Genomic DNA, 58,238 nt, shown 5'->3' with positions numbered 1-58,238 from the left:
GATTTAGGATAAGCCTTTGATTAAAGTGTCATCTGAACATTGTTTCAATGGAAAGACAGAATAAGGAACTCTGACCAAAGCAGTTCAATAACACTAATCATCTTTAGGTGAGGATATTTCAGCTTCTATTACAATTTTCATAATTAGGCTAAACACAGACTCAGATAACAGACTGTCGGCAGTTTGAAATGTTTGAAACTCAAAAGTCTTTGTATAAAACCAGTTCTCCAAAGTAGCTGGACCAGGAGCACTGCTGGAGTAAAAGCTTCCAAATGGTCACGAAGGGGTTGGTTGGTTTTTTGCATGTTGTTTGTGATCAAAGGCAAAAGTCTTACTTGCCAGGAGTGAGGATTGGAGTCTAGGAGGAGTACTGACCTGGCAAAAAAAAACCCCCCAAGGTGAATAGAAGTTCACAGGTGGAGAGTGGGAAGCAGCTGAGCCGTTTCCTCTGCAGAGAACAGAGAAGCTGACCAAGGCAGGAGAGAGTGGCTGATGGCGCTTACGGAGGCATGGCCACATTCAAGCAGGCTGGTTTCCAGGACAGGTTCCAAGAAAAGAACAAGAAGGTGAACAGAGTTATCGGACTAATAAAGACAAAGGCAACATATAGAGAGTCTGAACTGTGGCTTCCATCAGCCTTGAAATGATTAGTCCGTCCTCCACAGGACACAAACAAAAGGATAGGACAATAGGAGCAGCTTAACCGCTCCACCTGAGACTTAAAGGTTAAAAATATAAAGTAAAACCCAAATTTGGTGTGACCATGGTGGCTTTTTAAATTTTAAAAGTTTTTCTTTGGTTTGTTTCAGTGCACCAACCCCCTCCCACCCCCCCACCCCCCCCACCCCCTCGCGCGCAAAGAATGGCGGAGATTGAGCTACACAAAAATATCACAGAAGGATCACTGAGGACAACCTCTTCACGAAAGTAAACCAACAGCCAAAGCCCAAACTTGTCCTGTGGTCTACGCCAGCGCCATCCCACCTGCCTGCTGATGCGGAGGAGAACCCAGTTCATTAAATGAGAGCCAGTATGTGATAAACTGGGAGTGAGAAGGATTTTTCTCTTACATGTTGAAACAGTCTCATAATTTTAGATGCTTCATGTCGATGTGATGCAGACAAACACGCAGCTGTCGTTAGCACAATCAGAGAATCTGATTCGACAGTGAACAAAAAACACACTTTAATGTTCTTGAAGTTGCAGCAGCTGCAGACAATAGTTTCTGTGTTTGGCTGTAAATTAAATTTGGTAAGAATGTTTATTTAATTCACACACACACACACACACACACACACACACACACACACACACACACACACACACACACACACACACACACACACACAGAGTTTGTCCTCACCAGAGTGTTTGGTATTTGTCTTCCTCCACTCTGATCCTTATCTAGCAACATGCAGGTCAGCAGATCAGTTACATCCTGCTTTTAACCACACACACACACACACACACTGTTTGTGGAGGGGTTTTTGAGCTGCTTTCAGTGAGGGTTTAAGCCAAACAAAAGGTGAATTTACAGGGGACCTCAAAGCTAACGGGAGTTAATGGGGTCACAGATAAATACACACACACACACACACACACACACACACACACACACACACACACACACACACACACACACACACACACAGTCATGTGAAGCTTCTACCACTTAATGACAACCAACAATGAGCTTGAGTTTCCTCTCACCTTCTGCCTTTTACCTTTACATATCGTTTGGGGACCAACTCTGTCCCGTTTCCAGCCACAAAGCTTTTGCAGCAGAATCAGTTCTGCTTGTGGATTCTGCACAGTTGGAGTCTCTCTGTGGATATTTTGCATCTATTTGCTGGTTTGCACTTGGAGACTTGAATGCTGTTTTTTTTTGCCTTTGTGATCATTTTTGCTTCATACAAAATTCTGTTTTCTGTTTATTTTCTGCCAATTTACTCAAAGAACAAACTTAATAAATTAATTTACCTGAAGACAGAATGTTTCAGTCGGTTTTTTCGTGGTTGTACTGTAAATTTTGTTCATTGTGTGTCTGTCTGCCCCACTGAAGAGCATTTTGCATTTTGCATTTCATTTTAGTCCGTTTCAGTCTGTGATGGACAGGAGGACCTGTCCAGGTTTGCCACACCTTTCCAGGCTCCGGCAGCCCCACCCAACAGTGCACTGGATTAACAATGAAGAAAACAGAATGACCTCCATCAGCCTATCTGATCTTAGTTCTGGATCGTTTTTGTGTAAATGTTAACCGTACATGTTATTTGCAGTGCTATTCATGGTGTGCCTTATAAGTCGTTTCTCCTCAGTTTCCACTGTTTCTGCATCTAATTTTGTTAATTTTGTATATTTTTGTCTGGTTTCCCTCTGTCTGTTTGGATTTACATGAGTTCTGGTCTTATCATTACAATTGTTTTTTTTTTTTTCTTTTGCATCTGTTTTAGTGTGTCCTGCATCTGCTTCTAGCTTTGCTTCTCTTTTTGCTCATTTATGGACCTTTAAGTCCCTCTTGCTTGTCTCAGCAGCTGTTCTGTCTGTTGCATGTATTTTAATCTGTTTGTGTTCATTTTGTCTCTCTTCTCAGAGAGCACCCTCACACTATCATTGATGTGCACCTCTTTCTTGAAGTTTAGTTTGTTGTTAACTCATTTTGCCATCCTCAGGACCCCAAGCTTCATCTTTGGGACTAAAAATAATGTCAATCATTAAACTTTAGAGTGGAGGGTCTGGGGTTTTGTTTTTTTATTTTCAACCCAACCCAAGAGCGACATTTTTATCTACATCTTCAACATCAAAAATGAATGAAAGTGAACGTAGGAACACCAAAAGAAAAACACTAATAAGAACCAACTTCAACTACGAGTACAAAACTGAGTATACACAGGAAGACTGATGGTATAGAACTACTTAACCCCCTCCTCACACACACACACATAAATATTCTTCCATACAGGTGGTAGATTAATTGGAAGCAGACATATGCCTGTGTGTGTCTGCGAAAACATTCTCGTCTGCAGCTTCAAGAGGGAATGTGGTCTTGCTCTCTCTCTCTCACTCTCTCACACACACACATAGCAGACAGGCGGGTGATGCTGTTTGTTTAGGAGATAACCACATCTGACCAGCTGACCTCTGCCCTGCCTGGCTGAACTCCTGCTCAGGTTTGTGTCGCCTGAACAGACGACCTCCATCACTGAGGGTTAAATTACACTTAAATGTTTTATTTAGGATTTATTCTGTTTTTTTTAATATTTAGGCGTAATTCAGATATTTTGTTCTCCAGTACTGTCTTGCTATTCTGGAACCTGATGTTTGTGTCCCTTTCACTATTGCTAATGATTTCTTTAAATCACATTTTGAAGTCAGTTTTGTGCCTTTTAATTTAATTTTGCAGCAAGGACCACAGGATACTTACATTTCAAAGTGAGCCCGCAGTTTCTGCTATCACTTCATTCAGTTTCACCTGAGTTCTTAACCCCAATAAGAACTGATGGAGAAAGTAATCTGATCCTTTGAGTAAACACTCTAAACCACAGAACTATTTTTTCCCAAAGTGCATCTAATGATTTGTAATTATTGTAGCTTCTTTACCTTTCAAAATAAAACACCCTGAGATAACTCTTGTTGTGATTTGGTACTATATAAATTAAACAGAACTGAATCTGAAATGAAACGATCTCCTTATGATGTCAGTGAACTGGACGGTTGTTTGGAGATTTCACATCACTGCTGATTACTTTCAGCTTTTTAAAATCACTCATGTTGTTGGCTGTTCAGCAAATTACATGTTTTGCTTTTACACTTTAGTTACAACTTTATTAAAAAAAAAGTCAGTTGCTTTGTGCTTTGCTTTCATTTCGAGCAAACTAATCTGTGGATCCTATGTGTGACTATGAGTTCCATAAATTATCTCTGATATATGTTTCTGAACAGGACTCTCAGCTCTGTCATCTTGCATTTCTTTGATTTCATCAGTCATCCATCTTCCTCTCAGTCTTTCACTGGCAGGTGACAGCACTGATGGTTTTAGGCTTCGAATAGTCCCCCTCTGTCTGAGCCAAAGGAAAGCGATATGCTTGAACCTTCCTTGGCATAATTCTGTGTGTCTGCAGGATATTCTGAGGACATGCTGGAAAAACATTAAACTACAAGATTATTCTACTCTTTTTACTTTAAATTCTGAACTAAATAAAATTCAATTCTAAATTGACATGAACTGACTTTTTTTCAAAGCATTCAACTCCTCTCACTGATAAACAAACCTTTAAGTGCAAAGGAATGAGCGAAATGTGTTTGCCATGGCTTTCTGGAAATGTTTTGACCTCATGTGGCAGTGTGGTTGAAGATGAAACTCTCTGTAATTATATTTGGGAGAAGGCTGGAATGTGGGTTTGTCACATTAAGGACAGGCTTCTGGATTTTGAGCATTTACTTCATAGCTGGCGAACTCTTCAAGGATTGCTTTTCCAGGAGGTAATAAAACAATGTTGCATATTTCCAAATACATAAAACAAAGACTACTGTTCAAAGAGGGGGAAAGTCATCACTGTGTTCAGGCAGACTGCGCAGTAATAATACACTTTTAATAGCATGAACAATAAGCCTGTGTGTTATGGTTTATCTGTGTTTGTATTCTTGTGTCAGATATAGATCACTGTGATGAAGCTCGGGTATATATCCTGCAGCCAGTTATCTTCCCACTGGTATACAACAAAATTTCCAAGTGATTTAAGGTCCCACACTGCAGGTTGTGATGAAATGCAGACCAATGGGGGGGTAAGTGACAGAGAGGCAGTGTCATATTTCTCTGAAGGCACTCCAGAGTTGAGCTGAGTTTGCTCGGTACAGGGGAGAGCGTCTCTTTTGTGTTCAGTCTGGACTCATTTACATATGACCCTCCTCCTGCTCTTGGATTGGCTGGTGCCCTTCTAGCATGTGGAAACCCACTTCCAAGCTTTCTCAGTTGGAACCAAACTTTACAGAGTCAAGGAGGATGAAGTGAGAGGCTGGAAGCCAGCAGCTGTATGTGTGAGTAACAACAGCAGGCAGACGTGAGGGAAGAAAAGAGAGGATGATATCTTAATTGTAGGCTTCTATAATTGTATCCTGACCAGGTTGGATTTTTTTTTCTAGGTATTTGTGTTTGAAAACCATCAGTTTTTCTTAACTTTGTTGACTTGGTCGTGGTGGTTAGTTTGGGAGAAATGTGAATTTTATCATTTTATCTGACAGCAGAGAGAGTCACAAAATAATTTCACTTAACAGTCTTTCGATTTTAAAATATCTCTTATTTGTTTCTTTACAGGTCAGCGCATGGATTCTTAGAGATGTCTGTTTAATTAGTCTTTCACAGAAAAAAACAAACCTTTTTTTAGACAGCAGCTAACTATTACTTTATATCATCATGCTGCTCGCTCTGCTTCTCGTTGCGAGTCTTTGCTCCAAGACCCTCTCCTCACATTGCTCATCAACAACTATTCAGTACCAGGTTTCGGAGGAGCAGCCGGCGGGAACCCGGGTCAGCTGTCTGGCGGATGACCTGCGGCAGAGGGACGAAGGCGGATCTCTGGAGGATTTCCAGGTGGTGGAGCAGGGAAAAGCCCTTCCTTTTTCTGTCACCACTCGAGATGGGGTTGTCTCCACCCAGGGCCGATTGGACAGGGAGGAGTTGTGCCGAGGGACTGACCTGTGTGAGGTGGCGTTTAGTGTCCTCTACAGGAAACGAGGTGCTGTGAAGTGCCTGCGGGTTCACGTGAAAGTAATGGACTTAAATGACCACAGTCCCAGCTTCCCCAATACTTTGCAAGAAGTGGAGATCTCAGAAACTGCTAGCCTTGGGAAGCGAATCCCATTGGACTGGGCAGTGGATCCTGATGCAGGTTCCAACAGCCTCCAGACCTACTCACTGTCTGTCAACCAGCACTTTGATCTCGATGTGACAGTTGGTCCTGGTGGGACGAAACAGGCAGAGCTGGTGGTTGTCAAAGAATTAGACAGGGAAATTCAGGCTTCCTTTGATCTTACCCTTGTGGCGTGGGATAAAGGGAATCCACCCAGATCTGGGAGCACATTAGTCCGTGTTAGTATTCAGGACTCAAATGATAACAGCCCCACATTTGAGGACAGCAATCCAACTGTGTCATTACCAGAGGACACAGCACTCGGGACTACTGTGATCAAGCTCAAGGCCACTGATCCAGACCAGGGAGCCAATGGGGAGGTTGAGTACTCATTTAGTAAGCACACACATCCAGAAGTTCAAAGGCTCTTCTATGTGGACCCACAAACGGGAGAAGTGAGTATCAGGGCACCATTGGATTACGAGGCCCAGTCTTCTTACGAAGTAATTGTACAGGCCAGCGATCATGGGCCAAATGCGATCCCCTCTTACTGCAGATTGCACGTCAAACTCATAGATATTAATGATAATGCACCGAGGATACGCCTGACCTGGACCCCAGCCAGCTCGCAGGTTATAACTGTGCTGGAAGGAGCTCCAGAGGATACTCTCCTTGCTGTGGTGACGGTCTCTGATGCAGATTCAGGAAGAAATGGAAATGTGACTGCACAGATTCAACAAGGCTCAGGCCCTTTCCGACTTAAAAAGATGCACGGCAACGACTACATGATTGTCACCAGTGGCTCCCTGGATCGTGAGAAGGTTATGCAGTATAATATCACGCTCTTTGCCCGGGATAGCGGAAACCCCTTACTTTCTTATGTCGAACATCTACCTGTCTATGTTCTGGATGAGAATGACAATGCCCCAGTATTTTCGATCCCCATCTACAGAGCTTCGTTCAAGGAGAACAACATGACAGGCTACCACATTCTCAAAGTCGAAGCCCATGATGAAGACCTGGAGCTCAGCGGAAAAGTCTCCTACTCCATTGTTGAGGAAACTAAAACGCAGACTTTCTCAATTCACCCCAAAACTGGTGTCATAAGTGTCCAGCAACCTTTAGACTACGAGGCATTCAAGAACTACTCTTTCATTGTGGAAGCCGTTGATCATGGACATCCACCACTCACAAGCACAGCTAGAGTACATATTGACATAGAAGATGTAAATGACAACTTCCCGGTCATCAAGGAGCCAAAACCAAGAAAAGGTGTAGCATCTCTCAGTGTACCCGTTGATGCATACAGAGGTGAGATTGTGACAGAGTTGGGGAATGCCATCAAAGAGGAAGCCACCAATGTGGCAACTGATCACTCAGTCAGAGAGGGGCTTGGATTTCTCGCATCAACAATCAAAGCAGAAGACCAGGACACGGGACTCAATGGGAAACTCCAGTACCTCATTACTGATGGAAACCCGTCTGAGCTCTTTTGGCTGAATAACACCTCAGGCCAGCTGTTTGTTAATACCACTAATGCTACCGAACTCATTGGGAAAACCTTTAAGGTGGACATCACTGTTTCTGACATGGGCACTCCGAGGTTGGCTACTAAGGCAACTCTGGAGGTGACTTTCATAAACCTCAAGGACCATCTAAAGAACTCATCACCTGGAAACCGTGGACAGCTCAGCTTCACTATGATGATGGCAATCTGCCTCGGTGCTACATGCCTGCTTCTTCTATTGGCCATCGCTTTGGTGACAACATTTTGCCGCCCTGAGAAAAGGGACAACCGGGCCTACAACTGCAGACAGGCTGAATCGACCTACACCCGCCATCCTCGGCGCCCACAGAAGAACATCAGAAAATCTGACATCCAGTTAATTCCCGTAATCCGAGGAAGAAAGGAAGACCTCCCTGAGGACGATGGTGAAGCCCAGCCACTAACTCCACCTCCAGCCTCAGATGATCAGCAGATTGAGAGTCACTATAGCTTAATGCCATCAGTTATGAATGCAAGCTTCCATTCCCAAGGCTATCTAGAAGAGGATGTCACTCAGCCCAACACCCATCACTGCAGAACACTTAGGAAACCTGGAAACATTGAACTTGATGGAACCTTACCTTCATCTCCAGCAACATCATACCGGACTCTTCACAAATCCAGAAACACTTCATCCTCTTCCTCAGTCTCACATTCCAGCACCTTAAAGAGGCCGAAGAACTCTGAAGGAGAGGAAACGGTTTCACAATATTCATCAGCATCTGTGGCAACTCTCAGGAGGCCAAAGACCTCGGATGGACATGGAGCACGTGATGCAGCTCACCGGCAGATCCTTCGAAACCTGGTCCGTCTTTCCATGGCTGCTTTTGGAGACTCCATTGAGCTTTCTTCAGCTTCTCCAGAGGTGCAGGTGAGTTTTCTTCTTTTACTTATTCCATAATATTTAACAAGACTTAATCTTATTGTTGTTTGTTTCTTATCTCTAAGGTAATGATCAGTGGCATTAATCTACAATTTTGGCCACTTGAATGTATTTATTAATTCAAGTCTTTGAAAATAAAATAAGTTTGGGTGTCTTTAATCAAGTAAACTGTTTTGTGTTTAAAAAGCCTTTACTCACCGGTATATACAACTAAACCTGCATAAAAAGACGAATTAAGGTCTCATTTGTGGAGAGATCTCTAAGTAAAATGAAGTCACACATGACTGATTTCAAACATTAAAACTATTTAAATTTGCTGCAAGAATGAAACTCATTACAACAAGCCACGTTCATTCCAAAACACAACTTTCCTGCAGGTTGAATTGACATATTTATCCATTTATCTGGTGTTAATGATTTCACTAAATCTGCATGATGATTTTTTAATGCGCTCTTATTTACATTCTCTTCTATAGCTTAAACATTAAGGATAATGTGCTGCTGCTGGCTCTCATCTAAATGCCATTTACTTAGGTCGAAAATGTGTGATCACATTTATTTCAACATGTGCTTACAGTTAGTGTTGGAGTAATTAAGTGTTCTCCTTTGAGGCTTGGAGATTAATCTGAAGTGAAGTCCATTAGAGAGTAGAGATTAAAAGCACCCCACACCTCCTCCACCACCACCACCACCACAGCAGCACACATACACAGAGCAGCTTCCCTTACAGTTTCCCAGCAGTCTTTGTGCTTTTTCAGCCTTCTGTATGATGACTTACTCAGACTGCCTGAAGGCTGGAGTCAGCCGAGACGTGTGAGTGTAGGGGAGAATAACCTGCTGATGGATCACTCTGAAACCAAAAAGTAGCACATTTATTCATGTGCTCATGTGTCACAGCCAAAAATCCCCCACAAGAAACCCCGACAGACTTTTAAACTAAATCTCACATATCAGATTCATATTGGAGGAAGGGCCGCTCCATGCTCTGTAGGACGTGGGCCAGAAGAGGAGTGTGTGAGGGAGGCTGGCTAAAATAAGCTGTCATGTGTTTATAGTGTAAGCTAACACTACTCTGACACGCTGCTTTGTCACTTTCAAATGGCTTAAAAAAAAAAAAAAACTTACAGAGAGCCTGTCTGCACAGGCCTAAAATAACTCAACAAACAGGATTTATTTCATGCAATAGTTTTTCTTATTTAAAAACCCCCCATTATATCTCATGCTGTGATGTTCTAGGTTGTGATCCTGAAACCAACTGAACATTAATTCACCAGTGAAAAATAGTTCAGACTGTTCACTCTTTCTCCTGATGACTGGCCTTTGTATGGCGGGTAGTTTCAGGATTCCTTCTTCACCATCTCCCAAAGGAAATATCTGGTTCCTTGGCTCCTAAATACGCCACTAGCTTTGTTTCCTGTTATGTCTGTTGTTTGGTGCTGAGTGAATAGCATACAGTGGATTTTTACAGCTTACTTTCAGCAGTTCCTTGAACCTATCAGTGAACATAGACAAGCAATGATAATTGGAATTATAAATAAACATCAGTTATATGTGCTTAAAATGTTACTCAGGAAATGTGGAGTTTCATTTTAACACTTCACGTGACCACAAGGGGATAAATTCTTCAGTATTTGGAGTTACAAGCACATTTTGAAAGCTTCATTTAATTTGTCCTTATTTGATTTTGTAGAGAGGATGCCACCAATTAATGGTGATAAAAAGAAAAGCCAGTTTATATTTTAGAAATGCTTTACAAGCGTCATAGTCATGGTGAATTTAACTTTCAGCTGTGGAAATGCTGCACTGTTAAAACAGATCTGCATTATTGAGGGAAAAAGTCGCTGCCAACGCCCTGCAGACAGAGAACAAAGACCTTGGCCGGGCCCGACATCCTCACGTGAATCCCATTAGAAACGGGAAGAGGCCTTTTTGGGTTCTGCCCAGTTCCTTTCCTTAACCCTCCCAGCCGGCCCAGTTGGCACTCCTTGGACTTCAGATATTTCTCTCCCACCTCGAGGTCACAGAGGAAGAGGCCTGCTCGACGCCTTGGAGGAGGGGGATTTACTGTTCACCTCCACCTCACAAAGACACACACACACACACACACACACACACACACACACACACACACACACACACACACACACACACAAATGATCATCACTGTGCATACTTTGGAGTTCGTCCTGGAAGGAAACCAGCCAGAGAAGAATAGGCTTTTACGTAGAGACCATTTCCTGTCACTGTAGCAGAGTGCACGTGAAAAAACACACAAATGTCACGGCTAAAACAAAGTCATAAATTAGCATGCATGCACACACACACATTATTCACCTTGTACATGTGTGTGTGCTTCCTCCCTGGTGTGCAGTGTGTATCCGCTGTATAACAGAGTTGTCAGCAGAAAGCTCAGAGCAGTGAGACGGACTTGGCCGCTCAGTTCTCACACTGCAACACTAAAACAAAAATCACAAAGAGCACGAATTAATTTCCTTATGTCGCTCGTATCACGTGCACTTTTTGTTCAACCAGCAGAGAAACCCACTCACCTTAACAAGGCAGTTACATTGATTTATTATTGACTTCTTTCAAAGTTCAGCTGTTCATACATTTACTTATAAACTACTGAAGAGTAAAAACACTGGAGTGTCAGTTTAATCCTTTAAACATGAGCTGCTGCAACTCTGAAAGCAAAAGAAAAACCTTTTACTTAAAGTGATGTTTTGCATGTGATGGAGATACAGCGACTTATTAAATAATCCCACACGCACATGTTCCTTTCCCCTCAGTTACATCACAGTCTGTAGAAAATTTGTGAATCATATCGATTTGATTTGCAAACAAAATGTTTTCACTTTAGGAGTGAGATTATTCAGTGGACCTTCAGCAGGAAAAAAGCTCAGGAGATCCTCTGTGGATGCTTGTTCACTGTCATGGGTCTCTGAGTGTTAATCAGTTCAAAATGCCTGCAGTGAAAAGGGTCTGTTATCACTCGTTAGGCACTGATTTTTAACTCTGTGGTCAGTAAATGTGCAACAAAAAACAGCTTCAAGAATGCCATAAACCACAAACTTGCTGTGTGTGGCTGTGACTGCAGATGAGCTCGAATGTTTGAAAAAAATAAAAATCAATCAGAGTGAGCCAAAGCAGACAGAAAGAGATTTAATGCATGAAAACCAGCTTATGTAGCAATCAGCTCAGTGGCTCCACTCTGTCTACCTCCTACACAAAACCAGGAAGAAAACAAAGAAAACGCAGAGTGGGAGGGATCATCACGTGTGACCAAAAAAAAATCAATGAAATGGCTTTTTAGCAAATTAAAATAAATTAAAAATAACCGCACTGGCCTGCTGACTTCTGCCCATGAAACTGCTTTGCTTGGGTGGTGATTTAGAGCAGCGGTCCCCAACCTTTTTTGCGCCACGGACCAGTTTATGCCCGCCAATATTTTCCCGGACCGGCCTTTAAGGTGTCGCGGATAAATACAACAAAATAAAACTAGTACCGGTACCGAAAAAAAGAAGATTTATTCATAACACACGTGAAAAGGCCCAGGAAAACCGAGTTAACGATAAAAACGATAACAAAATAACGCTGAAAACCAATAAAACCCCTGAAAACCATACATTTCACACCTGAGCCTCAACTCTCGCGGCCTGGTACCAAATGACTCCGGTCCGTGGCCCGGGGGTTGGGGACCGCTGATTTAGAGGTTTTGAGGTTCTACACCTCCAAACATGTTTCATCTACCTGTAGAAACCAAATTACACCCCGCTCTTCCAAACAGGCCCGATGAATAACCCACCAGCTTTCTGAGATATATATATATAATATTAATGTCTGACCCTGCACAAATATGCGTGCAGCATGTGTGTATTGAAATATCATGTGGCCAGTGCCTGACTTCTGGTAGAAGTACTCACTGTGAAGGAGTAACTCTGGTTTGCTGTCAGGTGAACCTCAGGTGAAGCTGGATAAACTGAAATGTGATGTCTGAAAATGTGCGTTTAACCCTTTTTTTCTCCTCTTGTTTCTCACCTTCATCTCTCCTCTCCCTCCATCTTTTCCTCCTTACAGCAGATCTCCCAGCTCCTCTCTCTCCTCCATCAGGGTCAGCTGCAGCCCAGAACGAACTTCCGTGGAAACAAATACTCTCACCGCAATGGCAGGTCAGTCTGACTTCTCCTCTCCATCCTCCTCCTCTGGAGTACAGACGCAGCAAATCAAAGCAAGGTCACAAACCTGCTTCTATCTGGCACAAAACCACGTTATACTCAAAATTTGCTCCAAATAGAAATACATTCACATTCTGTACCTATATGAATTTAAACTGCTTTTAAACTTCTGGAGCCTTAAAAATGGGAACGAAACTAGGATGGGGTGAAGTGTGATTAAAAAAAAAGGGTCAATCAGCTGGAAACAAGATTAGTGAAGAATCCACTCTTTAAGGTGACACAGAGTGCTCAGACCGAATGAAGTATTCATGTTTATTTGGTCATCATTTCATCAAAAAGAAACAAATAAACACCTCCCGAAGAGTTTTAACTCTGATCAGATGCCAGCATGTTTTTAGTTTTAACTCTTTGTAGTCTATTCAGCTCATGATTTAAATTCAAACATGAGTAATGTTTTCTAGTAGAAGTGACTGCACAGTGGACATGCCAGGCACACTGTCTTCTTCAAAGTGTCTTTATTTCATCCTTTAAGGCTTCAATATTTGTTATTCTAGCTAAAAATGTGGCCGGACACTAACACGGGTCACCACAAGTCTCTTCCTGCTGCCCTGATAGGAACTGCACTTGCACACTGACTTAAAAAAAACAGACTGATATCCTGAAGGAAAGATCCCGATGTAGATGCAGAACTTGTTTTTCCTTTAATCAGAGGGTTGTTTAAGAGCCAGATGGCTGCTGGCTTCAGACTGTGATCACTGTTGCGCGCTCTGATGCAGTCTTCTTCTGATTGCAGAAATATGAGGGGGGGGGTCCCACCAAATTTAAGAACCTGCATATGTTATAATGATCAATCTGATCCACGTACAAACACGTGTTGTTGTTCTGTGGTTTTATTAAGTGAAACCCAGTGGTGAGGGTTAGAGATCACCACGCTGAGTATTTTATGGCTGCGCTACTTTGTGCACCAAACACCTGAGCTAAATCTAACTTGAAAAGTTTAAAATGAATTCAGATCTTTGTAGGTAGCCTAACAAAATTACTTCAACACCATGAAATGCGTATTAAGCATTGTCTGTGTTCAAATACTCTCTTTAATGGAAAAGTGAAAATACATCTCTTCAACCTGATTTAGACTAAAGAAGATTTTTCACCTCAGTTTAGTGTTTCAATGTCTAGCAAAGTGGCTGCCGTGAGGGACGCTCCTGGCTTTCATATAAATAAAATGCACTTGGGAATATGGGCAGCTCCTGACTCAATGTGGTTAGTGCATTATTCCAGCATCTGTGCCTTCATAGCAGTGACAGTAACGCCACACTGTTCAGCTGGAACTTTTGCTTTTGCTTAAAGTCGTGAAAGCTGCAGCTGACAAATGTCTTCCCTGGTGTTTCTGACCGACTGACCTGCTGTGACTGAAATAACAGCAACAGAAAAACAGGACACAAAGTCAGTGTCGCAGGAAGAGTGTCTCATAACCCCGCAGCGTGTGCGCCAGAGCAGACTGCAGCAGAGTGATTCAGAGGCTCTGACAGGAAGCAGGACTTCAGCATCACTGTTGCGCTCAGATAAGATCTGACATCACCTTGATACACACGGTGCACTGTTTCATCGCACTCACAAAACACACCTGAGTGTGCATAAATCCTGTGTGTGAGCTCACCTTTATCTGTGCGCTGGTTCCTGCCCGAGCCTGCTGCTCTGATGAGATGTGCTTACCAAAGGACTTGTCACCTGAAACCTCAGGAATTTTATCACCTTTTTAAAACCCTTAAAAACATCAGACCTCAGCTGTACTCTGGAGTTCTGTCTCCTGTGACTCACTGTATTTTAAGGAATATATGTTTTTAACTGGATATCAAAAACTCATTCTAACGCCTAGCAACATTTTCAAACTTGTCCATTTGTCTCCCAAAGATTTCTGATTTCTGCTTCCTACACAGCTCTGACACTCGCAGGGTGAGGTCACCTGTGGCTGACAGTTTGCAGTCAGCACTCAGCTCATTACCTCCACTAAGCAGGTTCTGTTTTTGGTAGCGTTAGAGTGTCGTAAACACGATAACTGAAAAAGTTTGGAGTGAATTCTGATAAACTCTGTAGGGCTGTAGAGTGAGGTCACCTAAACAATCATTAAAATTTGACATCCATCCACCTCAAGGTCAACTTCATGATTTATTGGTGGGAAAAGAATGTCTTAGAACTTAACCATGATTCATGACGTCAACAAATAGAAAGTACAGATTTATATTATAATGTCACATTTGACCTCTGACCTCTCTATCACATAGATTGATCTGAAGGTCAGACTGATAGTAATGCTATATAGAGCTATGGCCATATAAGGAATGATATATGGGAATTCTAAATATCACGTTACACTGACCTCTGAACTTTCCCTCAAGGTCAAATAAGGTCAAACTTTGTATTGGCAACAATTAGGAAATGGTTCTGACATATGAGAATCCTAAATATCACATTATAGTTTGCATCCAAACATCATGTGGACTCAAAGCAGAGCAGTGCTGCTTGGATGTGACTTTAATTAGCAGTCAGACTGTAACTGATATAAAACAGTGCTGCCGGCTTTAAAGTGTTTTAACCACATTATGTTTGCGATGCCTCTCACTGAGTTTGAGGATTGAATTGGATGTTTGTTTTTAAGCCTTGCATGGCCGTGCTCCTGCCAACTCAGCATGAGCCTCACTGTTACTGTGAGCTGGGGACTTCTAATCATCCCTAATGTATAGACTCATCACCAAAGATTTTATATGTTTATATTTCATGTTCTGGCTCTTATTAAGCATTAAGAATTGTTTTATTTTTAAAAATAAACAACCAAACCAGAGAAAAGGTAAATTGGGCAGATTCTGTTCTTAAATGAGTTTGGACTGCATACCCAACTACTTGTTTAACTTTGTATAAAGTGAATGCTCCCATTGCAATTTTAGATTAAAAAAAAAATATCTTTAATAGTTGAAACGTTTCTATCAAGAACTCTGTGACATCAAACTATCAGCTTAAACAGACACGCTGCCCAAAGTTAAACAGATACATGAACGGAGAGTTTGTGAGTCAAGTTCACGTTTGTCTGCAGGTATGGAGGTCAGGACTGTTCTGACTGGCAGAGCACCAAAGACAGTGGACATGGCGAGAGCGAGGCTGGAGATGTGGACTGGGAACCAGGAAGAGACTCACCGATAGACCCACAGCTGGAGGAAGGACTCAGCAACCTCCTCAACAATCCTGGTAAGCACACAACATCTGACAGACACCCGAGGTTAGCAATAATTCTTGGAAATTGGAAGTGAAATCCTATCTTAAATCAATGATATCGTCATCACCACTGAATGGGAAAGCACACGTTAAAGGATCATCAGAACTCTTAATCAGATTTCCACGTAGCATGGAAATGAACAGACGTCCAAGCAAAAGCAACCAGCTAACCCTCACCGACTCAACTGCAGTAAAATAATGATGTTTAACTCTTCAGCACTTGTAGATATTTTTAGTAATGAACTCAGGTTCCAGGTTTTTTGACCACAAAAGCTCATTCTTGTTCTTTTTTAGCTGATTTCTTTAGTTTAGCATGAGTAGCTGTAAGCATTGTTTGCATCCTCCCACCATAGAGGTCCATAAAATAAAACAGTGTGTCCTGACTCTGTGTGAAGGTTATTTGATGTTCAGGTTTGTTTGACTGATGGTTAGTCTATTTAAAGATCTACTGAAACTAAACTGGTGAATTTAGCTGGAACCTCCCGGTGAAGCTCTTTGATTTGTCGGATAAAAGCAGCCAAACTTTAACCCTGCAGCACACACACAGACTGATCACTCACAATGGACAGTCAAAGACAACTGTAGAAAACAGGATGAAAGCAGGAAATAACACAGTGGCAAGTTACATCCACATCCACCCACACACACTCCACTCAGGACGTCTTGCTGTGTTTTGAGATTGAATCTCTGATACACTCTTTTTTACATTCTTCTGCCGTAAGGAGACAGTTGTTTCCCCCGTAAACAAACAGCTGGTTTCATTACTTCGTGTTTGCAAAACGCAGTAATGATTGAGGGATAAGAAATGTCGATTGTCCAAAGTTTATCTAACATCTTGGGAATTCCTCAGCGGTATGAAAGCCAACACTCGCTTCATCCAGTGTCTGAGCGTGTACCGTAGGTGTGTTAAAAAGTTTCTTCCTGGCATTGTGGTGGTCACAGCTTGGAGGTGAGCAGAGGGGGTTACCGGCTGATGATGGAAGAACGAGCGTCACTTTATGATAGGACGAGAGCGCGGGAGAGAAACAAAAGAGCGAGTGGGAGTTTGTTGAGTTATGTATGTGCTTGACTCACCTTTCAGCCCGCAGGCTCCATCATCAGTGTAAGTCACACTGTGCTGCAGACAGCTCAGCTCTGAAGAAAGCTTCAGGGCAGCACATTCCTCTTTTTCCTGACCTGCACCTTTATGAATCACACACATAAATGCACGTCCCTTTGTTCATACCTGAGGATGATGTTATGGCTGCTGAGGGGAGAGAAGCTGTGCGTTTATGTTGGTTTGTCTTGTATTTTGTAGTTACTGGTTGCACTCATGGTAGATGAGCATACTGCTTCTGTGCTTTAACTAAAGAATCTTTATCAAAGTTTCCACTCTGAGGACTGACAATAACTTTGAGAGGAAAATATATATGAAAAGGAAAGCTCTTATTGTCATTTTTAGTGTAAAATAATTTAATGATGAACAGAATTTATGTTTGTGTATCCATAGCAGGGGTCTCAAACTCGCGGCCCGGGGGCCAATTGCGGTCCACGTCACCCCTAGATGCGGCCCGTATATTGCCATGAAGAAATATAATGCAATTTGTCCCTTGAAGTGACTTTTTTGTTGGGAAGGATTTGTTTGTTCTTGAGTGCAATGTTAAAATAAGTTCATTAAAAAGCCCAAAATGATTGAATATGAAGGCAACATGAGCAGAGAATACAAACATGCTGAGGGATTGGCTGTGTTAGTTCAGTGAGACATTTAAAAACTAATGTGTACATTTATGTCTGCACTTTTATTTTGTTAAATATGAACAGAATGATAGCAGAAGTGCTGCCATGTGTTTGGACAGAAAGAGGACCAATGTGGTCATTTGGTAGTTCAATGAAAGGCGTCAGTCAGTTAAAATCTGCATTCACGTTTGTAGTTTTGTCTTGTTATACAATATTTGAAATTAAACAAACAAACAAACAAGAAAACACCCACAAAGATTTCTGAAAATTGTTTGTTGTTGTACTGCTTGAACACTGAAGTGTCCCTCCAATGAGATGACAGTACCAACAGTGGCCCACAGCTCATTGAAGTTTCAATCAGGTAGATTTTCTTCTTCCTCCTGTTAATATTAAAACACATTCAAAGGAAACACTGGCTTCCTTCGGTTCCTTTAGGCCAAGCCTATTCAAATGGCGGCCCGCGGGCCAAATGCGGCCCAGAAGCAACCTGCGAGTGGCCCTGCCTGTGGTCCTGGCAGAAACACAGAGAAAACGCAAAAAAATAATTCATTAATTAATTTTAAAAAAATTAAAAATTCCTACAGCGTAGTGTGGACTGAATGCAACACTCCTAGTAGCCTAGCAATATGTAACCCACAATGCACCGTGATGTAAACATATTAAACGATCATCATAATATATGATGCGACAACAGCATGTCTTTCAGAATCAGAATCAGAATCAGAATACTTTATTGATCCCTGGGGGAAATTATTTTTTGTTACAGTGCTCCATTTTAAACCAACATTAAGACAAGACAGACAATACGCTAACTAAGAATAGTACAATATATACATATATATACATACATACATACATAAGTCACTTATAAATAAATATTTGGAAAAGAAACATGTGTAGTTGTAGCAGCAAACAGTGTGTTAAGTGGATGCGTTGTACAGGGAGATGGCCACAGGCAGGAATGATTTCCTGTGTCGTTCAGTGGTGCTTTTCGGTAATCTCAGTCTCTCACTGAACGAGCTCCTGTGACTGACCAACATGTCATGGAGTGGGTGGGAGGTGTTATCCAACATTGTCTTTATCTTGGACAGCATCCGCCTCTCCGACACCACCTTGAGGGAGTCCAGCTCCATCCCCACAACATTGCTGGCCTTACGGATCAGTTTATTAAGTCTGTTGGCATCTGCGACCCTCAGCCTGCTCCCCCAGCATGCAACAGCATAGAGGATCGCACTGGCCACCACAGACTCATAGAAAATCCTCAGCATTTTCTGGCAGATGTTGAAGGACCTCAGTCGCCTCAAAAAATAGAGACGACTCTGGCCCTTCCTGTAAAGTGCTGTGGTGTTTTTAGCCCAGTCCAGTTTATTGTCAATGTGTACTCCAAGGTATTTATAGTCCTCCACAATGTCAACACTGACCCCCTGGATTGAAACAGGGGTCAAGTGTTTCCTGGTCTTCCTGAAGTCCACGATCAGTTCCTTGGTCTTTGCCACGTTGAGCTGCAGATGATTCTGCTCACACCACGTGACAAAGGAGTCGACCACAGCCCGGTACTCTGTCTCATCATCCCTGCTGATGCATCCAACCACCGCAGAGTCATCAGAAAACTTCTGAAGATGGCAGGTCTCTGTGCAGTGGCTGAAGTCTGTGGTGTAGAGGGTGAAGAGGAAGGGGGAGAGGACAGTCCCCTGTGGTGCCCCTGTGTTGCTAATCACCTTGTCAGACACACACTGTGGGAGACGTACATATTGTGGTCTTCCTGTCAGGTAATCAACAATCCAGGACACCAGAGAAGCATCCACCTGCATCGCTGCTAACTTATCACCCAGGAGGGTCGGCCTGATGGTGTTGAAAGCACTGGAAAAGTCAAAAAACATGACCCTCACAGTGCTCGCCGGCTGGTCCAGATGGGTGTAGACACGATTGAGCAGGTAGATGATGGCGTCCTCTGTTCCGAGACGAGGCTGATAAGCGAACTGAAGGGGATCCAGATGTGGTCTTACTATGGGTCGCAGCTGGTCCAGGATGAGCCTTTCCAGGGTCTTCATGATGTGGGAGGTCAGTGCCACGGGCCTGTAATCCTGGGGGCCACTGGGACGAGGCGTCTTTGGTACAGGGACGAGGCATGATGTCTTCCACATCACCGGGACCCTCTGCAGACTCAGACTCAGCATAAACAGTTTATGAAAGACTCCACACAGCTGGGGGGCACAGGCCTTGAGGACAAGGGGACTCACTCCGTCTGGTCCAGCAGACTTGCCTGAGTGAAGTCTCCTCATTTGCATCTCAACCTGGTATTGAGTGAAGGTGATGGGTGGGGGAGGGGTGTCAGGAATCTCACAGGAGGCAACATGTGAAGAGAGAGGCTGGCACAGTGGTGTGGCTCTGGATTCCAGGCTGACTGCAGGTGAGGTTGTGGGGGTGGGAGCAGACACTGTGGTGTCGAATCTATTGAAAAACAGATTCAACTCGTCGGCTCTATTCTCACCTCCCTCAGCTCCCCTGCTGTTGGTTGGCCTGAATCCAGTGATGGTCTTCATGCCCCTCCACACCTCTCTCATGCTGTTCTGCTGGAGTTTCCACTCCAGCTTCCTCCTGTAATTGTCCTTAGCCTCTCTGATCTTGTCCTTTAGTAACACCTGGACCTTCCTCACCTCCTCTTTGTTGCCCCCTCTGAAAGCCCTCTTCTTGTTGTTGAGGAGGGCTTTGATGTCCTTAGTCACCCACGGCTTGTTATTTGGGTAACAATGAACAGTCTGAGCTGGAACAATGGAGTCGGTGCAGAAAGTTATGTAGTCTGTGATACACTCAGTAAGCCCATTGATGTCCTCGGCGTGAGGCTCACAGAGTGTTTCCCAGTCGGTCACCTCGAAACAGCCCTGTAGTTCCGCTATTGCCTCCTCTGACCACCTCCTAACAGTCCTGGTGGTCACAGGTTCCCTCCTCACAATTGGCACATAGCGGGGGGTGAGGTGAATCAGGTTATGATCTGACCTACCAAGTGGGGGGAGGGAGGAGGAGCTGTATGCATCCTTGACGTTAGCATACAGTAAGTCTAAAGTTTTCTCTCCCCTGGTGGGACAGTCCACATATTGTTTGAATGTTGGTAGTGTATTGTCCAGTGATACATGGTTGAAGTCACCCGAGATCACAATAAAGGCACTCGGGTGCTGAGTCTGTAGCCGAGCTATGGCAGAGTGGATAGTGTCACATGCAGCTGTGGGGTTAGCAGAGGGGGGAACATAAACAGCCACCAAGATGACGTGAGAGAATTCCCTGGGTAAATAATACGGCCTGAGTCCAACAGCACACAGTTCAGTGTCCGGGCAACAAATCCTTTCTTTGATTGTTATGTTGGCAGGGTTACACCACCGGTTGTTAACTAAAACAGCAAGCCCACCTCCTTTACGCTTACCGCTAGCGATGCTGTCCCTGTCCGCCCGAACAGTGTGGAAGCCTTCCACGGAAGCATTCTCATCGGGAATGACCTGGTGCAGCCATGATTCGGTGAAACACATCAGGCTACACTCTCGGTATTCCCTCTGACTCCGTACCAGTGCTGAGAGCTCGTCGATTTTACTTGCCAACGATCGCACATTTCCCATCACGATAGACGGCAGACACGGTTTAAACCTCCTCCTCGCTTCGAGCCTCCGCTGTCTCACCGTCACCTTTTTTCTTCTCTTCTGTCCTTGACCTCTGCATCCCCGATGTGTTTTCCTCCAAATTTCAGCTGGTACTTCTGCGGGCACTTCTGCGGGCACTTCTGCGGGCCTGGCCAGCGAGCCGGCCGGCATCAGGGCGATCAGCTGATCTCTGGAGTAAACAGTCCGTGCGTGTAGGAGATGTGCCGCGGTCCCGTTCCATGATAAAAGTAACAGTTCCACGGCCACCAGAAGAACAAAAACTCTCTCAATCCACATGATTGAGTAAGAGATAGAAAACGGAGGAAAATACAAGTCAGAAAAAAAAAAGAATACGTAAGAAAAAAGAGCTAAACTAAGAGAAAAGCAGGAGCGACTGTAACAGGCTGCACGCTGGTTGGCGCATGCGCACTCCAAAAGCGCAAAATTGACAATGAAAACTGTCGGTTTAACCCTGCCTGGACTGACAAATACTTATTCATTTTACCGAGTTTAATAATCTTACAACCGGAGTTGTACTACCATGGTGGGTCCTGTACAGCCCAAGAGAGAGCTGCAGCATCTTCCCTTCGTGTTTGCTTCTTGGCGAAGAACAAAAGGCCTTTCACAGATTCTGAAACAATGAAATACTGCATGCTGGCCGTGATGGATGCGGTGAAAAGTAAGTGTGACATCTGCTATTAAAAACGTACCCCTGTAGGACAGTTCAAATATTCGTAGAATTGAAGTTCTGGCGTCAGACGAGTTTGAAATGCTGTTAGATGACCTGAAGAAAACTGATGTAATGTCTATAGCAGGAGATCACAGACAGAACTGATAATGCACAGTTGTGCGCATATGTCCGTTTTTTGGATGGGAAATTGCTCGGTTTACTACCGTTAGAGGGACACACAGCTGGCGAAATAATGTTTGAGAAGATTTAAGCTTTTTGAGGAAAATGGTCTGGATATGAAGCGTGTCTGTATACTTGTGACCGATGGGGCTCCATCCATGGCAGGAAAAGTGAGTGGTCAGCGAAATATTTATTTTAATTTGAAAGGGAATTATCAAAATGTTTTTTGTTATTATTATTATTTCAAATGTGCAAAAAATAGTTTAGTTATAGCTCCCTTTTTTTTTTTTTTTTAAAATGGACCTTTTGGTGTGCATTTGTGAGAGGTCACCACCAGATTTATAGGGGAAAAGGAATAAAAAAAATACTTGTTTTTCAGTACAGTTGTGTGGGTTTGAAATTGATCATGATCTGCTGCTTACTGGCTTCAAAAAAAATATCTGGCCCAGATAAATTCCTCGGTTTGAAAATCTGGCCCAACTAACTTTGTAGTTGAATAGGCATGCTTTAGGCTCTCCTGTTTAGGGGTCAAAAGCACCTTCTGGTTATTATAAAAAAAATGATATAATGACTAATGAGCCAGGCACTGCTTGGCTTCCTGCTCCGGTGATTGGTTTCTCCACCTTGAGTCTCTCATGTTTCACCCACCTCTCTTGTGAATTGACTCTGTTTTCTGTCTCTGTTAGAACAGCTGCTTCCCCCCCCCTGAGTGTTTGGTTTCTTTGTATTTGGTATTTATGAGTTCATGGATTTTACAACGCTCTGCTTTTGCATCCTGGCCAGCATTGTTGTGAGTTTATGGAGCTCACAGCACAAACAAAACAGTTGTAAAAAACAGTTTTTGATTTGCAGTTTTTTGTGTCCACTGACACAAACTGGCACATTCTTCATGACATCCAGCACAGATTGTAATATATTACAGTAGGAAGTATATTGTGTGCTTGCAATGCATTCAGCGCCAGTAGGGGAGAATAACTTTGGTTATAAAACTAGTTTCAGCTGCAGCACGTCTATCCAAGTAATGGATATTTAATTCATAACATATTTTAAAAAATACAAAAGAAGTGTGAAAATCTGAGACATGCACGTCTCTGGTCTCAACTATCAACCCCTGCGGCCTTTTTTACCCTGTTAAACAGAGAAAACAAATTTTTTTTCTTTGTGTATGTGGACACAAACGAGTCTCTATGAGACCTGTTACTTCCACTGCTGACTCCTGTTTCACAGGTAAAGAAGATACAGGCTAAGAAGGCCTCGCTGTTTTTCGACGAGAGCTCAGTGTTTAAAGCTTCCTATTGGAGGAGAAACCCTGAAAGACTTGTTCAGATTAAATAAAGTATAAAGATGGATTCAAATTACAGGCAGAACACTTGGATAAACAGGAAGATGATCTGAAACTCGACACGTTTAGTAATTTTGAGGATTTTGAGTTTGGGTGCTCTGTGGTGAAATACTCCTAAAACAAAGAGAGGAAAGGGGGTGGACGGTGGGTGGGTGATTTGGGGGCGGTCTTTACCATTCTGCATGTAAGCACTAGTGTGTGTTTGTGGTGGTACATTTAATCCTCCATCTGGTTGCGGTTAGATGAAAGAGACCAAGCTCGTCCGCAGGCTGATTCTCACAGTTTCTGCTTTTTAGTCCACGACGGCTGCAGATACAGTCTGGGAGTACATGTATGTTCTTATAGAATTGACTGGCACATTATCCAACATCAGGAATATGACAAATGAGCAGCTTCCTATAGCAGGTCTCCAGATGTGCACTGACAAATGCTGTTAATGAGAAAATAAACTGGTGTTTCTGCTCATCCCGTCACTCTGCCAAAGTTTTCCACAATCCTGCTCGTACTTGAGCTTATCCAGGTTTTGGCTGTAAAGATCTTTTATGTTTTACGTTAAATTAGGGTCAAGAAAAACTTTATTAGTGCTGGTGTGAAATCAGGTTTTTACAACAACATCTGATAAAAACACAAGCAGGAAGCGCACAACATCAACAGGATGTTGTCAGGGTGAGGAACAGGATGAGGAGTATATCTCTGTGTTTTCCCCTCACACTCTGTCCAGCAGACAGTGTATTTACAGTAGATGAATAAATGAAGTCAGACATGTAATCATGTTGAATGTTTGAGTGAAAACACACAAACCAAGGTTAGAGCTCCGAGACACACCCGACATTTACGCCTCTGACATCGACTCGCCCGCCAGGCAGCCGGTAGGGCCGGGAGGAGTTTTGTGTCAGCGTGGACGTGATCGTCGGCATACGGTCCAAGCATGCAGGATGCAACTGATGGAAGAAGAAAAAAAAACTTGTTTATAGCCGCCAGATAAAGCCACTGTGTCATTTCCTTCTTCTTGTGCATCCTTCATGTCTGCCCTCACCTGTGAGATATATTATAATATTACACTATAAATAACCTGAGATGGTTTGAGGACAAAGCTATCGCTTCTCTTTCTGCAGATGATGTTTTCTCAGAGGTCAGTGACCCTTCCTGGATGGCCAGACTCTCCCTCCCACTCACCAGCGATTACCATGACAACGTGTTTGTCCCCAACAGCCCTCCATCCCCCGAAAGTGAGACCCTTCCTCGGGATGGCCTGGAATCTTCATCCTTCTCCACGTTTGGTAAAGTTTGCATTTAAATTTATTTTACTCTTTTTTTTCCCTCAAGTTGAAATATTATCCTGAAAATAAAAAGATAATAGTTGATTATCATTGAAGATCGTGTTGATCATGTTCACTTGAACCAGAAGCGGGATTTATAAAAAGACGAACAGAAATCTGGAGTTTCTGACTCTTTGTGTTCTCCTCAGGTAAAACCCCAGAGAAGGACGGCCCACTGGGCGGAGCTCTGCTATCTGAGGTGAGCACGCTGTTCGAGATGCTGATGACGCAGAAGGCCGATGCCCACCCCGGCCCTCGGCCTGACGTCCTGTACCGGCTGTCGGCGGCGTACCGTCGCTCTCTGGGCCTGGACGGTGGAGCCGCTGGCAACGCAGCCAAAAACTCTGCGAGATCTGGGCCTTCCGCACCCTCAGGACTTTGTCAATAACCGTAGCATGTGTTCACTGAAGACTGGAACAGACTGGCAACTGTGCAACAGACAGTGTTTTTCAGGTGTCTGTTTTTGTGGAGGATTTTAGAGGCATTCAGTCACAGAAACATAATTCAGGCATGTGCAACAGTAAATAACACCACAGTGGATCTGTGATGGATTTAATTAACATACACTCGGCCCTCACACTCCCCTCAGCCAGCAGCACTCTTCCCTTTCCTCTGCTTGACTAGTTTGTGCACTTAACCATCTCCCACTGGCTGGAAATGAGCTTATTTATTTTACAAACCAGACTGAATACAGCACCACAAAGATAACACGTTAATCAGAGTAAAATACATTTATCCTATAAGCATGTTTAAAGCATTGCCAGAGACCAGAGAAATTACATGAAATAAATATTACATTTTTTGTTTTAATGAAATCATCATATGGTGGGACAACCTCCATGATTCTAGTTCCCAGTTCTGTACAGTACAACTATAATGAGCTGCCAGGATGTTAAAAGAAAACAATACTAGGAAATGTAACTCAGGAAATAAACTACCTCTCTGATGCTAAACACAACCACAAACTACAGACAAGAGGAGCAGGAAGACAGAGCCTCCAACATTTGAAATCATATATAGGTGCAGCTTCGCCTCAGTCCTCTCTGCCCTATAATGAACGTGGATTCAGGACTTTATGTTTTCACCAGTTTACCAGTCACCAGTTTCCACTTCACATTCTTCCTCTACAGGCTGCACTATTGGACACAACATCATGCTGATGTGCAGTTTTTAAGATAAAATATAGACGTTATGCTTGGGGTCAGGGTTTAGACAGGTGCACAGACTGAAGATCAGCTCAGATTTTGTTCAACTGGTGCTACAGTATCAGATTTTTTCAAAAATTCACCCGTGCGTTGTGATGTCAGGTTTTAAAATACGTGCAGGGAAAACACAGCCAAAGTGGACCTGAAGACTTCAGCATCTCCATTGTCCTTAACTCGGACACAGGCAGTAACCTGATGACCTCCTTCTGTCAGGACCTAATAAACCCTGTTGTTGTTCAGGGTTTGGCTGGCAGAAGGCGAACCAGTGACTGGGAGGAAATGTCGCTTTGTCCTTTTGTTTTTCCTCAAGAATGAACTAAACATCACGCTGAATGTCAGACTGAACTTCCTCCTCAAAGTAAGCCAGCAAACTGCTTCAGTCCTTTAACCTCTGGCTTAAAACGCTTCTGAAAGTTGTCTCACTATGTAGCAGATTTTATCCATTTAACAGCCAGCACTGTGTATATAGTTTTACTTTTGTAATATGAACTTTTTCAATAAAATGTGCATCATATTTAAACTTGTGGATCTTTATGAACACAACCTCTATGTGCACTTAAGAGCTTCACTGTTCTTTGTATATTTTCAGGTCGTTCCTTTGCACAATTGTTTACACTCATCCAGCTGTTCAAACATCTGCTTCCATTAAGCAGATTTTCTTCATTTTTTATTTAAGACGATGATGATTACTACACACTAAAGCCACCACGCAAACAGTCTGTGTGGACTTTGATTGCTCAGATGTTTTCTTTGTGCAGAGCACCCTCTGCAGCCTCAAAGAAACAGTTACACTGCGTGATGGTAAAAAAAAAAGAAAAAAAGTCATGCCAGCTCCTCCTGCAGAAAGCAACAGAAATGATTTTCTGATCAAAACAGTGTTCCTGCATTAAAAATAAATTCAAGGCCAGACCAGTGATGTCAGAAAGGTCAAGGAGGCTGTTGTGTTGGTTCAGAGACAGCATCAAACTCTATGCTGTGATTAGTCCTGAAAAAGCAAGAAACACAGGAAAAGTAACGGAAGTTTAAAAAGATGAGTGACAGAGAACACCGAGTCCACAGATCTCAGGCTCACAGGGAGTGAGCTGAGCTCGCCAAATAGTAACTCAATATACTCACATTACACATGCATCACAGATCAGATAGTTAAGGTTATAATATGTAATGGAAACTTACAGGCATGTGGGCAAAAGTTTCACCTCCACTGCGCACTTGTAGGAAATTAGCTGCGCATAACAAACTTCCCAAGTACCAACTGTGGCCACAAGAGGGTGCCAAATCATACAACACAAAGGCATATTAACACATTAAAGTTATAACAACACACTCATCCTGATCTATATGTGCAACCTCGAGGTCACGTGTAAAGTTTGTATTTATGGGGCAGCTAAAAAGTGAAGCAGCTGCAGGTGAGGCTGGAGGAATCAGCTGATGCAATTCGTGAGAAAGTGGGGCAGGTGGAAGCACCTGTTCTGAGATCAGCAGGGTCAGTGAAAAAACAACCAAAACAGACTAATGCTTCAGCACAGTCCTGCTTCACCAAGTAACACTCACACACTGAAAGTTCACCGTCAGCCAGTTACAGGCCTTTACATTGTCACGCAGAAGAACACAAAAGAATAAAAAGTTTAAAACATAAACTAAAATGGATCAATCTGTTGACAGAATAAACAGCATTGATGCAGTGAGAGATAAATAATGATCCCAAACTGAACAGCTAGCAGCAGAACCCTGATTTAAAGTCTGCTTGGAGCTGTTTGACTTGTTCTTGTTCGTGCCAGTGATTTAATCATAAACCTCCATGAGGAATTCAACTTAGCATTCAAAGTATTTCCTGTGTCTCAGTTCAGATTCTTCCTTTAGTAGTTTTGCAAATACACTGCTAATTTCATTAGCTTATTGCTGATTTACAGCTCTGTGTGCCAGCTGCTGCATTTTGCAAACATTGAATATTTATGATGCCTCTGAACGTTCATATTATTAAAGTTCTCTACAGCAAAGTCAACAGTGTAACTTTGCATAATCACTGAACAAACCCCCCAAATACCCCAACACATCAGTGATTATGAACGTCTGTTGCTTTTTATAGTAGGTAAGCATCTGTGTTACCATCAGTGCTGATGTTGTTCCCGGCCTTTCCGTTGAATGACGAACACACCATCCTACACTGATGGAGTCAAACCTGATAGTTTGGACACGTTCAGTTGTCCAATTAGGAAACATAAGACAGCATTAAACCAGGATAAACTGGAAGTTCCACACAAGCACAGGGAAACATGCAGACTTCCCGGAGAAGGACCCTGTGAACGTCTGAGCCCAGGATCAGCCTGCTGATGTAGACATTTCATCCAGCTCACAAATGGTAAGTTTTATTCCTAAAAATAAGTTTATTTCCTTCTGCAGATGCTCGATGACCAACTGAGAGTGCAACTTCAGTGAGAATATTTGTAAGTGTGAATATTTTGTATGTAGACAGTGACAGCAAAAGACAAAGAAGCAGTTTTTTGATTTTTCTGCAACCTGTTAATGGCTAAAATATTATATTTGCTATATGAATTTTTTGTGAGCTTTTGAGACTTCTACATCATCGGTGTGATTTCTTGCCTTCCTCCAAAGAGTAAATTAATCGCTGAAACCATTTCTAAGAAATAAGCAGCAAAAAAAGAGACAGAAATGCTGGATGTACACATATATGCACATTAATATGTAAATTATTTCTATCTGTTCTTTACATGTTCAATAAACACACACACACAATAATAAATTCTAATGATCATGATTATCAATTCATGATGATCATTTAGTCTTTACTGAATTGTTCTCTGTGTCCTCCTGACATTTGATGCAAACTTAAAGGTCTTAAATTTCTTCTTTAATTCAATTTTGTCTAATGATTCTTTTTTTAGGAGAAGTTTCAGATATTAAAAATGTTAGATATTTTAATGTGGTTCATTTTGTCTATTTTTCTGTGAATGATTATAAAACATTGAAAAGTGTTCACTGATTTGTCTCAGTAACTTCTGTTCACTAGTTTCTTTAGTATTTGGATGTCGCTGTAACGCGCAGTAAGCAAAAGTCTGCAGGACTTCATTTTGTTCTGTAGCCACTTCAAAATCTCACTGGGCTCAGGAGAGACTTTTATTGCGCTCCAGGCTTTTATAGTGATCTGAATTTAAAGGAAATATTAATTTAAAAGACAAACTGGTTCAGTTTAGATTTACTGAACAACAAGAACAAAAACAGCAAAGCAAACAGTTTCCCCCCAAACCACCAGGATTAGGATCGGTGGCCCTGTGGTAGGAAATAGATCTGGAAGCTGCTAATGCGCACTTTGCTATTAAAGCGTGCCACCTGTGAGTTACTGAATGCGAGAGAAACCAAAAATCCAATAAAAACTCGATTACAACAACACTTTATTTGTAAGCTCCAATAATACGAGCAGAGTATAAACTCATTTCTGGCAGAAATACGAGCATGTTTGGAAGCAGAGTGAATCCCAAAAGGACGACAAGTAGATTCACCTGCTGCAGAATAAAACACAGCCAGCCGGTCCTCTGTGAAAATATATAAAGAAATGATAAATAAAAGCAGCGGCAGAAACAGCATTAAAACAACAGGTGTTTAATTTTGCTGCAGTCATCTTGGATGATGAAAGAGCCGGAATATCATTTAAAGCTACAGAAACGAACTGTTGTTTGTGCTGAAGGGAAATGACAAAGGAGATTCATTTTCAAGCTGATGGACGTAATCGTTCACAGATATCTGCCAATCATGTTCATTTATTTCTCTGCCTCTTTGGCCCACAGCAAGATCAATTGATTGATTAAGATTGATCAAAAAGTAACATTTAAAGTCATAAAAGTAGAAAAAATGCAGTCTCCTGAATCTAAACTGGCAGCTGATTCTACAGAAGAAGAGCCTGAAAGCTGAAGACTCTCAATCTAGTTTGACTTTTGGAAACTATGAGAGTGACGTGCTCTGTTAGAACAAAATGATGCTGTGAGGTCTCTAAGATTTTAACCCAGTGAAGAGTTGACGAAGGAGTTTTTAGGACAAGCTGATAATAATGCATTGCAAAGTCCAGCAGAACCAACACATGCATGAACTAGTGTTTCAGCATCACTGCTTGCTGGTCCGATATGGTAAAAATGGTAAATGGCCTGTATTTGTATAGCGCTTTACTAGTCCCTAAGGACCCCAAAGCGCTTTATACGTTCAGTCATCTGCACACATTCACACACACATTCACACACACATTCACACACTGGTGATGGCAAGCTACATCGTAGCCACAGCCACCCTGGGGCGCACTGACAGAGGCGAGGCTGCCGGACACTGGCGAAACCGGGCCCTCTGACCACCACCAGTAGGCAACGGGTGAAGTAAACTAAATTATAAAATCTGTTAAGTAGATTTCAGGTGACATGTCCATGATAATTTTGAGTAATTAGAAATAAATACAGGTAAAGTTTGGGGATATTTGATCAAATTTATTGTGATTAATTTTAGGGTGAAGTTGAAAGTTGTTGTGACGTATGTTTGAAGTTGGTGTGTTATGAGTGTGTTACGTCAGCCAAGAAAAGAAATTAGATTAAGAAATTTGGTCAACTGGCGGTTAGAGTCCACAGTGATGCTTCCAGAATTATTTAAAGTACTTAGGACGGGAAGTTGGACTTCCTAGGGGTGCAAAATGTTCTGAGGGTTATGCCTCCACTCTGTTCCGGACGTGGAACATTGTCCTTGGGCGAGAGGGTTAATTCAGTTGACAACTGCGAGCACTGGGGACGCTCGTTAATAGCTAGTGGTCAAACACCACTTTTCTTGCACTGTTTGACCGACAGGGGCGGGGCCCCTGGGTGTGACCATTTTAAACGTGGCTCACATGTAAGCTTTACGGAAAGCTTCAGGCGCCAGCAGGACGCTGGGTGTTCATGAGGTGGAGCTTCTTGTCAAGCTGCGGGAAGCGCTTATAGATTAAGATAGGACTTAGTAATCAGGCCACTGTCCCGGACAGATAACGGCTACAATTGACCAGCAAGGTGGGCGAACCTGGGCTTAGATGCTTTTAAATTAGTCAAAACGGTAGGATGACTAGTACTAGAGGAAGATGAAGTGAAGATGTGAATATGGTAATGGAAATAATTTATCTTGGCGGTTACTGGCAGTCTTTTGTTATATATAAATGTGTGAATGTATAAATGAAGGGTAAAATTGTCATTTGGAATGAATGATTAAAGGTGAACATTGTTTTGAGAGAAAAGTGTGTGTGAGATGATGAAGTTCAGGGAAGTGTGTAAAATGTTGATGAAAGTATTGCGTGGATGATGCTTCAAAACTGAGCTGAAAGAATGGTGATATGTGTGGAAAATTGTTAATTGTCCTGATGTCTGAAAGAGCTTTGCTGAGCACGTTGAAGATTGTGACGTGAATGCTTGCAAAACCAAAGAGCTTAGTATATTTAAAAGTGTGTGTGTGTGCGTGAAATAAGGGTGCATTGTTTTTAGATCAAGACTCAGCAGAATTACAGAGGGTTTATAGACTGTAAATACAAAAAGAAAAAAAAACAAGAGTTCGATTAGCCTGTAGAAACAGGAAAGAGAGAAACAGAAAAATATGAGTCTGTGTTGCTGTGTGTGTGTGACAGGAAGCAGTGTGTGAGATAGGAACATTGCATGCCCATAAAAAGAAACTGGCTGGTGTGTGAACTGTCCAGAGAGAGAGAGACGAGTTAAAATCTAGGCAGATGAAGCTAATGGATGTATTAAGAACAAGTGATCAAATTATATTAATTGAATGTTTTAGTGTTAATACAGGTGGACTCTTCTCAACCTGAAAATGTGAGTACAGCGGCAAAATGATAGATTAACAGAATTGGGATGAAAACAGGCCAGGCTTTGGCTTAAAATTTGTCAGCTTCACCTCTCATTGTCTCCTTATCCTGAGAAGAAGCTTAAAGGACAGTCAATCTCCTGATGAAGACAGAAGACAGACAGAACACAGTGTACTTGAAGAATTAACAGCAGGCAAGGCCCCACAGGAAACTGTGAGAACAGTGAGCGGTGAACCTGGACATTATATAGTGAATGCATATGGGAAAATTGGATTGAAGGCTGAACTTATGCAGGTTTAGAAATTTTCACCACATCACAACAATGAGGTTAAAAAGCTAGACAACACACATATAGAAATGGTTACATGTGAAATTAGTTTTGGGGAGAAGCAGAATTGAGATAGTTTGAATCCACAGCTCAGTGCAAAGAGGCATGAGTTAAACCTGATTATAAAATACATATGCAATGAAGAAGCAGCTTACACTCCATTAACATGATCACATAACATGAACGCAAGGAAGAACACGCTTACATTTATCAAGGTGAATACATGAAATAAATTGGTATTTTTGGCCGGAGAGAGAGAGAGAAGTGGGTTGTTTAAGCACTGATTATAATAATGAAAGTGTCTAAGTTTGTCATTTTTAGGTCCATTTGGATCAATTTTCTACATGCGACGGTCGGTTATTGGTTAACATCACTGGAAACATTCAGGCCTGGTTGTTTACAGCGCCATGCATCACTAAACCTGACAAGAGAGCTCTAACTCCTGGCTGAAGATAAGGAATGCTGTTATTTAAGGTGGGAAATCAAAATTTGGGTTAGCAAACTTGGGAAAGAAAAAACTGACTGCTTAAGTGGGAAAATTGTGAAGGAGTCTGAAACACCGCAAAAAGAAACATATACAAAATCACACACACAAACAGAAAATGCATTAACCTTACAAATACAAGAGAGCTCATGAAGATTAGACAGCATGTTGAGCATGGGAGTCTGTTTATTAGTGTTAAAATAGTGTGAACACACTTAAACCCTGAAGTTGAGGAATAACGCGGGAAAGTTTCATGACAAGAGAGTGACGTTGGTGAAAATGAAAAAGTGATTAAAAGCTTAAAGTAGTTTTAAAATAGTGAATTGGAAGTGTTCTTGTGTCGATTGAGCAAAACAAGTGATTACTCTAGGAAGAAAATAAAATAATTTAATAATGTTGTAAGATTTAAATATGTCTTCCTCTTGTCACGGTAACGTCTTGTGATATGACTCAGTATGCAAATTAGCTGAAATGAGTGGTGAGAAAGAAGCTTCCTGTGTGGCTGTGTGACTGAGGCTTTGAATGGAGGAAACATAGCAGAGACTGAGAAGAATTAGTTGGTGAAATATAATATAATGGTAAAGTACCAGGATAATTAAATAAGGTGGTCAGGTCTGTTCAGAGGTGCAGAGTTGGACAAGAAAGTTATAATTTAGTGATGACACATTGTTATAACGGGTTTATATGTTATGCTAAATCTAAGTATGTTAAAGCGCTTAAAGGGGATTGTGTATTTAGCAGGTGAAATTATGTCAGAAAATGAACAGAGGGAGTGAGTTTAAGTCTGATTTCAGACTATGTAAGTATTAGTTAAACCAAGAGTAGGGCAAAACTTTTGTGGCCCTGAAGTTCTAACCTCCATAACATATTGATAGATAAATAAGAAAGAATTTTGTGTTTAAGATCTTTGGGGTTGTTGTTTGAGTGATGGGTGGATTGTGTCAGTTAGGTTTGGGTTGTTTTCTTATTTTAACAGAGGGAGTTTTAGTAAACATGGACATGTCTAGAATTGGGCCCATTATTTTTGTAACAGTGCACTTAGAGAAAACCTGTCAGGTGATTATGTGTCGTGTTTTGATGAGCTAATAATCAGCTCTCTTTTTTCTCATTTTTTGTAAGCAGGCCTGCAAGATTGAATTAACAGCGCTGAAAACTTTTTTTCGGGAGAGCAAATATAAGGTGACCTTTTCCAGATTACAACTGGCTGAGGAGAAGGCCACCTGTGGGAACCTGGGAGTTCCTGTCTAAAAGGATTGCAGCGTGTCAATCCAGACCAAAAATGATAGATAAGTGTTTTTATTTTGAGTGACTGTGTGTGAATGAGTGAATGAGGGTGAGCATGAATAAAGGGGGACAAACAATTGACTAGGTTGGGGAGAGAAAGGGGATGCTTTGCAGACTTAATGTTTTGGCTGCTGATTTTGGGTTGCTGAGGTTTGCTTTAAGAAAATTCTGTTTTATTGACTGGGTTTAGATTATGGTACTAGATTATATTGTTGGGAAAATGCCAAATGCTAAAGGGGAGAAACTTTTTGATATAACTCATGCCATTAACAAAATAGGCCACTGTAGAAGTCAATTAAAGTTTATAGAGGAAAATAACTAAAACAAAAGTAATATTTATGAGTCACATAGGAGATTGCTAGACTTTTCATATAAAATGCAGTTATAGAATAACAAACACTTGACGAAGTGACCAAGGTTTTTTCCTTTAAAACAGGAGCAAAGTAAGGAAAGGACATATATTTAGGTTAAGTCTGGTAAAGTATAATTAGAATGTACCGTTACATTAAGAGGAGCAAAATGAAATCAAAATATGATGTATCAAGAACATGTTATAACACATGAAATGTGAGTTTTAAAATGAAGTTAGTGTTAACACACAGGTGTTGTTTCTAGGCAGGTTTGAATGGAGCCAGTGGTGTAAAAGGTTTAACATGATGATTAGACTGATCTTATTCCTACAGGTTTGGAGGTCTGGGGCAAATATACCCTAGAGGAGAATTGCTGAGAGTTTTAGAGAAATGATGTGACTAAGCTTTTCCTGTCATTTTTATAAGGGGTGGTGAAGTATTTTCAGTATTTTCAGTTTTAGTAGCTGGCTTTAGCGCATTTGACACATGAGATGTGCCAAGAAGGGGTGATTTTGGGTTTAATTTGAAATAAGGGGCTTTATCAAGGGAGCTTGATAATTTAGCTATGATAAAACTTACTCATAAGTAATTGCTTCTACGCTTAAACTTAATTGATTGAAAATGCTCGTTTGTTTTCCCTTTGATTTTTTAGTAGAATGTGGGGGGTCAATGTAAAAACAAAATGTTTCTAGATATAGATAACATGAAGGTTTATTTGTAGGTGAGAGTTAAGACACATTTTGCGTGGAAACTTTTGCACTTGCAAGAGTTTTTTTTTTAACCCTTTAAGACCTACCAAGGCCGCCAGAGCTTACTTTATATTTTTACATGCTGTAGTGCCATTTTTGGGAGCATTTCAAGTTGCTATACATCAATACAACTGTTATAGCCCATATTTTAATAATATGTATGCATTAAGTCCATAGTAACTACATAAATTGCAAAAAAGTGCAATAAACTACAAAAAAATTGAAAATCTTTTTTTTTTTTTTTACATATATTTCTACTTGGAGAAATTTAAGAGGTTTATCCCTCAAAACTTTAAATACAAAAAAGTTGCAAAAAATAGTTTCCCACCACAGGAAATTTATTTTGAGTGTCTTCATAGTTCTCATAGTAGTTCATAGTTTTGAAATACACCAATTTTTATATACTGCAGGAAAAACGAAAAACAATCCTATGATGCAAATTTGCGAAGAAAACAGCAGGTGCATCAAAATAAAGATCATTTTTTAAAGTAAAAAGACCACTTTTGAGCCGTGTCTTTCTTGGCCCTAAAGAATCCAAAAGAACTGGAATTTAATACTAGCCAGCAACAGCTCTCGTCACTCCACTTGTTATTGCTCTCGCCGGCTCCCTGCAGCTGTCCACATCAAGTTCAAGGCACTAATGTTTGCCTACAAAGTGGCCACTAGCGCAGCACCCATCTACCTGAATTACCTCATTCAGATTTATGAGCTTTCACTACAGTCTGCTGAAGAACAATGACCTGAGGTCAGTGCGAGGCATGAAGTTTCAATCCGATTCTCCACAGTCAGCAGAATCGCCTACAAAGTAGTTACTCCCCTTATATGCTATTTACTCCCATACACGAATGACTGTACAAAAGTTGTGGGTGCTTTAGGTGTTTAGAGTCTTATTTATGAAGTCAGCATGGTGTCTGATCATCATACAGCACCGAGTGGCTGAACAGGTGCTGTACTGAATGTATGAATGCGACGGTGTCTTTACCGGTAAGTCGTGTTTTCAAAGGAAAAAAAAGGAATTTCCCGTGTTGCTTGCAACCTTGAGGTACTTGTATCAGGTTGATCTTGGAGGCTGGGTGTAGAGGCATTTATTTTCAAAGGCTTCTCTGTCAGCTACTGTCGCTTTGATTGGATCTCATTTGTAATTTACTGTGAACAAAAGCCAAATGAATACATGTAAATGGAAGATGTAAAGAGTGCGGTCAGGGCGAGGAAGGAGTTGCGGCAGCCGTCACTTCAAGGGTAAGATAACGAGCACTTTCTACATGCTTCAGTTCCAACACTAAACAACTTATACTGTATACCCTGTGTCAGAGGGAGCAGATAAGCAAAAATGAAAAGCTAACCTCGCTTTGATGTGACGATTTTATGGTAAAGGCTACATTTGTTTTACTGCAAGAAGAAAACTCAACAGTCAGAGATCTGATTTTGAGATGATTCAGTCTCATGTAGTTCCAGATGAATGCAGTTAGTAGAAATCTTTTCACAGTCTTGATTTGTGTCACTGAGGTAATGGTGTTTGATTTGGAGACAGTGGCTGTGACACAAAGCTGAAGATGCTCAGATGTTCATAGGGAGTCCATAAGAGGGACAGCTCAGAGTCAGAGATGGTTTGGATCTGTGCAGAGGAGGGAGGGGGGATATACTGTACTGGATAAACGATTAAGGAGGAAAAGAGGAAGATCTCAGAGAAAGTATACGGATGTAGTAAAGTGAGACATGCACAGGGTTGGAGTGACAGTGGAGGATGGTGGGATAGGAGGAGATGGAGAAAGATGATCCACTGTGGGAGTAGCTACAGAGGAAGGTAAAAGTCTGTTATTAAGCATGTGAGACTACAGCGTTTCACAGGTGTGACGGGTTTTGTTTTTAGCTTGGGTTTCAAACAATGAAGTGCTAATACGAAGCATCTGAGCTTTAAATCTAAACTCTGAATGTTCATTTTGCTTCTCCCGCTCATGTTTCCATGAAAACAGCACGTTTCAGTATCGACAGAAGAAAAGACACAATTACTGTTCATGCCTCTGATGGTTCATTTCTCCATTGAAATTGCTCACAATGAAACCATTAGAACACTTCAACCTTTGTCTGTGACCATACTCATCAATAACAGGAAATATCTGTATGAAAGCAGCCCTTTTATTCATTTGTGTCTGAGCTGGCTCTTGATATGTCTCAGTCCAGGTCAGGGTCAGTATCTGAGCCAATTTTGAAAAGCTGTTGTTCAAAAAAACCTTCACACCAACTTCAAATTATTGCTGCCAGAGAGGCTCATGTGAACACGATGAGTATCAGATCCATTTCTAATACAATAACAAAAAAAACCATGCAATCTCTTTTATTCTTCAGTCACCTTTCTCACTCACTATGTGCTAATAGACTTCCCGTCTTCGTTCTCTCACCCCAGCCCGTCGCGGCTAGTGGCCGCCCCTCCCTGAGCCCGGTTCTTTCTGTTAAAAAGGAGTTTTTCCTTCCCAATGTCACCACAGTGCTTACTCATAGGGTGTCATATGATTGTTGGGTTTTTCTCTGCATGTATTGTAGTGGGGTCTACCTTACAACATAAAGCACCTTGAGATGACTGTTGTTGTGATTTGGTGCTTATGTATAAATAAAACTGAATTGAATTTTATATTAATATAATTCGGACAAAATGTCCAACAGGGGCTGTGTGGATGTAAGAAGTAAATATAAAGACAGGCAAAGACAATGCACAAGACGGGGTAGTGACATAATCGTGACTTCATTCGATTCATTTGTTTTACCATCATTTCAGGGTCGTGGTGTGGCTGGGGCCTATCCCAGCTGCCAAAGGTGTGCTACACTTTGGACTGGCTGCCCACTTATTGAGGGTGGGCTGCCAATTTAATTATTATTTATTAAAACAGTGACAAGGGCAGACATTTACACCTACAGTCATTTTGGAAACACCAATTAACCCAACATGGATGTCTTTGAACAGCTGTAGAACCTGCAGGAGAACCTGCAAACTTGGTGTCTGGCCATGTTCACACACAGACCATTGGAAGCGGCGAGGAACAGAGCTGACATGATGATGATACAGCATGGGCTGGGCTAGAGCAGGTAACTGTGGGCGGGATGAAGGATTAACAACACGCCCTACAGCCTGTTGGATGTGCTGAAGGGTTTGAGCTGAGCTGAGTGTGACTGCCTGATCTTATGCTGTGATAGATTTATTAATTATTACCAATGAGTCATATTATTATTATGACTCATTGATTCAGAACTGATAATAACAAGTAAAAACAGGCAAAAAAAAGTTCATCTCTTCAACTATCACCAACTTGTCATCAGCAACCACACCCAACCCTCTAACCGCTAAAACCAAGCAGTGCTTTGCTCTGTGGCGCTGTTAGCGTAGCATACTTCTATAAATGTGCATATGATTACGAGTATGAATATTTCTGCTACACGTTAACATCTGCTGCTCTGACACGTTTTTTGTAAACATACTACATAACACAGTGAAACTATTTTGTATTATCTAACTCTTCCACGCTGTTAAAACTGCCGGGGGCTTTTGGCCTCCAGGCTTGCCGTAGGCAGCTGCTTTGAGCTGTCTTTTGCTGTTTTGTCTTCACGCTCACGTCTTCCAAAAAACTTGGTTACTTGTGTGCAGCTTGGGCATGAGTTATTGATTATTTTGGCAAAAACTCCTGCCAAGCGGACTAAAAGTGGAATAAAAAAGAAAAGATAAAAAGCCTTTGTTGGGCTGTTCTCTTCACTTGCTGTAATTCACCTTAAGTTTACAACCTTGAGCTGCAGGAAAGGGTACACTGAAAAAAGTGATATTGGCTCCTTTTAGATATAGCATATTTTATTTTGGTATATCTTTTTAATTCAAATGAGTAATTCCTGTCTACATATATAATTCGAGTAACTCCAGAATACATTCCCTGCGTTTTAATCCAATTAATTTTAGTTAATTAAATGTAGCTCAAAATGCTTAAGTATGTTTTTCATAGCCTCCTGCTGGGCTATTTTGCGCATGCGTTAGGACAGGCCACCATTTTGCGTGCGGACTGAAAGCGGACGTTTTGTGTGCTGCAAGCGGGCTCAAGTTAATCACACAACTTCGTGTAAAGGTGGACTAGCTTTGGTAAGTAAACCTTTTCCGGTCGTTTTTGTTTTATTTTTTTACCTCAGTCAAAGCATGTTGACTCTTTAAGACGTGTGCACATGGAGAAAGAAGTCTAAGTAGTTGTACACCTCTGAACTTTGTCGTGATTTGACTTAAGCTAGCTATGTGCTCTATTAGCTACTGCTCTATTAAAAGAGTAATTTAAAACTGCTACGTTAAATTGTCATGTTTTTAGCTTAGTTCTGGTGGCACACTTTGTACTAACAAATTATGTAACGAGGCAATTTCTCTGTTGTAGTTAGCTGTAAAGTTCACTGTACAGTTGCCTGCAGTTTTAAATTGAGAAATCGTCCCTCCCGCCACAACATTGGCATTAATAGTCGGGCGGGGGAGGGGGCTTCTGAACGCACCTGCACAGTCAGGGGTGCAGTAGGAAATAAGTAGGATTGGCGTTGCACAACGTCTTTTGTGCAGAAACAAATAATGGTTGAAAACTGTGGAGGAGAATAACTCAGTGGTTGCCAATAATGTGAGCTCAAAAGGCACTGAGAGTGAGGTTTGTCAGGACTGAAATTAACTCAGAAAAGAAGTTGCTTCACTTGATAGAGCTGTTGAGTGTGAGACCTGTCAGCGGTCTGGTTTAGCATTTGAAACATCGCTACGTGCTTCCAAAACGCTGCATTTAATCTCAGAGAAAACTAACACAGAGAAGTAAAGCAAGTGTGTAAGTTCATCTCTGTATGTTTGCATAGTATTTCCATGCTGAGCTTAACAACCGATGTATGGAGCCACAGCTGGACTGGCTGTCAGAGTTTTGTATTGAGGGGGAAAGGAAGCGATTTGTTTCGTACTTCAGCTAGAATGAAAAAAGACACAAAGCTGGAGTTATTCGGTGTCTTCATGCTGAACAGCTAAAACTTCTTCCCTCATTCTCCCCCCTCCCTCTCCTGTTGCTACTTCAATCATGAAACTGATCGATTATCAGCTGATCGGCTTTTCTGTCGCTAGTCCTGCCTCTCTTGTTTGTTAATCGCCCAGTTTGCACTAGAAAGTGGAAAACGGCAGATAAACAACAGCAGCACGTTTAAGCTTGATAAGCTGTTGCTAGAATTTTTTTAATATTACTTTCTACTATCTGCTTGTGTTTTCTGAAGGCACAGCCGTAATAGCTGCTGGTCATGATATCAGTTTGTATATGTGGTGAGAAGGAAACATGAAGGTGAAACCAGGAGATGTTTTTACTGAATCATTAGAGCTGAACAGGTAATGAAAAAACAGGTTTACCTTTTAGGTGACATGAATGAGTTGAAAGGAAGTTATGAACTGTTTCTGAGAGACAAATAACACCAGGATCCTTTTCTAAGTAGCTGGCAGCTGGTAACTGTGCAGGGGCGGGTCTAGCAAAGTGTTGTTGAGACCGAGGCCCTGTACAGGCTCTTGGTAAATGCATTGAGGAAATTAATGACTGGTTGTGCCACAATTTTCTCCAACTAAACAAAAACAAAACTGAAGTAATAGTCTTTGGCGCCAAAGAAAAACGATTACAGGTCACCAGAGAACTTCAATCTATACATCTAAAAACCACAAACCAGGCGAGAAATTTGGGTGTAGTGATGGATGCAGACCTAAACTTAGAAAAACACATTAAGACAATAACAAAATCAGCTTACTATCACCTCAAGAATATTTCAAGGATAAAAGATCTGATGTCTCAACAGGATCTGGAAAAACTAGTCCATGCATTCATCTTTAGTAGGCTTGATTACTGTAACAGCATCTTTACAGGTCTACCTAAAAAATCAGTCAGACAACTACAGCTCATTCAGAACTCTGCTGCTCGAGTCCTCACTAAGACCAAAAAAGTGGACCACATCAGTCCAGCTCTGAGGTCTTTACACTGGCTGCCTGTCCGTCAGAGGATAGACTTTAAAGTTCTGATGCTGGCCTATAAAGCTCTGAATGGTTTAGGACCAAAATACATCAGTGACCTCCTGACCCAGTATGAACCTTCCAGATCCCTCAGGTCATCTGGATCCGGTCTTTTATCAGTTCCCAGAGTCAGAACCAGACACGGAGAAGCTGCATTCAGCTTTTATGCTCCTTATATCTGGAACAAACTCCCAGAAAGCCTCAGATCAGCTGAAACACTCAGTTTATTTAAATCCAGGTTGAAGACTCACCTATTCTCAGCTGCATTTGAATAAAGCACCAAATCCACACTTTTAAGCTTAAATTTCAAAACTTACACTAACTACTGATCTTATCTATTTCTGATTTTATCTGTTTTGATTTTATATACTGTTTTGTTTGTTTGTTAAGCTTAAATTTCAAAACTTACATTAACTACTGATTTTATCTACTGTTCTGATTTTATCTGTTTTGATTTTATATACTGTTTTGTTTGTTTGTTTGTTAAGTGGGTTTAGAGCTCTGGGTAGCTCCCCAGCTGGGTCTAGACTGGGTCTAGAGAGTATTTTAAATTCAGGGAATTTAAAATAGAAAGTAGCTCGTCCACAGAAGGACTGGTAGCTCCCCTTACGATAAGGGTTCAGATCGCGCGAACAGGTGTGGGATTAGAGCTCTGGGTAGCTCCCCAACTGGGTCTAGACTGGGTCTAGAGAGTATTTTAAATTCAGGGAATTTAAAATAGAAAGTAGCTCGTCCACAGAAGGACTGGTAGCTCCCCTTACGATAAGGGTTCAGATCGCGCGAACAGGTGTGAAATGTGTGTGTTTAGTTAGTTTGTTTGTTTGCTTGTTTTAATCAGTTTTAAATCATGCTTTTTATTTGTTTTTGTTTCTAATGTCTCTGTAAAGCACTTTGAATCACCTTGTTGTTGAATTGTGCTATACAAATAAATTTGCCTTGCCTTGCCTTGCCTTGTCAGGGGGCCAGGTAGGGCATTAACAAGGAAAGGGGGGCATAAATAATTTTCTTTCTTATTCTCATTTAAAATGTCTAGCTTTTAATAAATAATTATCTAAATCTTACAAGCAAAGTGGTGATCTGGTTAAATGTATAGAAATCCATTATTGTATGTAGTAAATATTAAGTCTAATATATACCCTAGTAATAGTAGTTCATATAGCACTTTTTCCTTTGGGAAGGTACCATCTGTGCTGTCTGCAACTGTATTGAAGAAAAATGTTGAATCTAATTATTGTAGGAAAATAATTGTTTCTGTGCATTAAAGTAGATTACGTCAATTAAGCATTATGAGGCAGAGGGTGGGGGGTGGTTTCCTAATATTTTTGCTGGGAGTTGGCAGCCCTATTAGTTAGGTTGTTTAATATTTCTATGTACTGTTTAGAATACCTGAATAAGGAGGATGGTGTAAGTTTTTTAGGTTGATCAGTATTGCTGAAGTATAAAATATTTTGGGTGCAGTGTATTTTTTGCATACAGGTATAACAGAATAGTTTTAATGTTTTTTTTTTTAAACTGAGTATGAACTTATACAAAATGCAGCAAAATATTTATTTAAAAAACCCAGTTTTATTTATTATAAAATACACTATATCGGATTCACATCGGCATCGGCAGATAATCAAAGTTATGATATCGGTATCGGACATAAAAAAAGTGGTATCGTGCCATCTGTAGTTTTTACAGAGGCACAAGTAAGATTTGTTTTTTTACAAGGGAGTATCATGAAGTAGCTTGGAAATGGTAATTGTTTGTCTTTCTAAAGTCCTCATTTTAATTTTTTGTATTTGTGTTCCTTTTCTGGCAGATTTTCTTCCCCTTATGTGTTATTGTTTATTCAAGGAAACTGTGTTATTTTGGTAAGTACATGCAAATTCTTTACATATTTATCACGACAGTATTGCATTGACAAGTTTGTCTATCTCATCTTAAGGGTTCTTGTGATTATTAATATTGATATTAATTAATATCAATTATTACATATGATTAATATAGTTTAAGAAAAGATGCCTCTATATTTTGTACAGTTTTTTTTTTTTTTATAAAGACTAGGGCGTAGAACACTGATTCCATGTGTTGCCAACAGTTCCCATCCTTTAGAGAAAATTATTTAAAGTTGAACATGAAAGTTGCTGGCTGTAACATTAGTTTTCATTTTTTCCTTTTATTTGATTGTTCAATTGACACTGTTATGGTATTGCTTTCTAACCTGATCAGATTTTAGGTGCACTCTAGATCAGTGTTTCCCAACCCTGTTCCTCAAAGACCTCTGTTCTGCATTTTTTTAGATGCCTCCTTGCATCGCCACACTGATTTGAACTAATGTTTAGCCTAATTTCTTCAAGTTGTGCACAAGTCTGTCACTGACACAGTTAATATGTCAGGGTGCACTGAAGCAGAGAAACATCAAAAATATGCAGGATGGGCATCCTCAAGGAACAGAGTTGGGAAAAGAATGCTCTAGATAATACAGCCTACAAGCATACTTCTAAGATGCATCCATTCTTGTAGGTTAACCACGGCTAAAGTTTTCTTTGTGTAAAGTACTAAGTGTGTTTTTTGTTTTTGTTTCAAATTTTCTCTCTTTGTTGTATGTCCAGTTTATGTGGAAGTGTAAAGACTGCAGTGCAGAAGTTTCTAGACGATCAGAACTTCTTAAGCACTATAGACTGAAACATAGTCATTTTGGGCGTGGCCATCACATTAAGTGCCTATATCCTGAGTGTCCATGTCTTTTAAAGACTTGGAATTCACTTCTGACACACTTGTCAAGGAATCATAGCAATACCCCAGAGCACTCTGACAAATTTACAACTTTTTCCTGTCAGTTATGTTGTTGTAGTGAATTAGGAACAGAGCGTGAATATTTTGTGCACATTAGCCGTCATTTAAAAAACAATGAGACAGTAACATGTATGTTTAAAGGTTGTGACTACAAATCAAATATTTACAGTACCTTTAAGTCACACAAAAGTCGCAAGCACAGTTTACACTCGCTGGTAGACTTCAAAGAGGATATTGTCAGAGGATCTTTTGCAACTGAAACTGCAGAGCATGATGCTTCAAATGCTGAGGAATTGTGGGGTGACGAACAGCCTGTTGATTTAGAGACATCAAATGATCATGAAGACGTAGTTCAGCTAAAGCTTGCGGCAGTGTTATTAAAACTAGAAAATATTTTTCACGTTCCAAGTGCTGCAGTTGATGAACTTTTGGAGGAACTTCAGTATTTGTTGGGCACAGCATCTTTGTGTACGGCAGCAAAAGCTATCCAAGACACATTGAACAGTCACAGCTTGCAAATAGACCAGTCAGTCATTGAAGAACTTGCATCTGCACTGTGTACATCTAATCCTGTGTATAAATCGGTAGGTAAAGGTTGTCCCCTAGCAACATCCTTTAAGCGCAAAAATTTCTACAAGGAAAATTTTAAAGTTGTAGAGCCTGTAGAGTATGTGTTGGATGAAAAAAATAAAAGAACATTTCAGTATGTTCCAGTTTTAAAGGTTTTACAGCAGCTTTTCAGTGATTGCCACCTTCTTGCTAAGGTTTTGGATGGTAGTCGCATAACAGAACAAAGTGGGGAAGAAGTGATTTACAGGTCTTTTAGGGAGGGGTTGTTTTTCAAAGAAAACAGTTTTTTATCAGCAGGTGAATTGCGAGTTTTACTGAATTTGTATATTGACGATTTTGAGATTTGCAATCCACTTGGCACTTCCCGTAAAAAGCACAAAATCTGTGCCATATATTGGACTCTTAGCAATTTACCACCTGCTTGCCATTCATCACTGACTTCCATTTATCTGGCTTTACTCTGCAAGTCTGAAGATGTAAAGACATATGGATATGAAAAGATTCTAGAGCCCTTGTTGAGTGATCTTGTTACTTTGGAAAGTCAAGGGATTTTTATTGCACATCTTGGAGAATTTGTCAGGGTGTCATAGCAGATAATTTAGGAGCACACAGTATTTCTGGATTTATTGAGAGTTTTTCTGGTGAATACTTTTGCAGATTTTGTGAGGCCAAAAGATCTGATATTCAAGAAACAGAGGTTAGTTCAGGTGTGTTTACTCTGAGAAGCAAAGAGACACATGAAATGCATGTAAGTTCTGCACAGAGTAATGCAAAACCATGTCACGGTGTTAAAAGACGGTGTGTTTTCTCTGCACATCTCTCCCATTTCAGTGTTTGCAGTGGATATCCTCCAGATATTGCACATGACATATTTGAGGGCATATTACCAGTTGAGTTGGCATACTGCCTGAATATCTTAATTTTGAAAAAATATTTTACACTTGACAGCCTCAATGAGTCCATTCTGACATTTCCCTACAAATGGGCAGACAAGAGTAATCGCCCTCATGCTATTCCCAGGACTTTCATGCAGAACAAAAGCATTGGAGGAAATGCTCATGAAAATTGGAGTCTCTTACGATTCCTTCCATTGTTGGTAGGACACTTGGTACCGCCAGATGAAACAGCTTGGCAGGTAATTTTGGACCTAAAGGACATTGTTGAACTAGTTGTTGCACCAGTACACACAGAACAATCAATTGCTTTCCTTGAGTCTAGAGTCTCTGACCACAGATGTAGGTTGAAAGAGCTGTTTCCAGGACTGAAGCTGTTACCAAAACATCATTTTGTGGAGCATTATCCACAGATGATTAAATTCTTTGGGCCACTTGTTGGCATGTGGACCATGAGGTTCGAGGCAAAGCACAGTTTTTTCAAACAGGTTGTTCGTCACACACGGTGCTTTAAAAATGTGCTACTGTCACTGGCAGTGAAACATCAGTTCATGATGGCATACCACTTGGAGTCTGTCACAACTGTAAGGCCGAGCCTAACTGTCTCAGCTGTTTCTACTGTCTCTGTTGACATTCTGCATCATGATGTACAGCGAGACTTGAAGATTAAATTCCCTGATATTACCCATATTCAGCTCACAAAGAATGCTTCTGTGAATGGAACAAACTACAGGCCTGGCATGATTGTAGTTTATGGCTCCTCTGCTGGATTGCCTGAATTTGCAGAAGTTGTCCAAATGGTTGTTGTGGAGGAAAACCTGAGCTTCATTGTCAAAGAGATGGGTGCCTGGTATAGGGAGCATTTTAGAGGTTTTGAACTTTTTCCCACATCACACATCTCCCTCGTTGATCTTGGTGCCTTGGTAGACCAGTACCCCTTGGCAGATTACAGGATTGGAGGCCGGCGAATGGTCATACTTAAAAGATTCATTCATATAGAAGGTAGTAAATGTTGTCTTCAATTGCATGTGTTCAGTTGCATGTGTTCAGTTGCAGTTATCTTCATGGCAACAGGAGGGGTACCACAAATGTTTAGCTTATTTTTAATAAGGATTGGATACTTCCCACAAGGGTAATATTTTTTTTTCCATTACATTTCAGTTCTTTTGGCCAAACATGCCTCATGTTGTCATGTGTCTTAAAAAAACATCATTGATGATGCTCAAAACATTTTGATAAAGGATGAATTGCAACACATACCACTAAAAGCAAAGTGACACTTTTTGAGGATTCTGGCTGACGTATGCAAAAAAACCCAGTATGAAGCTATAGAATAAAATTAAATAAACTGCTTTTTACCCGTAAAACCTGTGTTGCAGTTCTGCACTCTTGTGCTCCCTAATAAAATTATTCAATGCAAAGTATTTTAACTTTTTTTTTTCTCCTAATGTCTTTAAAAATCAGATTGAAGAATGGCAGAGCAGCTGAAGCTGAGAGTCATCGTGGCAGATGATGATTTTAGGAGACTTGATGTTCCATCTGGGATGCCAAGAACTTTGACTGATCTTCAGAGCACAATTTGCCAAGCATTTGGAATTGAAAGAGACTTTCGTATTCAATTCATGGATCCTGACTTCAATAATGAGTTTATGAACATAACATCAATGCAAGACATTCAAGACCGAAGTACAATCAAACTTGTGTACATGGCAAATCTGGATACAAGTGCATCTTTGTTAAAGCAGTATCCCACATGCAGTCTTGACTCCTCTGCAAGTCCAGAAAGTATTCAAAGAAACTCCAGTCTCTCATCGTCTTCATCCAACTCAGACAGCACCATAATTCTACCACAGTCAGACAGTGAGCTGAGATCATGTGCATGGCCTCGCGAGTTTACTATTCCTCGATTTTCATTCAATGTAGAGGTGCAACTTCAGCGTGGAAATGAGACCTTCAGAGAAACTGGAACTCGGCTCAAGATTACTCCAGGTGTTAAATCTGACATCTTAGAGATGCTAGCTGAGGCGATTTTTCAGTTTACTGCTTATCCTCAAAATTACCAAATAGATGAAGTTGCAGGGGCACTGATCAAAAAATTCCCTTGTCTGCGAGAGCCATCTGCCACAGGTTACTATGGCTGGATGATTAGCCTGAAATATAAGATGGCTAATTACAGGACAAAGATGCGCAACATTGGCTGTCCTGAAGTGACTATAAATGCTTTGAAAAACAAATCCAGTGATGATTGCCTCCCAGCCAAAAATGTTAAGAAACCTAAAAAGGCTGAGGTCAATTTTTGTCCATTACACCCAGCTGGCGAAACGGATGACAGTCTAGAAAACATCAGGGTTGAGCTTTTGACCGACATCAGACGAAGAAACGGTGCCTCAGATGTAAGACAGAAGATGTCAAGAACATTTTCCTACCGTAGACAAGAGGTGGTGCAGGGAAGTCCAACTGCTGGGGAGTTTAAAGCTAGGTGGCCTGCACTTTTCCAGATTAATGAGGTAAAGGCATGCTTTTTTTTGCTGAGTGTTCTTTTCAGTAATTCCTTATGTTATACATTAATTAATCTGGGCCACTTGGATTAAGACGATCCCTAATATAGGTATAAAGAGGCTGGCATTTATAGTGATTGACCTGTGTACCGTACAGAGTATTTATTTGAGCAGCACTTAAAATACAAGTTGTGTATGAAAAACATAAGTGACTTAAAGTGTAGAAACATGAATAAAATAAATTTTTGATTTTTCTTATAAATAAAAAATATTTGATTGTTTAAGTAAGTTTGCACTACATATAGGGCCCAAACTATTTTATAGTGAGTTTGATTATTGAAATGATTGATTAATCATCTCAATAATTAATAGAGTGAAATCAGATTATCAATTGTGAATTAACCTAAAACCTTTCATTTAGCTATTCGTTTTTAGTTAGCCTCAGATTGTTAAAAGCATGTGCTAAACAAATGTAAATTAAAAATGTGATGAACAAACTTTGTTGCTCATAAGATAAAAAAATAAATGGGTCAAGTTAAAACCCCTAAGACCTCTCACCACCAAGAGGTGCTGACCTCACAGGTGAGACACTCCCACCAGCGGACAAAGAGCACAGGAAAATGTGTTGCCAACCACCTGAAACAGACAAATATCTGCTTTTTAAAACCCTTTAAACCCGCTAAATGGACTGATGCCATTAATTTCGTCTTTGATTAACAGTAGTAACATCCTTCATGCACTGTATACTAACCCATATGCTAATCATGCTTTATGAAGTGATGGCAATTACATTGTAGCATTTAATGAAGAAATAACAAAATAATCATACCAATGATTAAGCACCAGTCTGCTTTTTTTTCCTTTTCTCTGTGTGTGTGATACAGGTAAATGCTGAATTCCAGCGTATTACAACACTTCAACTGGAGACGACCTTCGCGGCACAGTTAGACAGAATTACACCTCAGCTGATGACAGTTTTCCAGAAGAAGGGCGGTGTTTCTGGGCAGAAACTTGCCCACCACTTGCAGATCATGCAAGAGGTAAATCTGAATATTGCAAATTCTATTTGGATTTCTTTTGTCTTAAGTGGCAAGTCACTGGTGAGTCAAATAAGCCATTTTAGGTGACCGGCCAAGCAATCTAAATTTTGAAATTTTCATATATAAATTTTATTTACTATGTTTGAACTGACTTATGATAAAATTTACTTATTGCGAATGTCAGACATTGTTCTTTTTTCCAAATTGGTTTAATCAGCAACTCTCTTTAAACAGGCTGAAAGTGATGTTAAAGTGAAAAGGGAAGCAGTTCTCAGGGCACTTTGCCTCTACCTTGGTGAAGAGGACGGAAGCCTTATTCGGGAGTACTTGGTAAGTCATTGTTAGCAAGTCATCTATACACACACTTCTTAGATAGATATTTACACACACACACAAACGACTAGATTGGAATTTAATTGTAGAGTTAATTGTTTTTCTTTTACCGTTTTATTAAATGTTTAGGACATTGAAGGAGATGACATCCAGAGAGGCCTAAAGAAGCACACCATGGGCATTTATGTCATCAACAAGGAGGATGGACAAAATGGACATTATGATGACATTGGAATATTTGTTGAAGGGGAGATAGTCATGGACAACATTGGATCTCCGGCCCAAGCTTGTGCATTGATGCTTGGAGTAATCTATGCACTAAACCTAGCCTACCCCAAGGAATTGAGGCACTATTATGAATTCATTCAGAAAGTGTTGATGGGATTGGATGGGGAAAAGCTCTCCCCCAAAGTCCTTGGGCTGAAGAACAAAATTGCTACTGGATAGGAAGATTTCTAAAACCACACATCCATTTACATTTTGTTATGTAAATTACCAATGACTGGTGCTCTTGTGAATAGGAGTGAAATATTTGTATAACCATCATTCGTTCTCACGTTCTGTGTTATGTTTTGATTGAACATTTTCACTTTCAATAATGAATGTTTCACGTTTGGTACATTTGAGTAGCTTGAAGAGCAACTTTGTAATTATTCAGTTTACCGAAGCAATTTTTCTTTATTCCGGTCCTTGATAGCTGCTGCCCTATAATCAGTGTTAACTCACCTGATTTAAAAAAAATAAATAAATAAATAATAATTGCATGATTACCACACTGCAGCACACTGGTAACACTTTAGGACTATTGTTTTGAAGCAAGTATGTTAGGTCAGAAAACATGTAAAACATTCAGAATCCTCAAGGAAGGACTAGAATGGAAAGCAGTAAGGAAAACACAAGTTTAGTTTTAAGTCTAATTACCTTATTAAAATGCAATTTCTAAATATGGATCGCAGAACAGCAAGTCTGAAACTTTGGTTAGTTTGTGGATGCATCAGTTTGTAATTGTGATACTTTATACCGCTGGCAGTGTTTTATTCTTTGTTAGAGGAAGAGAAACATTGGTTAACATTTCTCTTGTCTGTTGTTTCTGTTTTATTTGAATAGAGCTTTTTAAAGCTATTAGTTCATAGGCAAAAGTTTTGTAATTTGTATTATACAAATTACAGCAATTTCCCTTACATGTGGATTCTTATTCTGTTTGCAACAAATTTTGCATTAATAAATGATGTGAAAGAATTTTGTAGTTTTCATTATTGGCGTTATTAAAAAGAACTACAAATCAGGGTAAGCAATATTTTTTTAAGTAAAATTTACTTAATTGAAATAGAGAGAAATTAACAATTTTATTGATTTGAATATAACTTTGGGACATAAGTTTAAAGGAAACAAATTATTCTGGTACACTTAACACAACCTTAGTTGGAATTACTAATATTATTTGACTAAGTTGTATCCACAACAGTTAAGTTAAAGTAGCTTAAAAATATATGTTGGCTTTACTCGCTTAAATTAAATTCTGTGTACTTAAAAAATATTTCTGGATTCAAACAAATTTATTTCGTGCAACCACTTGTCATAAAAAAATTTAGTAAATTGAACAAAACATTTTTTTCAGTGTATTTATGGTGCTTTCTTTTACAGATTCTCATTTCTTTATTCAGACAGGGCAGGATGACTAATGAGTCCTTTTACTTTATATCTTAAGTTTGGTGAACGGTTGTTTACAGTTCAGTAAGGTTAATTCATTTTTATGTACAGACCAAAGAATTTCTCAGCCTCATTTTTGATCTTGTATCTAAGGACGAACCAAACAGATGCTGGTAAAGCTTTGCTTGAATCAGGAATCTTTTTTTAAAAATATACACTTTATGTGCAAATGCGCAAAACTCTACCCAAAAAGCAGTTTAGCTTTACATCCTCACAACGCTGCTAAAATGTAATGTGGTCCAACGGCAGCCACATTTGAAATGTTTGACAGTATATTATCCACGTTTACAATAATAGCTGTTTATTTTCATTAAAGACAAAAAAACATATATATTTTTAAAGCATCATAGAACCCAACGGGAATTCTGCAAACAAATGTAAATGGATCAAAACATGATTTCATTCTTGTGAGGTTAGCGGCCTTTTCTTCGAGTGACAATGATGGCAGAATTACAAGGACACTCTAACAGGCTAAAAACAAAGAGTATTAGTAAATAAGTCATCTATCAGTTTAGTCTTAAAATACCAGGGTTTTATATTTCCTGTCCCTCTGAAACACATCTCACCTATGACAAGCTGCTATCATCAGTAAGAGCCTATGAGTGTGTGTGTTCAGTGAAAAAAACACTGTCTACGTTGCGAGAGGAGGAAGATGCTGGTCAGTGTGATGCAGTGGCTACAGGAAACACTGGAGGGCAGCAGCAGCCTGCGAATGAGCAGGAGTGAACAAACCTGGAGGAGACGGGTGAAAAATGTACAGATTCTCCCAGAATGACTGAAGGATTTCAGAGGGAACGGCCCCAGTTACACATGACAGCTCAATAATCAATCACCCAGAAAATAAAGATGCATCCAAAAATATCATAACATATTGGAGAGACACAACAGGGTGGAGTATTTCTGTTAACGCAGCAGCTGCAAAGCTGTCACCATAAACCACCAACTACACGCAGCAGCTACACACTCCGTCAGCAAAGTCTTTAAAAAAGGTGGCATTTTAATAACACAATCCTCTCAGATGTTACTGTCAGCTCCCTGCTGAGGCCTGAACAGGGCAGGGCTGTTTACAGCTGTTACCATGGGAACCAGCCTGGACACGAACACACGGTTTGGCTTGGATTTTCCAGTATCGATAAAAAATGTATTTTCTAACATTAATTGGTCACAGTTTACATGTCTGCTGCATTTTTAGGAGAGTTTCTCACTGTCTGAACGTTCTCACTATGCATGTGGCTTCTCAACAACAATCCTCTAACTTTAGGCCTCAGTAATCCCTAAAACAAAATACAATCACACTTATGAGATTCAACATTTCACTGCAATATCACTGCACACATTGGATTAAAAGAAATCCTTCAAAGTTTTCATCATCATCAACCTACAACTCCAAATTTTAAGTTTGTATATTTGTATCCAGCTGGTGGAGAAACTAACCAGCTCCAGGACCTGAGCGATAAAAAACGCACAGAGCAAGACGATATCCTAAAACTGCACGGTCCAAAAGGTGTAGGACTCAACAACACTGGAGAGGTTACATAAAAAATTCAATATGACAGAATTACTGTGAAATGGAAGAAATTCTGTTGCTGCGTGAGGTTAGAGTCTGAAGATCTTTTTGGAAAGATTAACATGAAATTACCTCAAAACTCTGGATCAGTTCAGCAGCTACAGAACAGCAGACTCAGCTAAAGCAGCAAAAGTACTCCAGCGTCCTCCAGCGTGTTCTCATCCCAGCGACTAACACGCTTCCCTTCTGTTGGACGGTGCTAATGTATCAGAGGTCTACACCAGGTGTCCTTTGGATGTGAAGCTTTGACCCTCCGGTCACCACAGTATTGGAAATCATTTGATAAAGGAGCTGAATTATCTGCATTTGGAAGTTGGAAAGGTGTTTGTGTTAGAAACTGTCTGGTTATGTTTAAAAACAAGAATAAGGAAGTGAAGTAAAGGAGGACACGCACACGGTTGGTGTGACAGAGAGGATGTAAGGATAGGGAGATGGAGGCAGACAATCCACTACAGTAACAAGTTGAAAGAAGAAGAAGAAGAGCAAAAGTTTGTGGTTTTGGTCAAATGGTGGTAGAAAAATGCTGGATGTTCAAAAATGACACTTAAACATTGCATTAAATGTGATTCCAGGGGTTCTTTACAAGCATCCTAATGTGATCAGCTGGGAGAGACTCACCTGTTTGAACACCATCAGGCACTGGGCCAGAATCCCAGATGGTGACGCGGCTCCTGGTCTACATTGGATTTTTATTCTGGAACGTCATTACAAACTATAAAATACAAGTGAAACAAGTAGTTCTATTATTTTACGACAAAACTTCACTGAGTTGTTATTAGTGAAAAAAGTAAATGACCTTCCGCAGCGAGAAAAAGGACAAGGCTCGGAGTCAGTTGGCTCGGCCAGCGGTTACGCTCACTGCCAGGTAAAATCAGCGTGTTTGACAGGTGGCTGAGGGACAGCGCACAGCAAACAAACAAACAGCCAGACGCACATGGAGCTGAGGAGAATGTCCAACTGCAGGGACAGATGCAAACGATTCAGTTCCTGGAACAGCGCTAATGCTAACGGCTGCTACGCTCCACAGATCTGCTGTTAGCTTCTCTGTTTATCTGAACAGCTGCTCAGAGATGAGCACGTAAGTGTCCCTTCAGCTAGAGGCAGTCATGGTGCCTTCCATGCCTTCCATCCATCTTCTTAACCATCCATTCTGGTCTTTCTTACATGCCCGTTTACGCCATTTCAGGATTTTGAACATCGTTTTTAGAGCTGAATCAGAGTAATTATAGTAGTTAATCGTGGAGATATTTCTGGTTTCCCGATATTTCTTGCACTGAAGGTTTTCTCCGTCTTTGGTTGTAAATCTTGTTGATTGTAGGGAGGGGGTGGAGCCTCATTTCTCCAACTCTAACAACAGAGTTTGAGAGTAAAACGTTTAAATAATTTGCACGAGCGTATTTATCGGAAAAATTTATCAGAAGCATGCTGTCATTTTTATCTTTATTACTGATTTCCATAACAGTGTTCTGTTATTGTTGCTGTTTGTTTTAGTGCTTATGTTTCAGTTTCTTTTGCAACAAAAGCTTTTAAATAGTCATCTGACCTGAAAAAATGTTTTATGCATGCTGTCAGTGCCAGTATTGTGTCTTTATGTTCATAGAGATGTTTTTTTGCTAGTGCTGCCATCGTTTACCAACTCGGTGTAACAGTTGCTGTTTATAAGAGCAACTTGTTTTGTTCAAGCACAAAATAAATAAATAAATAAATAATAATAAGCTAAAAACAGCTTCGGCACTGAACACAACCCTGAGCTAAAAATGTGTCGTTTATTACCAAAATCGCAGAGACCCTCCTGGGCTTTTATGTGCCATATGGAGCCAAAAACATACACACAGGTTTTTTACTGCTGCCAAATCCTCCACCAGATGATTTCAGTGATAAACACATGCGGCATCAGAGGAGGAACCAATCCAGCTTCATCTGAAATATGTTGTATTCCCGACATAAAAGCTGGCTTAGCGCTTGCTTCGGGACTCCGTTGTGGTCTTTTTGCTGGTTGCAAATAGAGAACTAAAGCTGCAGATAAACCAGATGGAGTCAGAGAAATGAGAAGAATGTAAGCATTACACACAATAAAACTCAAGTTAAACACAGAAGGAGCGAGAGGACGAGGAGATGATGAAATCCTGGCCACCTTGTCTAGCTTGTTGAATTAACATGCTCTTTTTTCCTCCCTATATTCCCGTGTCCACAGAGCAGATAAATGTTTATTTGCTCTCCAGGCCTCAGCAGTGGAGAGAGTATGTAAGAGCCCCATATGGGTTTTTTCAGATGCGAGTTCAGAGGCTGTAAAGCTCTGTGACAGAGCAGACTGTGGTCAAACACCAGCGGCCAGAAGGCAATTTACTCCACACCAAACATTTATTAGACTCTAAGCTGCTGCTGCTGATGGAGGTTTATCTTCCAGGTTCACTTCTCTCTCTCTCTCTGATCCTCTGCTCACTTCCCCTCCTTGAATTGTCTATTTTCATTCGTCCGTGTTTATTTGAAACAGAACTTTTTCGCTCTTAAATCTTCACTTTCATGCTGGACGTACACTGAGCTTAGAGTGTTGTTAGACTTTTTCAGCTAATGACGATTTCTAGGGAGTAAAATGTTCCAGCGTTCATGCACTGACTGATATTTTTATGCTGTTAGTGTGTGTGTGTACTGATACATGTTGTGCTGCATGCAAACAATAGAGGAAGAGCTGCTGGACAATGGGACAGTATTCTTTATGAATTAAATAGAGACTTTTTTCTGTATTATTCTCTGTAGAAAAACTATAAAGGCTGACACTTTAATACCTCACACACATTTAATACCTGATTATTTATGGCAGATACACACTGGCTGTGGGTGCTGTCAGCTGTAGTGGTTCTAATTCTGAAAAAAGACCTTCAGATCATCCTTCGGTTTTTGGATGTTGTGGCCAGTCTTTTTCCAGCCTTGGTACGTTCGTCCTGGCAAATTACTTGTGTGTTTACGGTAGCTGGGTTGAGGCAGCTGAGGGAATGACATAAGATTCACACGTCAGTACTAACGTCTCTCGAGATGCCAATCCTGACTAATCGGTGCTGTGAATATCTTTATGATCTGGAAATGCTTTCAACTGATCTGATATAGAAATGTTACAAAAAACAAACTGCTGATGAGTAACATCTTTATCTGAGGTGTTGTCAGAAAAATTCTCTGGTGTCAAAGACAACACTCTCCACCCCACCACCTGACACTCGACATGCTCCATTATGTTACTGTGACAGCTCAGAAAACCTGAATCTTCTGATTCATATTTATAGACACGGATCCACTTCCAGTTTTTCAGCATTTCTTAACATGATTCCTCATCTGTCCGGTCTCATGCACTGATTTGTGTCCAGGTACACCAGGTGTCCAGGTGTGCACACTCACACAAAGTCAGTCATGGAAAAGCTTCCTCCTTCTTCTACCTGCTTTGCTTTTATATCACCGAGCTGCCAGCTACATAAATGAAAGCCTTAAATAGTGTTGCTAACCCACCTGAGCTTTATGTGACAACATTTAGCTTTAAGCAGCTTGTGTTTTCACTGAATCTTTTCCCCCCTTGGGGCTCACTGTAGCTGTATGCACTCACTTCGGTGCCACAGACCCTCATGCTCAACTTTACCCGGCAGATGCTTTCGCCATCTCTCGAACAGACTACCCTTGAAACTCTCTGCACATGCTGAATTGCAGTCTATGCTCACTGAATCCAAAATGTACTTAAAGCAACATCTGCAGATTCACGTGTTAACGAGGTAAGAACCACTGATTTTGGCAGCCAGCAAACTTTGAAGAGCCTTATTGCTGCAGTTTTATTCACTTAGAAAATGGTAAATTTGATCTTCGCTTTAGGTTTTATTTTGAAAAATTGTATATTTTTTGAGAGGACAGGAGGATAGGATGGAAGTATTTTATTTATTTTTCTCAAGTCGAGGTAAAACTAAGTTAAAGTTATGTACAGCATATCTTCTGTGCATGACTTGGCTCAGATTTCTGTGGAGTAGAGACCTCCAGTTCGTAGCACGATTGCTAATTGCTAGTTGCCATTCCATTGACTAACTGCTTGTATTCAACACGACTTACAAGATGGTAGAACTGAAAAATACAACATCTGGAGTGCTCTGCTTCTCCACTGTTTCATGTTGGATCGCTGCGATGTAGAGGTCAAATGTGCTGCTATCTGGTTAGCAGGCTAACTGCCTCACCAACCCAAAACATCTTTGCTTTTCACATTTGATTTATTGTTTTAGTTAACTGATGCAACTGATATAATGAACTTTCAATAGTACTCTTGTACACCAACCAGAAGCCAGGAGCCAGATACATACAGTGGGGCAAAAAAGTATTTAGTCAGCCACCGATTGTGCAAGTTCCCCCACCTAAAATGATGACAGAGGTCAGTAATTTGCACCAGAGGTACACTTCAACTGTGAGAGACAGAATGTGAAAAAAAAATCCATGAATCCACATGGTAGGATTTGTAAAGAATTTATTCGTAAATCAGGGTGGAAAATAAGTATTTGGTCAATGACAAAAATACAACTCAATACTTTGTAACATAACCTTTGTTGGCAATGACAGAGGTCAAACGTTTACTATAGGTCTTTACCAGGTTTGCACACACAGTAGCTGGTATTTTGGCCCATTCCTCCATGCAGATCTTCTCGAGAGCAGTGATGTTTTGGGGCTGTCGCCGAACAACACGGACTTTCAACTCCCGCCACAGATTTTCTATGGGGTTGAGGTCTGGAGACTGGCTAGGCCACTCCAGGACTTTCAAATGCTTCTTACGGAGCCACTCCTTTGTTGCCCAGGTGGTGTGTTTTGGATCATTGTCATGTTGGAAGACCCAGCCTCGTCTCATCTTCAAAGTTCTCACTGATGGAAGGAGGTTTTGGCTCAAAATCTCACGATACATGGCCCCATCCATTCTGTCCTTAAGACGGATCAGTCGTCCTGTCCCCTTGGCAGAAAAACAGCCCCATAGCATGATGTTTCCACCCCCATGCTTCACAGTAGGTATGGTGTTCTTGGGATGCATCTCAGTATTCTTCTTCCTCCAAACACGACAAGTTGAGTTTATACCAAAAAGTTCTACTTTGGTTTCATCTGACCACATGACATTCTCCCAATCCTCTGCTGTATCATCCATGTGCTCTCTGGCAAACTTCAGACGGGCCTGGACATGCACTGGCTTCAGCAGCGGAACACGTCTGGCACTGCGGGATTTGGTTCCCTGCCGTTGTAGTGTGTTACTGATGGTGACCTTTGTTACTTTGGTCCCAGCTCTCTGCAGGTCATTCACCAGGTCCCCCCGTGTGGTTCTGGGATCTTTGCTCACCGTTCTCATGATCATTTTGACCCCACGGGATGAGATCTTGCGTGGAGCCCCAGATCGAGGGAGATTATCAGTGGTCTTGTATGTCTTCCATTTTCTGATGATTGCTCCCACAGTTGATTTTTTCACACCAAGCTGCTTGCCTATTGTAGATTCACTCTTCCCAGTCTGGTGCAGGTCTACAATACTTTTCCTGGTGTCCTTCGAAAGCTCTTTGGTCTTGGCCATGGCGGAGTTTGGAGTCTGACTGTTTGAGGCTGTGGACAGGTGTCTTTTATACAGATGATGAGTTCAAACAGGTGCCATTCATACAGGTAACGAGTGGGGGACAGAAAAGCTTCTTACAGAAGACGTTACAGGTCTGTGAGAGCCAGAGATTTTCCTTGTTTGAGGTGACCAAATACTTATTTTCCACCCTAATTTACGAATAAATTCTTTACAAATCCTATCATGTGAATTCATGGATTTTTTTTTCACATTCTGTCTCTCACAGTTGAAGTGTACCTCTGGTGCAAATTACTGACCTCTGTCATCATTTTAAGTGGGGGAACTTGCACAATCGGTGGCTGACTAAATTCTTTTTTGCCCCACTGTATGTATCTGGCTCCTGGCTTCTGGTTGGTGTACAAGAGTACTATTGAAAGTTCATTATATCAGTTGCATCAGTTAACTAAAACAAT

The 58,238-nt window shown here is 40.9% G+C and overlaps 2 protein-coding genes across 2 annotated transcripts; both read left to right on the top strand.

The window, feature by feature from the left end:
* The first annotated feature begins 4,977 nt into the window (after nucleotides 1–4,977).
* pcdh12 (protocadherin 12) lies at nucleotides 4,978–25,308 on the top strand. Its single transcript, XM_085363684.1, has 6 exons — nucleotides 4,978–5,034; nucleotides 5,312–8,263; nucleotides 12,386–12,444; nucleotides 15,539–15,690; nucleotides 24,370–24,534; nucleotides 24,723–25,308. The coding sequence occupies exons 2-6, from the start codon at nucleotides 5,411–5,413 to the stop codon at nucleotides 24,959–24,961; spliced, it is 3,468 nt and encodes a 1,155-aa protein (XP_085219810.1). The 5' UTR covers nucleotides 4,978–5,034; nucleotides 5,312–5,410; the 3' UTR covers nucleotides 24,962–25,308.
* Nucleotides 25,309–47,255: 21,947 nt separating this feature from the next.
* On the top strand, nucleotides 47,256–49,390 carry LOC146638275 (uncharacterized). Its single transcript, XM_085367255.1, has 4 exons — nucleotides 47,256–47,579; nucleotides 48,455–48,610; nucleotides 48,845–48,940; nucleotides 49,073–49,390. Exons 1-4 carry the CDS (start codon nucleotides 47,256–47,258, stop codon nucleotides 49,388–49,390), a joined length of 894 nt encoding a protein of 297 aa, XP_085223381.1.
* Nucleotides 49,391–58,238: the final 8,848 nt, after the last annotated feature.

This window comes from Diplotaxodon limnothrissa, linkage group LG2 (assembly GCF_057381915.1).
Source record: "Diplotaxodon limnothrissa isolate DT_005_m linkage group LG2, D_limnothrissa_male_GT1.1, whole genome shotgun sequence".
Taxonomy (NCBI): Eukaryota; Metazoa; Chordata; class Actinopteri; order Cichliformes; family Cichlidae; genus Diplotaxodon; species Diplotaxodon limnothrissa.
Note: the sequence above shows the minus strand (reverse complement) of the source record. Positions and strands in the feature narration are given on the sequence as shown.

What these genes read in the sequence shown, in the direction of transcription:
- pcdh12 (XM_085363684.1), top strand. Translation starts at nt 5,411, where the DNA reads ATGCTGCTCGCTCTGCTTCTCGTTGCGAGTCTTTGCTCCAAGACCCTC. An exon ending in CAACCTCCTCAACAATCCTG is followed by an intron (nt 15,691 to 24,369) that starts GTAAGCACACAA and finishes CTCTTTCTGCAG; the next exon opens with ATGATGTTTTCTCAGAGGTC. An exon ending in TTCATCCTTCTCCACGTTTG is followed by an intron (nt 24,535 to 24,722) that starts GTAAAGTTTGCA and finishes TGTTCTCCTCAG; the next exon opens with GTAAAACCCCAGAGAAGGAC.
- LOC146638275 (XM_085367255.1), top strand. Translation starts at nt 47,256, where the DNA reads ATGCGCAACATTGGCTGTCCTGAAGTGACTATAAATGCTTTGAAAAAC. An exon ending in CACTTTTCCAGATTAATGAG is followed by an intron (nt 47,580 to 48,454) that starts GTAAAGGCATGC and finishes TGTGTGATACAG; the next exon opens with GTAAATGCTGAATTCCAGCG. An exon ending in GCCTTATTCGGGAGTACTTG is followed by an intron (nt 48,941 to 49,072) that starts GTAAGTCATTGT and finishes TTAAATGTTTAG; the next exon opens with GACATTGAAGGAGATGACAT.